The 62,092-nt window shown below is 34.6% G+C and overlaps 3 protein-coding genes and 2 long non-coding RNA genes across 10 annotated transcripts; 1 reads left to right on the top strand and 4 right to left on the bottom strand.

The window, feature by feature from the left end:
• Positions 1-9,224: 9,224 nt before the first annotated feature.
• On the bottom strand, positions 9,225-17,449 carry LOC103502556 (NADPH-dependent pterin aldehyde reductase-like). The gene is made up of 5 exons (XM_008466524.3): positions 17,129-17,449; positions 16,794-16,863; positions 16,414-16,607; positions 9,804-9,982; positions 9,225-9,471 (listed from the first exon to the last, which is right to left on the bottom strand). Exons 1-5 carry the CDS (start codon positions 17,402-17,404, stop codon positions 9,399-9,401), a joined length of 792 nt encoding a protein of 263 aa, XP_008464746.2. The 5' UTR covers positions 17,405-17,449; the 3' UTR covers positions 9,225-9,398.
• Positions 17,450-22,378: 4,929 nt separating this feature from the next.
• LOC127151139 (uncharacterized) lies at positions 22,379-23,137 on the bottom strand. 2 transcript variants are annotated; one of them, XR_007823888.1, is made up of 3 exons: positions 22,913-23,137; positions 22,657-22,836; positions 22,379-22,552 (listed from the first exon to the last, which is right to left on the bottom strand). It is a non-coding gene; the product is annotated as an uncharacterized LOC127151139 (long non-coding RNA). The 2 variants fall into 2 exon arrangements; XR_007823887.1 differs by lacking the exon at positions 22,913-23,137 and having other exon boundaries at positions 22,657-22,855.
• An 8,203-nt stretch (positions 23,138-31,340) lies between these two features.
• On the bottom strand, positions 31,341-32,065 carry LOC127151138 (uncharacterized). 2 transcript variants are annotated; one of them, XR_007823886.1, is made up of 3 exons: positions 31,931-32,065; positions 31,738-31,776; positions 31,341-31,511 (listed from the first exon to the last, which is right to left on the bottom strand). It is a non-coding gene; the product is annotated as an uncharacterized LOC127151138 (long non-coding RNA). The 2 variants fall into 2 exon arrangements; XR_007823885.1 differs by having other exon boundaries at positions 31,894-32,041.
• Positions 32,066-32,290: 225 nt separating this feature from the next.
• LOC127151137 (BAG family molecular chaperone regulator 4-like) lies at positions 32,291-34,410 on the bottom strand. Its single transcript, XM_051090533.1, has 5 exons — positions 34,233-34,410; positions 33,523-34,130; positions 33,063-33,416; positions 32,618-32,764; positions 32,291-32,460 (listed from the first exon to the last, which is right to left on the bottom strand). Exons 2-3 carry the CDS (start codon positions 33,907-33,909, stop codon positions 33,258-33,260), a joined length of 546 nt encoding a protein of 181 aa, XP_050946490.1. The 5' UTR covers positions 33,910-34,130; positions 34,233-34,410; the 3' UTR covers positions 32,291-32,460; positions 32,618-32,764; positions 33,063-33,257.
• A 14,860-nt stretch (positions 34,411-49,270) lies between these two features.
• LOC127151136 (kinesin-like protein KIN-7C, mitochondrial) lies at positions 49,271-53,897 on the top strand. Of its 4 annotated transcripts, XR_007823883.1 has the most exons (5): positions 49,271-49,521; positions 49,680-49,771; positions 52,055-52,147; positions 53,107-53,166; positions 53,756-53,897. XR_007823883.1 is itself a non-coding variant. In XM_051090532.1 (3 exons), exons 1-3 carry the CDS (start codon positions 49,370-49,372, stop codon positions 52,102-52,104), a joined length of 294 nt encoding a protein of 97 aa, XP_050946489.1. In that variant the 5' UTR covers positions 49,271-49,369; the 3' UTR covers positions 52,105-52,316. The 4 variants fall into 4 exon arrangements, 2 of the variants coding, with proteins under 2 accessions (XP_050946489.1, XP_050946488.1); XM_051090532.1 differs by lacking the exons at positions 53,107-53,166; positions 53,756-53,897 and having other exon boundaries at positions 52,055-52,316; XM_051090531.1 differs by lacking the exons at positions 53,107-53,166; positions 53,756-53,897 and having other exon boundaries at positions 49,671-49,771; positions 52,055-52,316.
• The last annotated feature ends 8,195 nt before the right edge of the window (positions 53,898-62,092 follow it).

Genomic DNA, 62,092 nt, shown 5'->3' with positions numbered 1-62,092 from the left:
CAGAAAGTCTTATTTGATGTGTTTCTAAACTGTGTTTGCGTGTTAAAAAGTGATTTATGTTGAAAAAGTTGTGTTTTTATTTACACATGTTTTGATATTTATGTGGTGCACTATGCTTAATAGCTTAAACTTTCAAATTTGCTTTGCGCCCCCCGCAGCGAAGAGTTCTGGCGTCCTAAGGACGTTGCTATCTACCTCTACCGTGTGAAGTCATAGTCACTCTGTAAAAAGTGTAGTGGTTCACTTTGTGTTCAGTTATAGTTTGAGATAGTTCATCTCATTGTACTAGACATTTGAAGTTAACAAAAGTTTGGAGTTCCTCGTTTGATCACTGTTTTCTTTGTGTTGACCAGATATAAGAAATTAACTTAAACTAAGTACTAAAGAGAAGAGGCAGAAACATCCAAGTGTGTGTTTAAATATTGATTGGAGAAGTTGTGTTAAACTTTGAAGTTGTATCTTAGGTGCCGAGTGTCATCCCACCAAGAGATATTGACACTTTATCCATTTGTTGCATTCTCTCTCGATCTAAGTAAATGAATTAGAAAGGAATGCGAGATCGTACTATTAAAATGATATGAAATTTAGAAAATAGTTATTCAGATGTTCGCTCTGCATGCCTACCGAGAGAAATAAAGGGATTACAAAAATCGAGTTCTATGTGCAAGTCATGTGCTTGCTGTTATATATGTTGAATAAATTAATATTTTGGCATTTTTCATTTGGTCGCAACTATTTTAACAATTTCGTTAAATTCTGTTATATATCACACTCAATTTTCTTTAGGTAAATGGTTGTTGATATATTATATATTGTTGGTACGACTCGTAGATAATGTGAATACTCATTGAATTGGGATGGAAAAGGTCACTCCAAATGCTATCTTTGAGTTGGATTTAAAAGACGTTTAGATTACAACCACCCATTAATACATCATATTGAATGAGGTGGACACATCATATTCTCTGATTTTGTTTTGGTTTACGTAATTTTTTGAATCCGAGTTATGATGTTTGCTACATATTATAAATACAAAATTATAGAGGACAAACAAGCAAGGCAAGTAAGATTAAAACGGTAAATGAATTCTTTATTTCACTTACTAGACATTACATTCGTTTAAATTTCGTTTAAATTACGATTTTCAAATACTACCTTGCTGCATAAAATGCATGTGAAAATAGCTAAAGAAAATTCATTGTTTCTTAAGAAAGTTATATGCATAATCAATGAGTTTTTGGAGTTCATCCTCACTGATTAGACCATATTTATTAGTATCAGCATATAGCATGCCATGGTAGGCTTTGTAGAATGGAAGAATTGTGCGTAGAAAAGCAAAAGCTTTTGTTACCTCCCTTTAAGTTGAGAAAATTTCATATTAGACGCCTTTATATCAAGAACCCCTTTAAGTCGAAAACCTTAGCTTCATCGTTATTTCCATGCTTCTTCACCAACTTATTTGCTTCATACTTGGCCATGGAAACTTGATCGAGATTTCAGATATACATGGTTAATAATGCTATATTTTAATTAATTTGTATCCTTTTGATTATAATAATAGTTGCACAATATGTTCCAAACATCGATACAATGCATTTTAAATTGATTAATGAAATAATAATATATATATATATATATATATATATATATATATATATATATATTTCCACACCTATTATTTATCTCAAACACATACAACAATTCAAAAGAACAACTAAATTTTAAATGCTCAACAATATAAACCCATGACTTGTTTTATTAGATTGGTGGCCTGCATGCAAAACAAAACTTTATAAACTCGTTGTCGACACACTACAAATTTTATGCTATTTATACTTATGAACACTAATTAAGCTCTCCTGTTTGGCAAATTTAAGTGAGTTGAACAAACATTGTGTAATATATTAATGTAATGTACTGTAAAGGCAATCACATTAAAAAATGAATCTTAATGAAAAAATGGCCCCGACTATAAAATCATAAACATTAAAGTAATAGTTAGGTTTTGTATTAAGATTTTTAATTGAACAACTCACAAAAATTACTATATATCCCACGTATAATTGGTTAGATGAGTATGATGTGCAATACATGAAATTGGTACTATATATATTATGTGTATTTGTGACAGAAAGAGATCGACAATGTAAAAGTATATTATGTTAACAATAAGATTTATGGCTTAGTCAAAAGATGAAGATTTTCTTCTCTAAACTTTATTCTCTTAATTTTATTTTTAAAATTAAAAATAATTTTTATATATCTATTAAGAATAAGTAAAATATGTAGTTGAAAATGTTGGTCATTATTATTAAAACATTTAATGGAGGCTAAATTTGTATATTTAAATTATATTGGTCAATTTCTTAAAATACTGAAAGACAACATCTAGAAGCTTCAGTATGAAAGGTAATTAAGCTAAAGTCATCTTTAACAATAGTAAAGTTTGTCCATTAAAATTTTAAAAAGTGCCCTTTCTTTCTATTAAAACTTTTTATTCACTTTTCTCATTGTTTACTTTACAAGAATTAGATTACACTTTATGTAAATATAAATTAAATGTCATCAACTCGATCTAAATGAGAATGTTATTCTTTTTATGTACGTTGGTATTATTGATGTCAAATTTTGGATGGACAGTGTACCTTATCAATCCTCATGTAGTAATAGATAAATTTATAATTTGGAGAAGAGAAAGTCTAAAAAAAAAAAAAAAAGATAGTTTTTGAGGCTAAAGTTAGAGATAAACAACTAAATTAAAAATAGAAAAGAAGTCGGAAGATCTTTAATTCTATCGTATGAAATTTAAAAGATATATTTAGAGAGGGAGAATGATATCAAGTTTACCTTTTAATTTCCTTTTTAAGATAAGGATGAGATGAATCTTTCCTAATCCTTATAATTTAGGAATAGATATGATGAAATAACTCTTTGATTATACTTTGAATATATTTGAATCAAGTTCACTTTATATAGTATTTATACTCTCTTACATTTTTCTTATTTTTCGCTTATTTCATCATGCCTAAGTTAGAATTCTGGTTCAACCTGGGAGTATTACTCTCTAGAGCATAATTTTTTTTACAAAGAATACAACATATTATATTGAATCCAAGTTGAGTTTATTTCCAACTCGAAATTTTCTAATGCTACACATTTAAGAATTGATATCAAGTTTATTTTACCATCATGTTACTAAATATATAATTAAATACAAGAGCAATAGTGTGGCAAAGTATCAAACATTAATAGATTGTAGTCTCAACAATGAAAGTTGAATGCATAGTTGCTTGTGACCAAGCTAAGAACATTGGCCAGCTAATAAAGTACTTGACAAATTTAGAAGTTCCAAATATGAATTTGCTCGTCACACTATTTGTCATACTCCATCTCAAAGTCCTACTTCACTAGGCTCGAGACAACAGTGGACAACTGACCGACATTGTTCTCCTTCTAACGACACTCGTTGACCCTATTAACTTAACTCAAAACTATTTTATTTCTAAATAGAAACACACATAATATGGAAAATTAAAGATCGAAAACTTAAAAAATATAAAACTTCGGGTGTGTTTGGATTGCATTCTCAAGTGATTAAATTAAGAAATAAATTGTTTTAGAAAACATATCATGTATTTGGCAACCATCTAAAATAAACTTTGAAAGAATGAATTTATAGAATAATGTGATTTAAGATAAACACCTAATACCAACTTCTAGAAAAGTAAATTTTGTGTGTTTAATGGTTAATGTCCCTAAGTTGGTCATTTTTTGTGACCATTGTTAGCTTATTTTTGTCAATTGTTTTATGGTAATTGTTATTGGTCAACTTTTGTCAATCGTTTTTCTTTGTCTGTTATCGACCAACTGCCAATGACTATTTTTTTTTTTTTGTAATTGTCATTGTTTGACTTCCAATGACCATTGTCACCAACTTCTGATTATCATTTTACGGTGAATGTTCTCGACCACCTCAAACCACCATTGTTGATGATCGTTGTCGAACTTTTATCAAAATCTCCACGGACAAATATATATATATATATATATATATATATATATATATATATATATATATATATATATATATATATAATCTCTTACTCTATTACAAATCAAACAATTTTTTGCCTAAGAACACATTTGGAAAAAAAAATTGCCAAACACACATGTGTTTTTCTTTCAAAGAGTTTTTAGAAAAAATGTTTAATGAAAATGCAGTTTTTAGAAAACATTTTTTTATTAATTCATTCCAAACACGCCTTTGGTAAATCATCTTCAAATTCATCTAACCTATGGACAACCTATTTAATCAAGCCTTATATGAGATCCATGAACACTGTTAAAATTTGTTTATGATGGTAATCATAGATAAAATTTTGGTCAATTATGTGGATAAGAAAGCCCATGAGGAGCATTTAAAGGACTGTGTTACATATACTACGTGATGAGCAACTTTATGGTAAATTCAATAAGTGTGAGTTTTGGCAAGATCAAGTGGTGTTCCTAGGACACGTAATCATAGAAGAAGAGGTAAGTGTGGATCTGTAGAAGAAAGAGGTTGTGGTTAGTTAGGAAAGACCGACTAATTCGATCAAAGTATGTAGTTTCCATGGCTTAATAGGTAATAGCTTATACTTCGAGACAATTAAAAAAACATGAGTGTAATTACCTTATTCATGACCATAAGAGTTGGCTTTGAAAATATGGAGACATTTTGCTTATTTGAAGTAAAGTGCTATATTTTCAGGAATCATAAGAGTTTGAGGTACATCTTTGATTAGAAGGAACTAAACTTGAGATAGAGAAGATGGCTAGAGCTAATCAAGGTAAGGCTAATGTTGATGTGATTGCACCATACAATACCAACCAGGTAAGGCTAATGTTGAATATGTGATTGCACCATAGAATACCAACCAAATAAGGCTAATGTTGTGACAGATGCCTTGAGTAGGAAGTAAAGATGTGATTTTTGACTAAGTGGCAGATGTGAGGTCCTGATCTAAAAGGGAGTCCTATTGAAGAAGAATCCCGCTGAGAAAGGTGCTTTTTTACTAAGTGTAAGACAGAGGCGTCCTACGAGGAAGGATGCGTAAAGAAGCATGAAAGTTCAACTGCCATCGTGTTGAAGTGGGTGACGCGATGAGGATTAGTTGGTGAGGAAGAAGCACGCGTTAGTGATAAGAATTAGGCGTTGGTGTAGTAACGTGTGGAGAAATGCTTATATCTAAGTATGGTCGAGACAAGGTAGACGTTTTGTTGAGAAGATGGACGCTCAAATAGGTTATTGGACAACTCATTGAGGCAAAGTTAATGTTTTGTGGCTTTCCAAGAAAAGAGTCTGATGATGAGAAATTTAGCTTTCCAAGGAGATGAGGTTGACGTCTCAAGAAAAGTATCTATTCGTATGTGACACCGAACTTACTAGCGAGTTCAGGTTAGCTACATAGTGCGACTGAAGGGAAGGGTAACACATGTAAAGGGTCTGCTACTGTACAGATATGGAATTCATTTGTCAAAGGAACAATGTCCTAAGACACCTCAAGAGGTTGAGGATATGAGAAAAATTCCCTATGCTTCCGTTGTTGGAAGTTTGATGTACGCAATGTTATGTACTAGACCTGACATTTGTTTTTTAGTAGGGATGGTCAGTAGGTATCAGTCTAATCCTAGACGTGATCACTGGACAACCGTTAAGAATATTCTAAAATATCTTAGAAGAACAAAAGACTACATGCTTGTATATGATACTAAGGATCTGATCCTTACTGGGTACACTGATTTTGATTTCCAAACGGATAAAGATGCTATAAAATCTACATCAGGATTAGTATTCACTCTAAACGGAGGAGCAGTAGTATGGAGAAGCATATAACATAATTGTATAGCTGACTCCACAATGGAAGCTGAATATGTAGCAACTTGCGTAGCAGCAAAGGAAGTAGTATGGCTAAGGAAATTTTTAACAGATCTGGAAATTGTTCCAAATATGCATTTGCCAATCTCTTTATACTGTGACAACAGTGGTGCAATTGCAAATTCACAAGAACCTAGAAGCCATAAACGGGGAAAGCATATTGAACGCAAGTACCATCTTATCAGGGAAATTGTACATCGTGGTGACGTTGTAGTAACCCAAATTTCTTTCGAGCAAAATATTGCTGATCCTTTTACAAAGGCCCTCACGGCTAAAGTGTTTGAAAGCCACCTACAGAGTTTAGGTCTACGATGTTTGTAAATTAGGACAAGTGGAAAACTTAATAGGCATATGCTCTAGTTTGTAATCGTACGTATTATTCTTACTTATGTTTAAATTCGAACATTTTCATCCCACTAGAAGTTTTAGTCCAAGTGGGAGTTTGTTGGAATTATTGTCCTAAAACTCGTAGTTTGTAATCATATTTTTCAATAAAGTCGTTATTGAGAAATTAAATACTATATTCTTAAAAACCAATAAACATAGATCCCAAGGCTATTTTTGAGTAATCTTGAACTTTATGTAGAGACATAAACATGGATTAAGTTCGAAGTAAATAGTCTAAATAGTCTATAGTATATGAGTAAAGGTTGGGCACTTTATTTAGAGATACTATGGATGCGACCCACTTTGTAGATAATACAAACGATGTAATCCTGAATCGTTCATGTAGAGACATGAAAGAGGGGGCATCCTATGTAAAAGCTTTACATAAGACAGAACCATGAAATAGTTAATTTTACGTAATAACGTCGTTTACTGTTTAAAAATTGACTATCTCGATTATTGATGACCTAGGTAACATAATCTTAATTCTGAACTAACTATGAACTTCTGTTCACATGAGATTATCCAAGTCTCCCATCACCTATTAGATTTGCATAGGTGAAGGCAACTCATTAGCGTTGGCCCAATAAGCCTCCCATTTCAGGGATAAGATCGGGTGAATAGTTGGAAACATAGGGTGCAAGACGAAATTCACTCCTACCTGCTTTAGGGATAGTAGATAGGTTGTTCCCTTAAGAACTGAATCCAAGTCTTGTACATAGGGGCCCCAACCTCTCAATGACCTGAAAGGGATTCAATTTATAGGTTGGACCTTAAACCAAATGTTCAATAGTGGATCAGTGGGACTTAAGGAACAAGATGTAGCCTCAGGGGTAAAAACGATATTTTGACCCAGCCGAGTTTACGAACAACCTGTGAAGGATTAACTTACTGATCATATCAAATGGACAGAAATATGTCTATGGTAAGGGGAGTGCAGCTACGAGACTTTAGTGGAATGACTCGTTAGTTAACGAATGTTGATTAGCTTGGTCTAAAAGGGTTTAGCCAGTTAATCTCGGAACGTTGAAGCCCATGATCTATAGATCCATTAGGTTCTCCTGCTAGCTCATATGGAATTAACTTAGAATAACATGTTGGAATAATTCGAATTGTTCGAATTATGTAAAGAAAGAGAAACCGACAACTACATGGAATGTAATAGTCGGTTATAGCTTTGAGCAAGAGCTTTATGTTTAAATATGATTTAAATATTAAAAATATGAATAGAGATTCATATACGAAAGCTCAAAATAATGGAGATGGTCAAAGTTGTAAAAAGTCAATTTTTTTAAAAAAATCAAATAAAAATTTGACCGACTTTAATATTCAAATATGATTTGAATTTAGGAAAAATGAAAGCAGATTCATGCTCAGAAGATTGGGATTAGTCAAGATGGACAAAATGGTAAAAAGTCAAAATGGTTGACTTTTGACTAGAAAAGTCAAAGTTTGACTTTGACTTAAAATGGTCATATGACCATTTTGCCCCTTGACCAAAATTATTGGGAATATCCAAAGAGAAAATGGAATAGTGAGTAATTCCACTAAATGTTAGTGGAATATAAAGTGTTGAGATCTTGGCTAACTAATTACATGCAATTGTGCATGTAATTAGGTCATAAATAGTTCTCTTTTTCAAGCTACAAGGAGATTTTTTTTTTGGCTAATTTTATTATCAAAACTTAATTCCATATCTCTCTCTAAATTCCTTCATTTGACGGGTACCACAACCCGATTCTTAATCTGGAGTATAGCGGGTCTTCTCTAGTGGTGGTTCCGGGTTTGTGTTCGTGAGAAGATTTGGAGCATCAGGGAGCTTCAAAGGTAAATGTTTCTTTTGGCACTAAATTAGAGTTGTGCTTAATGCATGTTAATCACTAAATTTAAGTTTAATTGCAAGTGTGAGTTGAATACACACAACAAGTCTTTCAAAAAGGTTTTTGTTTTCTATCAAATATTCTATTTGGTGATTATTTATTTGGGATGTTCATCAAACGCTTCCAACATTCTTTTGGCACTAAATTAGAGTTGTGCTTAATGCATGTTAATCACTAAATTTAAGTTTAATTGCAATTAGAGTAAAATTATCAATCCTGTTTTTCGCTATGTATGTATGCTATCCATCAGTTATGACATAGGGTATATGCTTAATATGAAGTTAACAGTTCACCTGGCGGGCTCAATAAGAGGTTCCTTACTAGGTACTTTAGATACTCAGCCCTTTCATTTTTAATTTTTTCTGACAAAGGTAGAAGTAAAGGAAAATTGACGAGTGACATTAAGGACTTGTGACCATGCCATATGGGACTATTATGAAGACGCTTCCGATACTATTTTTGATTTGAAGTTTTAGAACGATATGTATATTGATGGATAGTTTTTATTTTAAACTCATGATTTCCTTGGTGCATGTTTTAACAAGGTGCAAAATAAATTATTTCCTTGTTTCATTTTAAATTTGTTTCGCCAAACATTTAGTTTTCTACATAGATTGTCCTTATCTTTTCTTTCTTTATTTAATAAGATAAAATAAATTTTGCATCGTTTTGATTTTGAAAATTTTGTTTTTAATTAAGCAATGACGGGAAGTTAAGTTAAAAAGTTGGTCGTTATAAAGGTGCTTTGAACCTCTTCAAAAGAATGAAATAAACATATGAAATCCAATAACAATTATGAATTAAAAGAGGAAAATAACACATTCAACTTCCTTTACCCAGGGGTATTAACTTTCACACGACACTACAGAGAACTAATGCTAACTACTTCCTCTAGAGTGTCTTCACTAATCACCGCAAAGTAGCTCTTTCTACCCCTAATTATTCATTTCATTACAAGTTTAAAATCTTCTACCCCTACTTGAACTTGCATGAGAAGTAAGAATTGTTTTTTTTTAATATATATATATATATAAAAGGGCTGCTAAAACTTATAAATTATTAATTTCAAACAAGAAAGATCCGATAAAGGTATATTATAGACCAGTCATCATAATGAACCAACTCTGTTTTGAGACTACGTTCAAATCGAAATGACTACAAACTGAACATATTCTTATGCGTTAAATTTGTACATGTTTGAAATAGTTGGCACATTAGTTAATTGTAAGAGATGCCCCATTGTCTGATGTGGTAATACCAAGAACCGTTGTTGCTGCTTTCGAAGCCCTACAGGATGAATATAGTTATAAAAAGAAATTCAAATCCTGATGCTTTAAATAAAATTTAGATCAACAACGTTGGGAGAAATTGAGATTTATACCAATGAAAAGGAGTTACATTTGGTAACAATCAACGCAATACTCGAAACAAAACCCGTTTGAATTTGTTATTTGTAACGAATGTGGTAATAAAATGTCAAAAAAGTTTTAATATATAGTGAGGTTTCAATTATATTCGGAATATGAAATCTAATTGAGAAGAAACATTGGGATCGAAGAAAACAGGATTAAACTGAAAAGAAATAAAGAAGTTAGAATAATGCGTGAGGTTGATATTACCATTGTCGAGGAGATGGAAATTGTGAAGCCATATGATGATCACCAAGGCATAAAGCGAGCATGTCTGTGTATACAGCTCCAGGATCCAAACTCACAATTGCTAATTCTTCTGGCAATTCTTTCGCTACACATTTGCTTAATCCCTCCACTGCCCATTTTGATGAACAGTATAGTGCATACTAAAACAATACAAAAACTATTGTTCTCAATCTTTTTTACATTAAAAATAACAATCCCAACTCTATAAAATCTTAACCACCATACCATATCTTGTCCAATATATCTTACATTATTGAAAAAAAAACAAGATTCCAAAATATTTTGTCAATACAAATATTTTGAAATTGTGTATTACTTTATCCTTTAAGAAGAAAAAGGATTATTTAACTTCACGATCTTCCAAATTCTAGAAGGATCCAAAATATCGAGAGCACACTAAAGTAAAGTAAAGTGTAGTGCGTGCTTGGAAAAGAAGATCATGTCAATTACTATCGAACTAAGCTCACGTTAATAAACTTGTGCATATTTATATATTAAATATAGATTTTTAAAAAATTGGGTACTTGGTAATAAGTATAGCGATTATTTTCTATGGAGCATGAGTGAAAATATAACAAAATTAAATCTATATTTAATTTAATTTTTGAGATTTTTTTTTAAAAATTTATATATTTGTATTCTTTTAATAGTTATATTTAGGTTAATTTACATAAATGTAACAAAACCAAAAAATATCTACGGTCCGTGTAATAAAAAAATAAGTCCATCAAACTGATAAAATATTTTCACAATTTTGAGATTTGCCTGATTCATCGGTTCTCTTTCTTCTTCTTCCTTATTTGTGATTTCTGCTATTCCAGATTCTTTATCTTCTCTTCGAGATTTTCTTTATTCTAATTTTAAACAATTTATTCTTCTATTTAAATCTCTTATTTCTTTTTCATCATTTATGACAAGATTCTTTGAAGCTATTTCATGATTGTTTCAGTGTTCTTCTTCATCCTTCCTCATATTCGAGAATATCAAGATCATTTAAATATCATTGTAAATGATCAACACGATCGTTTGTCATTACTAACACGATTTTTTCATTGTAAACACGATCATTTACCATTGTCAATACGATCATTCAAATTTAAAGTCTTTTTTCTCATCATTTAAAACGAAGTACACGATCGTGTTGACATGATTTAAACGATTGTTTACCATAGTCAACACAATCGTTTAACATGGTTAACATGATTGTTAGATTTGAAGTTTTGAATTATCATTTACATTGGACTATACGATAGTTTATAATATTAGGCACGATCGTTTTCCATGACCAACAATGGTCGATTTAATCATTTAGCATGGTCAACACGATCGTTTAAATTTGAAGCCTCATCGTTAAAAAGAACTATACGATCATATATCATGACATAAACTATCGTAGATCATTCACTGAGATTGTAGTACATGATCGTTTAGAAGAATATTACTTGTATGCATGTGTGAACTCGGTATTGTTGGTATTTTCTAATATGGATTTGTGGGTTTTCTTCATTTTCGAAATTATTTTATACAGTGTAAATATTTTAGCTTGTTATATTTTTTAAAAGACCCTTTATATTTATAAGCTTAAGGGTAAATTATGTAAATGAGTGATAATTAAAGATTCCCTTACTTAATTAGCTTTTTCCTTATTTACTCTTGTAATTCTTGTATTTATCTCCCATTTTCCTATTTGTAACATAAATATCAAAAACATAATTATTGCTATGAACACAATTGATGTTGTTGCTATCTGCTACTTATCCATCCACTCATTCCTTAGAATCGTCGCCACCTCCGCCCAAATCTGTCTCCATCGTCCACACCCAAACCACTGATACCTCTACCCGAGATCAACACAGCTCAAATCCTACCGATCTGAGCTCCAATCACATAGATATGACGAAATTTGCATATATTACACAACCTCTGCACAATGTGGCGACCTCAACTCTACTTAACGACCCCAGATGTAACTACTGTTCACTTTTCACTGCTGCTCGATTTGTTTTCTACCACCGATCTATATGGTCTGCCTACCTTGGGTTCTGCCTCAAAAAGTATTTTTTTGTATTGATTTTTTTCGGCCATAGAGACTATCACTATATAGGGTTTGGAAAACTCTCAGTTGTCTCCAAAGCTGTCACTCTTTTTCAACTCTTTGCTGCCTTGGCTGAACCTACCTCTTATAAGCCAACATGAACTTAGCTTAATTGATATCTGTATATACCTAAGGACAAGAGGTCTCAAGTTCAAATTCTCCCGCCCTTAATTGTATTACAATATATCTTTTCAAAAAAAAAAAAAAAAAAAAAAAAGAGAAAAAAGAAAGAAAAAGAAAAAGAAAAGAAGAACCTAACTCTTAAAAAAGCCAAATACTAACCTTCTATGGCAACAGGCAAATGATTGAAAACTATAGGCTTTAGAATAGACACACGTGTGAGATTATGTTGGCTTACCCCCTAGAAAACACTCATTGTTTTGCAAGTGAATCTATAAGTTAAAGATAATGTTCAAATGACCCTTCTGAATGATATAAAGCATCACTTGTCGTAGAAGGCTATTCTTAGGAATATGACATCAATTATATAGAGTTAGGAAAACTCTCATTCATTTGCAAGATTATTACTCTTTTTCAACTATTGGTACTGTAGTTGAGCCTACCTCTTATAAAGAAGCAAGTACTAACTCCTCTATATCAGCAAGCAATGATTGAGGAACTATATGCATTAGAACAAACACATCCCACGCGTGGGATTGTGTTGATTTACCAAGAAAAATATTCATTGGTTGCAAGTAGATATATAAGATAAAAGACATGATCGATGGCTCCAATGAACGATATAAAGCATGACTTGCCACAAAATGTTGTTCTCGAGAATATGGCATCAATTATAAATAGACTTTTGTTCCTAAAGCTCGAATGACATCTATTCAAAATCTCTTAGTTGTGATTGCCGCTTAGCAATAGTCTTTTTTCTTAAGATGGATGCTAAGAAGGGATTCCTAAATTGGACCTTATATGTGGAAGTTTATAGGAAGCCACCACCCGGTACTTCTCTCTAACCACAAAAGGTGTATTTTCTTCGTTGTGTATTATATGGTCTAAAATGGACTCCACAAACTTGGTTTGTAATCTTTAGTTTCGTCATCCTTCAACTTCAGTTTTAGTTGAGTCCATGTGATACAACACTTTTTATGCAGAAGAACTCATTGAATTGTTCTTCTCTTATATGTTGATGATATGATTATTACTAGTGATGAACCACGTGCTACATTTAAATTAAAACATTATCTTGGGGAGTAGTTTAAGATGAAAGATTTGAGATTTTTGAATTACTTTCTTGGCCTTGAGGTATCAATGTGCCTTCATGGTTACTTGTTGTCCAAGCCAAATTATATAACATCACTGACTTTGTAATGACCCAAATCTTTTACCTACTCGACCACCTCTTTGAGCACCTCTACGTGGTGACATTTTTCTTAAATTTCACCACCAAAGTTCTTGATCTTCTTCACTAAGATAATCCTTTGCTACCGCCGCCTCACCAATTTTAGTTATGATTGGTCCCTTTGGTAAAACTTGAAGAGTTAAAGTGATGAATTTTTCCATCAAGAATAAGAGAATTTTCAACTTCCATTTGAGTAACCTTGGTAAGCTAAGATAATTAAATTAATATTTTGTTAATTTAATTTTTGATCTATTTGGGATTTTTAAAGGTTCAATTGGCTAATTTTTGAAGTTTTAAATCTTGGATTTTTCCCAATCAAGGTTGAATTCGTTTCAACCCTAAGTTTTTGGAAGATATATGGAGAATTTTTTGATGATAGCCAATTGCTAATTTCATTAATTAAGATATTGAATTTTCCTTTTATGATTAAGATCAAATTAATTGAAGAATTTTTACTGTCAGCTAGGGAGTACTTTGTTTGGCTAAAATCTCTTAGTAAGAGATTCTCCTACTAGACCTTCGAACTGAAGTTAAGAGTTTGCATGTAATTTTCTATTATGCATTGATGTAGCTAAGACGCATAATCTGTTGATGCTGATGTTGATGATTGATTTACATTGATGATGACACATGATATATTAATCACATAATTAAAGACGTTATGATTAATCTTCATGCCATGTTTATGATATGCTACATGCTATGGATAGACGTTTTATTAACTTTGTCTATTAGAATCGTACCCATATGGGTGTCCCTCGAAATCACCACCTTTTTATGACTGTGTGGTTCAACGGGATCACCAGTCTCATGAGATGTTATGTATATGAGTGGTCCGACGGGGTCACTTACAGCCGAATTTTCCTAAGTGTTCCTTCGGGTTCACTAAAGACTAGTTTGTCGTAGGTGTTTTTTCGAGTTCACCGAAGACCAGTTTTGGCCTAGGTGTTCTTTTGGATTTACCGAAGACCAGATGTGTTCCTACGGAATCACTAGATTGTGTGTGTTCAGGAACGCGCCAGTTCAGGGGTACTTCCTTACATAACTCTAATGGAAAGTTAATAGTCACCTAGCGGGACTAGTAGTAGGTCCTTTACTGAGTATATGTTTATTATACTCACTCTTTCTATGTTTAATATTTCAGGCAAAGGTAAAGGTAAAGGAAAGCTGGCGAACGATAAAGAAGTATCCGTGACATGGCATATGGGGACTAAGTTTTGCTTCCGCGTCTATGTATCAGTGTTTCAGTATTCTATTTTTAATAAAAATTTAGTCTTCCTTTATTCAAGAAAGTGTCTCTTGTTATTGTTTCTTTTTAGTAATGACCTCAACTTAGTATAAAAAGTTGGGTCATTACAAAACTTACCACAACAACAAAATGACATCATGTTCATTTGACTTCTTTTAATGGTGCTTGTCTGGAAGATGCCAATTTGTATCGTCAACTTGTTTATAGCATTATTTATTTTATCGTGACTCGTTTAGACATTACCTATGTTATTTAGATTGTTAGTTGATTTGTGGCTGCTCGGATCATACATTCTATTGTTGTTGTTCGCATCTTTCATTATGTCAAGAGAACTATAGGATATGGACTTGAGTTCTCTTCTCAATCATCTCTTATAATATTCAACTTGGTGGTCTTATTGACTGATGCTCTATCACATGTTATTGCTTCTACGTAGGCGACAGTCTCATTTCTTAATAGAGTACAAGAAAAAGGGTTGTCTCTTGTTCAAGCACTGCTTTTACGAATGCCACTTTTGAATTATTATAGAGTTTCACTGGCTTCTTTGTAGATATGGAAGTACCTCAACAGTCTGCCACTATACTTCACTATGCCAATCATTGTGCTATTCAAATAGCTTATACTGGTATCTTTCATGAACATACCAAACATATTGAAAATGATTATCACTTTGTTCGACATCATCTCTTCTGAGCAACACTCTTCGTATTAAGATCTATTTCCTAGTAGCTGGTATCTTTACCAAAGCAAATTGTCAATTGATCATTTCCAACTGATACTTAGCAAACTCAACTTTGTTGCCACTCTACCACCGTGGTGGGTTTGAGGGAGGGTGTACGCATAAATTATGTAAATTTAGTGATTATTAAGGATTACCTTACTTAATTAGCTGTTTTTCCTTATTCACTCTAGTAATTCATGTATTTCTCTCCACTCCAACAATCTCTGGGCCTTTTACGCCGGTTGAAAGATGTGGCAACAGATTCAAGTGTGTATTGATTGGTTCGTCTCATTAGAAATTATTTAGAAATGTAGTTGTTTACTTTTATATAGTTAGATTAGCTAGTAAAAGATTGAAGTATATGTATGCTTTTGGAGGTTAGATAGGTAGAAGTATGTATGCTTTGGAGGTTGGGGTGTGTGTATTGATTTTTTCTTGTTAGAAAATGCATTCTTCACGTGTGCCAATTATTGTGCTTATAACTGGGCGGGATGTACCATTTGGTAGCTAATTAAGTGTTAGGTAATTTGAAATGTCTTAGATTGTAGTTGGATATGTGGATTCTTCTACCTTCAACCTTCCATTTTAATTTTGTAGGTATCTGGAGGTTTATGTTCAAGTAGGAAATTTGAATTATATTTTGTAAACATCTTTGTAAGTGTCTTTATAGTTGATTAGAATAATTTAAGGATCGATGATATTTTAACTTGAGTTTTTTGTTTTTCATTTTTGCTTAAAACTTGTGAAGTTTTTATTACTTTTTATTTATAACATGATCTTGGATGTTGGTTGTATGACCAACATTAAACATATAAAATATCAAATTTAAACGGACACAAAAGACCTGTATTGTACTAGTGCTCCATTTTTCCTATTTGTAACATATACAGACAAATAATATATCAATACGATAATTATTGCTATGAACAGTAACTTTGCCTAAAAACTTCAAACGACCTTTACATTGCAAGAGACCTTGAAAGAAAAAAATAAAATAAAATGATACTATACGAAGGAAAAGAAAGTTGATAGGGGGAATAAAGTTAAACAAGATCACTTTATTAATATAAATATAACATTACTTTTTTATATATATATATATTATTGGGAATTAAGTAAATGAATAAATAGAAATAATGGAACAAGAGAGCTTACTTCTCGATGTGCAGCTCTTCCAGCATCCGAAGACATATTAATGATGATCCCTTGTTTGTTATGAATCATTAGAGGAATAAAATGACGCATTATATTTATTGTTCCTTTCACGTTAGTATTAATCACATTATCAACTTCTTCAACTTCAGTCTCCCATATCTTACATTTTCTACATGCCAAAGCTGCATTATTCACTGTCCACAAAGATAAACCCCATATCTACTCAGTTACCATTTTAATATTAATGTAATTTCCTTTTTCCTTTTCTTTTTCTTTCTTTAACAAAAAAAGTTACAGCTTTTCCTTTTACAACAATCCCCCCTATAATAAAAAGAAAGGAAAAGAAAAGAAAAAAGTAGAAGGAGAGAAAAGTGAAATACCAATAATATCTGGAACAAGATTGTTTTCAACAACGGCCTGTGCAAACATTTCAACGCTGCTATTCGATGTCTACAAAAATGATTAAAAAGAACATGAAATTGTTAGTTTTATATAATATTATTATTAAATAATTTGACTTCAATAGACGAAAAAATAGACAATTAAAGACTCAACAAAAGAAAAAAAAAAAAACACACACACACACACAAAATAAAGAAAAATAATAGAAAAGGTAAATAATAAATAGAAAAAATTCATATAAACCATAAGAAAAGAAAATGGAAGACATTCAAAATAATAACAATAATCAGAAAAGAAGGATTTAGAAAATTACCACATCAACGTTGAAGAGGAAATGAGGATTGGAAGAGAAGTTGAAAAGGAGAGGTTTGAGAGAGTCCAGTTTGGATTGGTCACGGGAGCAACCAATGATTGTGTGGTTGCGATTGGCCAATTCCAAAGCCAAAGCTCTTCCCAGCCCTTTGCTCACTCCAGTTATTAAAATCTTCTTTGAAACCGCCATTCTCCAACAACCACTTTCTTCAAACCTATAATTGTAATGAGAGTTTCCCAAAGCTAATTTATAATAATTAATGGTATTTCTGTTCATTTCATTTCAGTACGTGTGGCTGTGACAACAAACTTCTATCCCACCAACTTTTACTTCAATTTGTGGCTATCAACATTTATTTTATTTTATTTTATTTTATTTTATTCTTTTGGATTTTTTTCTCTACCCGTCTACAATTATTGCACACATTTCACAATTAATTGTCTACAATAACTAAAAATTAAATATACAATGTTGAGTATAAAAATATACTCAGTAAAGCACCTACTACTGATCATGCTAGATATCTGTGTTTAACTTTTTATTGGAGTCCTGTAAAGTGTTATACCCCTAAACTGGCACGTTCCCGAACAGGCGCACACTACTACATATTTGGCCTTCTTCGATGTGCAAAGCACGTCAAAAAATATCTACCTTGATGGTCTTTGCCCATCATGTAGGCAGACATCAAGAAAGCCCGGCCATCAAGAAAACTAGTTTTCTTAATGGTTAAAACATGTCATCAAAAGTTCTTTCTTGGTGGTATTGGCCATCAAGAAAGGAAACTTCGATGTTTTTTGCCTATCAAGGAAATTGAAAAGCCTATTAAGAAAATCATTTCTTGATGGCGAAAACATGCCATAAAAAACTATTTCTTGATGGTATTGACCATAAAGAAAGAAGACTTTGATGTTTTTTGCCCATCAAGGAAACTAAAAAGTCCATCAAGAAATTCATTTTCTTGATGGGCAAAACATGCCATAAAAAACCCTTTGATGGTATTGACCATCAAGAAAGAAGACTTTGATGTGTTTTGTCCATCAAGGAAACTAAAAAGTCCATCAAGAAAACCAGTTTACTTGATGGTCAAAACATGTCATCAAAAACCTATTCTTGATGCGATTGACCATTAAAAAAGGTGACTTTGACGTCTTTTGCCCATCAAGAAAGTGGATCAGTCCATCAAGATATCTCTTCTATTGACGGGTTTTACTCGTCAACAAAACTTTATTATTGACGTTTTTAGCCCGTCAACTATAACAACTTTAGAAAAAAAAAAGGGTCATCACCCCCCGCCCATATATGTGACTTGATCGACCTCAAACAATATAAAAAACTGAAAACACCAAAAACTGAAAATATGCAAAATTCATTACATACAACTACAAACTAAATCAAACAACTCCTGCAAATTCGTGTAACTACATAACTCTCCACCACAACTCCAAAACTACATAACCCATACAACTCCAGAACTCCAACAACTTGAAACTTCTAACTTCACAACTTATGTAAAATCCATTACATACAACTACAAACCTAATTCAAACAACTCCTTCAAATCTGCGTGTCAACTACATAACCTGCAGAACTCAAACTCACACAAATCCAGAACTCCAAAGATTCGAAACTTCTAACTTCCCAACTTCAAACAACTAATGAAAAATATCAACAATCACAAATATGAAATTCATACCATCATACCATATAATTGAAACAAACAAGTTGAAGGGATGAAAACCCTTTACAGCGGAAAATATACAGAAACTCAATTTTAATTAGAACCTTAAAAATACCAATACATTGGCAAAAAAATATTGGTTAAACATGCTTTAAAAAATTACAGAGAATAAAACTTACGCTCGTTGACGACTCTGAATCTGCCAATCACCAAATTTTGGGGCACCACCACTTGAAAACCTTCATATTCTCTGATTGAGATGGTTTGTGGGAACCAAAATTGGAATAAGGGAATGGAGAGATTGGTTTTTTAGAGAGAATGGATAGACTTCTTCGCAGAACTCTCTCCCGTTCGAAAAAAAAAATTTGTTACGCAAAAAATTCCCTCTTCTTCAGTCGGAAGAAGAGGGAAGTTAGAGAGAATAATTGGGAACGTGGGAAAACCACCCACGTTCCTTATTAATTTAATAAATTAATATTAAATTAATATTAATTAATTAATTAATTATATTAATTAAATAAATAATTAAATAATTAAATAATTAAATCATATTTAATTAATATTTCATTTAAATCATATTTAAATGAATATCTCTCACATAACCTATAGTTTTAATTTAATTAATTTAATTAAATCAAATTAAACAAAACTATTAATTAATTCTCCAATTAATTAATTTCTAAATTAAATATCTTATATTTAATTTAATCCATAATTTGAATCATATTCAAATATAAATTTCTCTCATAACTTATAGTTTTAATATGTATCATATACACATTAATTTTTAACTTATAGTTTTAATATGAATCTAATTCACATTAAACTGATATTTGAACTTATTCAAATATTTTATTCTCTCATAATTTAATTTTGAATCATATCCAAAATTAAATTTATATAATAAAGTCTAATTAAAATATAAACTTTATATTATAATGTATCAATATACATTATATTAATTCCCAAAGTAAATTTGAACATTTCAAATTACAACCAATATAAATAAATCTCATTACTCTTTATGAGTTAGGAAGGGGACCTAATGGACCTACAGATCAGAAGCTACAACGATATGAGATTAATTGGCTAAACTCATTAACCACATTAATCAATATTCGTTAACTGTGTGTACACTCCACTAAAGACTCACAGCTGAACTCTTCTCACTGTAGATATATTTCTGTGTCCACGGATATAGACCAATACCAGTAAGTTAGTCCTTCACAAGTGTTCGTAACTCCAGCTGGGTCAAATTACCGTTTTACCCCTAGGTTACCTCTAGTCCTTAAATACCAGTGCTCCTCTAATGAACAACCTGTTTATGGTCCAACCACTAAACAGAAACCCCTCTCGTGCCATTGAGAGGGTAGGGCCCTTTGTTCAAGTCTCGGAGACACCATTTAAGGGAACACTTATCTACTTACCCTAAAGGTGGGAAGGAGTGAATTCTATCTTGTGTGATTATGTTCCCAGCTCTCCACTCGGTATTGTCCCCAAAATGATAAGAATATTGAGTCGGCAATCTGGCCACTCTCACTCGTATAAATCAAAGGACAATCCCTCGCAAACAGGAGTTCATAATACACTCAGGATTAAGACTAAGTTACCTAGGTCATCCTAATGAAATAGCAATCCAACTAGTTAACGGAGTTACATCTAGTGATTACTATTTCGTGGTCCAGTCTTATGCAAACTCATTGCATAGGATACCCTCACTCGCATGTCACATACATGAACGCATTTGATCAATGTGTCTGTATCAAATACAAAGTGAGCCGTATCCATAGTGTTAACAGGATAAGGTACCCAACCTTAACCCTATACTATAGACTCTTTAAGCTGATCTTGAACATTAATCCCTGTATTTCTCTACATACTGTTCAAGACTCATCAAACAGCTTAGGATGTTAGTTTATTGGATTTGGGTTATTAAGACAAAACTAATAAAATAATCAATAACACTTATTGAAATTAAATAATAAAATACTTTATTAATGACGGTCAATTGATTATATTTACTATCTACGAGTTTTAGGACATAAAACCCAACACAAGTAACATATATTTCATAAAATTACTAGACATTCATCAAATGAACTAATTAATTTTCATTAATCAACTGTAAACCAATGTTGTTCTACAAAAAAAAATATCTAAAAAATATGATCAAGACATAATCCTACAAAAATTGACATCGTATCAAGATATACTTAAACTATAAATATAAAAACTACCCGTTCATTGCAATAAAAACATGTATCATATGTAGCGTCCTAGAAAGTCACAGTATTCTACTCTCACCATATCCAATTCAGATTGAGTATAAGGTGCTTGTCTCGTCAACTGTAAATGAAATAAATGTAATTTAATTACTAGATTGTACTAAGCGTAAGAATAATAGCTATAAGAGATATGGTGCAATAAAATGTATACCACATCTGTAATTGTAATGTTCTTTTGCCATACTATGTCTTGCATGAACTTCATCACGTAATACCCACATTCTGTACTGCCCGGCTGTTGAGCACACTATACGCACACACATATCCAAAACACATGTTAAAATAAAAATAAATATTTAAACTGAACGCACATTATCAATTATTTATAATATAAGTACTCATACCTTAACAGAAACCCAAGTAAGAGGTCGAGCTCTTGTGTTTATTTCAGTATAGAACATTCTTAAGCCACTGAATTAAAAAGAATAAAAAAAATAACAAACTGCAATTTACATAATAAATATACACTTAATGTGAACTTACGATTAAATACTTACGTGTTAACCATAGATTTCAATTCGTTTCGAACACTACATGTCTTAACGAATCGAGTGCATACACCGTATTTGCCCGTAATGAGATGTCTAATCTTTGTTTACTAGGGCAATTTATGCTTGGAGCAAAAAAGTATTTTTGGAATTGTATAGTTCCAAATTTGTGCTTTGCTATTTGACTGGAAGAGAACAAAGCTAACTTTTTCAAGAAAAAGGTGATGTATGTTGCAGACGTTCAGAATAGGCTCAAAATTCTAACTTGTAATTGGTCTGAAAAGATTAATCCATTATATTCACGTAACTGTTGTCTTGCTACTATTATTTTTATAACAACTTCATTGATGTATTAAATTACAGGGCCAAATGAGTTACAAAAGACATCGCCAATTGGACAAAAGAGAATCAAAACCATATGACAATTTATACCAATAAATATTGATGAAGATAACATGCTCTAAGGATAGGTTGAAAACAAAAGAAGAAAATTGATGGCAAACCAGTTGATAGATCATCAAAAGAAGAGCCTTCTCGAGCATAAGGTTGAACTAGTTGTTCATCAATATCCAAACTTAATCTTTTTAATAGTGAGGAAACGCCTCCCTGTTGTCATAAATCAATCAAATGAAAACCAAAGAAACACTGAATCAAATAATACCGAAACTAACCTGCCAAAACGAATAGCATCCATCAACCAACTTATTTGTTCTTCTCTGAAATCCACACTCTAAACCAGCTTGACAAAACACCACTCAGTCCTAATGTATTGAAATGGATTCCAATATTATCCATAACATGTCAAAATAACATGTAGCATTGAAGCCAAACAGCATGGTCTTAATACAAATGAAGAGCAGGATTAGCAATGGTGATTAATTTTCCTCAGCAAAGTCTTACAAGTAAACTCCGCAAGTCCAATCGGTGAACCTCATTGATCAGAATCAAAGTAGCCAAACCACAAAAGGTATACCTGATGAGGTAGATATATTAATTAGGTACAAAAAGAAAAAAGTTCCACTAGGAACGTGAAAAGATATTCATAGTGTTGAGCATTCAAAAATTGGTATCCATTACTTCCATGATATTGTGAACCTTCAATTTATATAGAGATTGAACAATCATATCTTTTATCATCCCACCAATGAAAGCTGGAGAACACAACATCCAACAAGATAAAATGAATAAAGGCAGAGAAACATAACCACCATGAGCCTCGGATCCAGATTCTCCCGCAATACCACCTTCAAATGAACACTGGAAAAGAAACATAAGTAAAACATTCTGCAAGGAGCCATTAACCATGAATTCAGTCACGTAGCCAATATCCCACCCGGTCCATCCTGCACCACACAATAAAAGGCCACCACATTTGGATGGTGAAGCTTTGAAAGAATCTCAACTTCACGCCAAAACTCTATCGTCTGAAATTTTCAAATTCAATATGTGAAATTAGAGAAACATGATCATTCTGAAAATAATTATGACATAAATAGTAAAAAGAAAAATGATAATCTTATATGTTCTAAGTTTAAAGAAAAAAGAAAAAAAGGAAGGAAGGAAGAAAGAAGAAAAGAAATTATCAGTAAGATTCCTGCCACTACTCCAACACACATAAGTTCCCCAGAATGCCAGTGAGGGGAATTGTTCATTGGTTCAACAGTTGGTAATGAAACTTTGAAACTGTAACTCGGTTTTCCCGTCCCCCTTATGAGGAAATATTAAACCATCAAAACATTGTCCAATTTACTACTAAAGATTAGAGAGATCAAATAACCTGTGAGAGATCATTCAAATTAACTCACAAATCTTTCTTGCTCCAAGGATCTACAAGTGAAACAACTTTTCTTTATCTGTTACGGCTTCAACGACGACAGCGGGTTACGGTGGTCGGCATCCAGCGGCAGCGGTGAGATTGGATGGAGGCTTGAGATATTGAGATGGAGGTTTGAGATATTGAGATGGAGGCTTGAGATGGATTTGGAAGAGAAAGGGGGAAAATGAAAATTAGGGTTAGGAGGGAAATTTTATAAATGAATTTATTTTAATAAATTTTTTTATTAAAATAATTTTTAACAAACTAATTTTAATAAATTAATTATTACACCAATGCCTTCACTTTTTATTTTTGTTTTAATTGATTAAATAATTCATAAATAAAACAATAAATTAAATAATTTTAAATTTAATTAATGACTACACCATTTGGTCTTTTGTATTTAATGGGTTTCCTTAAATAAATTTTAAATGTAAATGGATTTATTAATTTAATATTAGAAAAAAATTTGTTCAAGTTATGTACCTAACCATTTGACTTTACTTTAAAAAAAATTAGAAATTAATAAGAAAAATGATAAAATTATAGTGTTAATTTAATTTGGGAATAGAGTGAATGAGATAAAAATGATGAATATCGTGTTTTAGTCCGTTAATGAGAGCCCGAATTTTGTGGTTAGTGGAAAATATTTTTTCTTGATGGACATTGTCAATCAAGCTATCGTTTTATTGATGGGCCTTGCCCATGATCTTATCGCAAACCCAAAATTATAATTCTTTTTCTTGATGGGCATTGCCCATCAAGATATCATGTTTCTTGATGAACCTTGCCCATCGTTTTCTTTTATGTCCATCAAGAAACCTGACCCATCAAGAAAATTCTAAACCCATGAAGAAATCCAAAACAAATATATTAATTTTTTTTCGATGATGGCCATTGCAAATCAAGAAAATTCATCCCTTGATGGATCTTGTCCATCAAGAAAACCTAGCTATCTGGATGGGCATTGCCCGTCAACTAATATATTATCCATGATGTTTATTGTCCATCGAGAAATAGTTTTCTTGACGTTTGCGGACCATCAACGAAACTAAGGGAACTTTTCCCATCAAGGAAATTAATAATCCACATTTTTTACGAATTTTCGTATTTCTTTAACAAAATATGGAAACTTTTCTTGACGTACATGACCGTCAAGATAAACATTGTATCAAGAAAAATATTTTTCTTCATGGTCCTTTGCCATGACCATCAAGAAATCAAATTTTGCGTGCATCAAGAAAGATCAAATTTGTAGTAGTGGCAATCTGTAATCCTATAGGAACATCTCTGGTCTTCGGAGAACCCAAGTGAAAACCTAGGACAAAACTGGTTTTCGTTGAACACAAGGAACACCTAGGGCAAACTAGTCTTTAGTGAACCTCGAAAGGAATACTAAGACAATCGGGCTGTGAGAGACCCCGTGGAGTCACTCGTCAAATATCATCTCATATTAGACTGGTGATCCCGTCAGACTACACAATCATAAAAGGTGGTGATCCCGAGAGACACTCATGTGGGTACAACTCTAACAGATAAAGCTAATAGCACACCCTATCCATAGCATGTAACATATCATAACATCATAATCATGACATGAACAATAATCATAGCATTCTAAAGCATGAGATTAATGTTTCATGCATTATTTCAACATCATTAATCATCATTAACATAACTCAGTTAGATCCATCAGTAATCATAAGCATAGACTAGTCATGACTATCAATCATCATAAACATAACCACGTTATGCATATTAGGCTACCTTAATGCATAATGGAAAAACTTGACATACAAGTTCTTACATCGATTTGAAGGTTTAGTAGGAGAATCTCTTACCTAGAAATTAGCTTAAATAAAATTTAATCCTGACAGCAAGGTCAAACTTTCCAAGAAAAAATCCAAAACAATAAGGGTAAATAACTAAGTTTAATAACTTAATTAACAGTTGCTTAAGGATAAAAATCAAATTAATTCAACTTACCCAAATTTGAGGTCAAATACGATTTACCCTTAGTTAGGAAAATTCCACAACTCAAACTCCCAGTTAAAATCTAACTAAATAAATCAAAAAACTAGTTAATTAGAGTCGAAAATTAATATTTGCTGGGTATCCCAAAAAACTCAATCAAACTTACCAAGACTTATGAAAATAGGGAGAAAAAATGACAAAAAATAAGCTTGCGGCTCAAGATGGCTTGAATAGAAAGGAATCAACTCAACTAAGGAAGGGAAATGATTGCAGGCGGCTTGCACGCGCAAGGGCTGCTCGAGTAAGGATGCACGCATCTTGAAGAGAGTTGCAACTGGTGGCGGCTCGGTGCGAAGATGTGGCTTACGACTGGAGTTGCATGCAGCTCGGGTTGGGCTCACGAAGGGACAGCTCGGGCAGTAACTCGACTGGGGGCGACTCGCTGGCTAACGTTTAACGACGACGGCAGCTGACGGTTCTATCGATGGTTGCTGTTCGACGGGATGATGCGGGGAAAGGGGACTGACTGCGATGGAGGAGACACGACGGTCGACAGCGTTATGAGGTAGCTATCGAGACGGAGGACGTGCGCGACGGAGGCTTGGTCGGAAAAGATGGAGGCGGCGGCGGAATGGTTTTAGGGTTTTCTTTTCTTATTAAGGTTTCGTGAGGAAGATGGTGAATACTCAAATTTCACGTCCTAGCTTACTTAAATTAAAGCACAATAATAATAATGATATAATTACTATTATTTTTCTTTTTTTTTTTCAAATAAATAATCTCATACTCTCTTTCTTCATTTAAACCCATCAAATCTTCTTTTTAAACTCAAATCTCCCTCCCTCTCCAATCACATCACCTTTATCTTCCCAAAAGTAAATAAATATCCTTACATAATTATATTATCTACATAATATAATTATTTCAACTTCAAATTCAAATAATTACATAACCACAACTATAATTAATCAAAATTCCCTTACATACAATTCCACCAACAAAAATAACTTAAAAACAAACAAATTCAATCATCAATTCCAAATCAAATTAATTAGATATTTTTCCAAAGTATCTAATTAATTCTCATCTCTATAAATCAAAGATTTCCAACCATTAAATCAAATAACACCCAAGATATTTCCATCATTAGTCAAAATTAAATATAACATAATTAAGAATAAATTACCTTAATTTTAGGTGTTACAGTTTAAAGGTATTGTTTGGTAAAACTTGGTCTTATTGGTTTTTGTTGCTAAAAATTTAAACATATAAATAGTCAATAAAGTTTAGAAAACTAAAAGTAAATAGTTTTTTAAAGGTTTTTTTTTTTTTTTTTTTGGTTTAGAATTCAAATCTTTTACTAAAAAAATATACGTCATTCATAGTAAGAAAGTGAAGAAAAAATATGTTTAATTTTTAAAATGAAAGGGTAATTATTATATAAGACCTATGGAATTTCATATCAACAACACGCTACAAGCTAAGGTTACTATTTCTGTATTACAATAATGTATTGAGGTTCTTGCCAAGAGTGTATAATCAATGATGTATGTTTATTACTAAATGTATATTTTCATCAACAATAACTACCTCTTCTTATAGAATGGTTTTTTGTTTATTGTGTATATGTGCTTGTTTGTGTATGCCATTCAATGAGTTTTGAGTTACTGTGGATGTAGAATTTTGGTTCTAGTTATGCGACTAAGCTAGGGTCCTACGATAGAAGGGAGCTAACACCTATATATGCGTTGCTCATGTCTAATGATATGTTATTTGCATACAAGTTTTGCAATCCCTTGTCCAAGGGTAAGTGAAAAGATATCTAGTTTCCTAGATAAGTCAGAGTCGAACATGAGGAATCATTGTTACTTAAGGTTATAATATACGATTTAACTTCATATGGTGTCTGTACAACATAAATATATTCATAATATTTTCTCGAAGTATGATTATACTACGTGTATGGAGAAACAAGATGGAAGTGAGTGAAGTGGGTTATGCGTGATATGAACTCAGTTTTGTTTAGACGATGTAAATGAATGAATGTCTTTGTAAAATGGACGTGTTAGAAGGTTAATTAGTGATTGAAGCGATAAAATCATTTGTTAACTTCAAATATAGGATATGAGCTTCTCTATATGCTTTCACCGTACTTTCTCGCGTTTCGAAATTCAAATACTTGAAGTTACTAGATGATTATATCTAATCTATTTGATCGCATGATCTACAACTCATCCTATATCACTACAAGAAAATGGGGATCTCCAGATGCACAAGAGCGGGAAGATTTATGAAAAAGCATCGGAAAGGAATTTTGAGTTAGGAAAGGATTTCCCAATGCATTAATACAGTTGGGATTGAAGTCGAGAAAAATACGTTGGAAGAGGATCTCCCGACGCAGAAAATGTAGCGTCTGGAGATCCGGATCTTTTGATGCTACATTTTATGCATCGAGAGATCCTTTATTTTTTTTTAAAAAAAATACTACAACCCAGAAGAAACCCAGAATGGAAAACAAATGGAAAAATTGAACTGCAACCCAGAAGAAACCCAGACTAACACACATATATAATATTTTTTTCTCAACCTCAAACCAAAATAAAAAAAAATTAAAAGAAAGACTTGTTGAGGCACCGATGGTGGAAGGGCAATGGTGGACGACGACGACAAGGAGAAAAACACACAAGAGAAAACCCTGACAATCAAAAAAATGTACCTATTTAGTATTATTTTCTCAAACTCAAACCAAAACAAAGAAAAAAAATATAAAAAACAAACACTTAACGACAAGGGATGAACAGCAACTTACAAGCGTCGACAAAGATAACAAGCAATGGATGGTGGACGACGAGCGGCGGTGGACCTTCTTCTTCCTTTTTCGGCCTTCAAACCCTGCATTCATCTCCCTCATTTTCGGTCCCCCTTTCCCTCATTTTCGACTAGCACATATATGTTTTATAGATCTGAAAATGGTATTTGAAAGGGAACAACTCCTTCTTCAAAAATATTCTGAATATTCCCAACAGAATTCTCAACAAACCTATAACCAATAAAGTCTGCTGCCTCAAGAACACGTGCAACATAAATTAAATATATTAATCAATAAATATTCCAGGCCCATACTTCTTAACAAACTCCCCCTTAGGACTGGAGTTATTTATTCCAACATGCATAGGATCATGACAAAATTAATGAAAGACATCCACATCATTCCAACCATACAACCATATCACATGTGCAAATAACAGTAAACAACTAGCTGACCATCCACATTTATATTAATTCATCACTGAATTTTTATATTCAGTAACCAGCAATACATAAAAAAGAATCTGATAATAGGCAAGTTTAGGTGAAGACAGAAAAACATAACAAAAATAGCAAATCAAACTGTCGACAAACCATCACTAGAAAAAACAACCACCAAACCCTACTCCCCCTTGGATGGGAACAAATACAACTTACGAATTAGAAGGAGCCTGAGAGGAGGTTAGGAAAGCACGAAGAGCATGTAAAAGAGAATCTACTGCTATGCGTGTACCAGTTAAAGTGGAGATGGCACCCTGTAGATCCATAACAAACACAATGAGAGACTGTGACTCATTGAAGAGCAGCTGCATTATCTAAAGAACTAAATCTCGAGAGGGATGCAAGCCATCATCTAGAACTAGCAACTTAGCCCCCGAGGATCCTACACTTCTATGAGGAGGACAAAACGTTGCTGGAAGATCCAAGACATGAGCTCCTTGAAAAGGTCCTGTAACTAAGGAAAATAGTACGAGAGCCGGTCTAGCAACATCATCATCAGTAAGTAGATCCGAATGGTGGGATAACAGAAAACTGGTGATCAATCGCGGGAAGCAGATTGGAATGTTAATCCCATGAGTTTCCACATCACGAAGGATTTGATGAAAAATAAACTCCCCCACATCCACAATATGACCCGTGCTGCTCTGATAAACTAGCTCCGTAAGTGCTATGGAGATAGTGGCCATATAAGTAGACGGGTACCAATTGGCAATGTCAATCTTGTGAAGAATGACATACTTGACACTCAGTTTGGAGACTATAAACTGACCATTAGTAGGCCAATTTTGAACCAACCTGCCAGATAGTTCCAGAGCAAGTTGCTCAATAGTCGGTTGACTATTCATCGAGCTTATAGGAGGAGAGACATTTAAAAATTAATTAAGCAAAAAAGGAGAAACAAAGATACACTTGCCGCATACGTGAACTTTTATGAAATCAGGAGTGCTTGGTTCATTGAAACCGATAGGATGATTAACAATAAATTCATGAACCAATTTCGAGTAGAAAATCCCAGGGTTGGTCACAGTGCACATCAGTCCAGCTTTAGCAATGAGGTCAATAACAGTTGCACATGAGTGTAGTTGATCGGAAACAATCGACTCATCAGCTATCCGAAGCTTCATCACATATTTCCATCGAAACACACAATCCTCTGAGTGAAACAAAATCCCATAGATAGGTACAATCAACACATTTGAAAGTAGCTTCTAACATCATGCCTTAGTGGAGATGACTTGTTGCCCCTGTGATAGAGGACGAAAACCATGTTGAACTGGAGCAGATGGACAAGCACCACTTGTACCCACATTCTAATGAGTATCCACTAGAGGTGGCACATCGGAAGACTTAGCATTTTGAACAGAGGAAGGAGGAGAAGGTCGTGAGTGATTAGGAGAGACAGGTTGATAGTGAGGGGGACTGGCTATATGTACAGGTTAAGTGCTAAACTCCATCAACAAGTCATCAATAACTTCATCAACACGACTCTGCCGTGGTGTATGATTGTCCATACCCGAGCACCAAGATTCTGAGGCACCGTCAGAGTCTTGCATGTCTTTCTCAGAGTCAAATAGTTGACAATACACTTCAACTGCAGTAGACACAGAAGATGGCTGATGTTTCTTGGAAGATTCTCCCACACAGGTTTGAGGAGCATTGCCTTTTTGATTTTCCAGTGCATCACATCCATGAGTGCCGCATCATCATCAGAATCAGACTCCACTACCACATGCTCAACTGTTCCATCAGGAGTCTTTGACAGACGCTTTCAAGAGTGAATGCTTCTTTTACCATAGTTGGGGAGACTGAATGAGGCAAATCATGTGAAGCGTTCTATCCAGAAACTAGACGACTATGGTGCAGAATAGAGGAGGTCGTGGATGATGAGTCACTGAGCTCCTCCATTCATCAGAGTCGTCGTAATGGATTACGTGCAGGAATCATCTTGATTCTTGGACCCTTCATTCGCAACAAAGGACAGAGCTTGAAAGTGGGTTCATCGTGGTTGATGAAGGGCCATATGTTTTGTTTCTTGTAGACACCATGGAGGAAATCTTGAAGATTATATCATCACACGAAGAGGGATGGTTCGGAAGAAGAAGACGCATCGAGAGCGGGAGAGGAAAAGTCAAGAAGACGCTTTGAGTGCGGGAGAGGAAGAGTTAAACTTGAATATGGTTGCTTCACCTTCACCCAACTATTATAACACTACAAGAAATCTGGCCTTTAATGTCGGTTTAAAACCGACATTAAAGGCCTTTAATGTCACTTGGCGACCGACATCTTTGCGAGCGTTATTAAAGGCCTTTAATGTCGGTTGGGCTTTAATGTCGGTTTAAAAGCGACATTAAAGGCATCTTTAATGTCGCTTTTAAACCGACATTAAAGGCCTTTAATGTCGGTTTTCAACCGACATCTTTCATAGTGTTATTGAAGCCTTTTAATGTCAGTTGGGCTTTGATGTCGGTTTAAAACCGACATTAAAGAGGCCAACAATGTCGGTTATAGATCCCCAATAATGTCAGTTTAAAAACGACATTAAAGCCTTGTTTTTGGATCCATTTTTACAAATTTATTTTTATTTAATTGCTGCATTATTTTCCATTTTTTATAAATTGACAGTCGATCCGTGTAAATAAATATTTTTTCTCAGGCCAACAAATCAATAAAATTAATATTATTTAGAAACTTTAATATTTGTCTTTTACATTTGCATACACAAAATGAAATCTTATTTAACAAAATACACATTCTACGTAATCTTATTTAACAAAAGCCTTGTTTTTGGACAACTTCTTGATTCACTTCACGCATTCTACGTAATCTGACCACCCTGCAAGCAAAATACACATTATCGGTAACTAAAATATCATCCAACAGACAAAAGGCTTTGAGCTTGCCAAAGAGTATTCAAGGGTAAAAAACTGAAAAACCAGAGTTCAGAAGCTAGAGAGTATTTAATGAAATGTGTTTATGATTAAAATTTTCAAGGGTTAAAAACAAAACAAAAATGTAAAAAATAGAAACCAACTTATTTAACAAAAATATAATAAACTTACCTTCTTTCCACCCTTCATAAAATCTCTCCAGCTTGAAACCTGATAATGACAATACAGTACCAGATTCTTTTGGGATTAGAAATATGGTGGGTTTGTTGTAACTTACCAATATTAAACTTTATGGAAAAATAAAAGGCAGCTGAAAGAGAAACGTACTAGGAAGAAAATATTAGAGAAAGGCAGAGAGAGAGACCGTTACGAATAGCTTTGTCTCGGAAAAACAGAAAGCCCTCTCCCTTGATTCTTCTCCTCCAGTCAGCAAGAAGATCTTTTCCAAAATTCCTTTTATCATACAAGCATTGTAACTGTGTTGTATAAATTTAATATTAGGAGACTCCAGGTTGCCAATTCAATTTTAATAGGTAGAAATTCTCCCTAAAGGTAGATACAGAAAAGCAACACTAGAATATCGTGTAAAAGATCTCAGTATCCAATCGATAACATAGCCTCAAAAATCTCAAGGCCATAGTTGAAAAACCAATGGAACATATCACAAAAGCAGACATCCTTAAAAAAGATATCAGACAACTATTCAATAGCATCAATGTTTTTGTCAACCCGCCTTTTGACATGGGGCTTAAGGAACAGTTGTTTGGGTGTCTGGCCAAAGTGATTAATTTGTGCTAGAATGGAGGCTTTCATTGCGGGATCAGTCACTGAATCTATATCCACGCTCCCCTCGTATGTGTAATGATAGAACACGTTGGTAGCTTCCTCTGCTGCCTGTCAAATACAAAATATCCAACAGTTAGAAGTTTTCCTACAACAGTATACCTACACCATTTGGCACTTGCGACAGGTGAAAATAAATTGAAAATCTTTTACAAGGAAACTAAACGACGTAGATTGAAGAGCAGAGGCTGTCAACTTCAAAACCCACCTTCCCTCTCTGCTTATATCCAAAGATGAGGTCTATCCAATGATGCAAATTTTCCGAAACAAAGTCGGATTCCAATGCTTCTCTATGTTTCCTGATGAACTCCCTAGCACTGCCATTGGCCCATGGAGGTAAGACAACATCACCAACCTGCCAAGAAAACCACGTCCAATGATAAACAATCTGGTCAAGGGTTAATTTGTAAGATTGTTAAATGGTTTTTTAGTACAGCAGTTGTTTTTCGGTTCATTATTGCTCCCCTTTTATATCTACAAGTATTTTGAATTAAAATTTTTGGTCCAACTCCTTTCCCACTATCCCACATGGCGCACAGCCTAACCCCAATACGCTGATAGACCATAATATGCAAGTAAATTTAAAGGGTGTGCTACTGAATTAATCATAAAAGATATTAGAATAAAGAATAATAAATAAAACTTGTAGAAACCTTTTCTCCAGATTGTTTCTCTCCCAAGTCAAGGTTGAACGTATTTTCGAGGAATTCTGGCATGTAAAAGAATTCTGGAATGAGTTCCTTCACGTCTGACGTGTTTCCCTTTCCAGCTGCACTTATCCAAGTATCTCTAATGCTATTGAATAGACGATCAGCATGGTCAAACTGCCCAACAAGGACCATCAATGTTTAAATACTAACCTCGGCTTTTCTCTGCAACTTTGCTTCCCCTTCAGCATCAATGCTATCTAATTTCAACAGTTGTCTCATCAGCAGCTCCGTTGATACTACGAATTCTTTATCTTCAACATTTGTGCCACCATTAACAGCTACTTGCAAGGCAGCAACCTGTAGAGATAACAATATAATGAACATGCTCCCAAAATATAAACCAGCATTGAATCCCATTACAGAGCAAAATCAAGTATTTTGAAAAACTCCAAGGGAAACTTACCCTATCTGCAAGCTTATCAACCTCAGACCGAACATCAGCAATGGCTGCTGATGCCTTCGAAAGCTCACCACTTCTCTCGACCTCTTCTACCACCTTAACATCTTCCACGACCTTCCTCTGCTTGTTTGTCTTGTTCTCCAAGAGTAAAATCTTTGACAAATTCTTCACCCCTGCGGTATGCAAATGCTCATCATCATCCTTCTCCTTACCTCGAAATAGTAGTCTCTGCTCTTCAAGCTGCAAACCGGTTATTGCCACCAGATGCTTTTTCATATCGCCTGCAAAAGAAGTAACACACACAAAATCACCAACATGGGAACTAGTCCAAACTCCATTATAAGTACGCACGTCAGCATGTGCCAGATACCATGAATGGGGAAAGTTCATTTACCATCAATCCACATAAACAGAACGAAACAACAATGTCAAACAAAACAAGTTAGTTTCCAACTCCCCAATCCCAGTTCCAGACAAATGAAAGAAGACATTGAGAAAGTCAATATTCATACAAACAAACATATACAAACAAACATACAAACAAACCAAGAAGTAAGCGAGAATATTGTTCCTCAGAAATCTTTCTTCAATCTGCCTTCTTCCTCAGAAATCTATATGCAAGAAAAGCAATAAAGATTATGAACAATCCTTCCCAAATATTAGAATTCGAAAGAATCCAGAGGAAAATAAAATTATCTGAGCATCCTGCATACCCTCATCTGCATCTTTCTCCTCCTCCATTCTTGTTCTGTTAATATTTCTCGAACCTTCAATTTTAGCTCTTGCTTGAATTCTTCTGTACTCTCATACTGTTGCTCATATTTTCCCTGTGCCAAATCAACATGGCATTAACATCATGGGAACCAAAATCCAAAATTATAGCATATTGTGAAAGGCAAAGGAAGGAAATCAAAAAGCACCATTAATTTAGAAAATATTGTGTTTTACCCCTTGTAAAATAAGGGCGCCAAGCTAAATTAATCGAATGCAAACATGAGATTTAACACTAAGACCAAACGTCACCGTTACCAAAAGACAGATATCGCTTGATCACCGTTTTTCCACAGAAACGAAAAACTCAGATTGCTCCGCCGCCGCCGCCGCCGCCGTAGTGGTGTTTCATGGCATCAATTTCATCTCCATCTTCCAACCCCAGCTAAGAATCACACCCAAATCAACCAACATGACCACACAAAAACTGAAATCAAAATAAATTTAAATTAAAAAAAAAAAAAAAAAAAAGAACCCCTTTTAGAAAAAGCTTGGAAAAACCTCTTCCGCGGTTTGGGTTCCAGCAATGGGATGGCCGTCCACGAGAAAAGCAATGGTACTGAACTCTAACTCTTGTCTTTTACAGTAAGAATACATGAGTTTGCTGAGTTCGGATTTCTTAGAAATCCTGAAATACACTTCGCTCCCATCCTAACAATGAAGTCAAGCACAACACAAACCCAATCAAACATTACATTTCCAGTTTGGTTTCAAGGAATAAAAAATAAAAAAAATAAAAAAAAAAAAACTGCAAAATGGAAGATGGAATCAGAACCTGGCCATTCACTTTGAGGTTGACGTACTCTGACTCGGGTTTGTGAGCACTTGGATGAGATTGAGAAAGGGGTTAGGGATGCGGACGACATTGTAAAATATTGTGAGCACTTGGTTTTACCCCTTGGTTTGTGAGCACTTCAGTTTTCCCATTAAAAAGAGGTTAGGGATGCGGACGACAAATAGATCCAAAGCAAAAGAAACACAAACAAACACATTACATATTCAAAAAGGGATGGAAGAAACTGACGACGACGACAGGGATGGAAGAATCTGATGTATGCTGGTGGTGGTGGCGGCAGCTGTCGAAGAAGAGAGGGAAGAAAGTGATGAGATTGAGAAAGGTGAAAGAAATTTGAGAAAGATGATTGAGAAGGGTGAAAGAAATTTGAGAAAGATGAAAAATAGTGTGTAGGAGGGTTTGAGAAAAGAGTAAAGTAAGAGAGAGAAAGTTGAATTTTTACAAATTTAAAAAATAAAAATAAAATAAAAATGGGCTTTAATGTCAGTTCAAAAAAAGCAGGGTGTTTAATGTCGGTTTTAAACCGACATTAAAGCTCTATCTTTAATGTCGGTTTAAAACCGACATTAAACATCCGCCTTTTGAAAAACGACATTAAAGCCCATTTTTCACTTTTTTCACCCGACATTAAAGACTAGATTTCTTCTAGTGTAAATTTTAAAAGTAGTCCTGTAGGCCGACATGCTAAATGAGATAGGCTTAATTGTAGTTAGTTACTAGGCTGACACTTTACACACTTCTAACCCTACATGCAAATTTTCGAACAAAGAAGTTTCCAAGGGTTTGGTTAGTATATCAGTTAATTGAATCAAACTTTGTACATGTTCCAACGAGATAAATTTTATATCAACCAATTCTCAAATAAAGTGATGAAGGATGTCAATGTGTGTTAGTTCAACTGTGCTGAACGAGATTCTTCGAGATGTGAATCACACTCATGTTGTTATAATATAAAAGCATAGTATCTTGACTAATATCATATTTAGTGAGCATTTGCTTCATCCACAGCAACTGAGTGCAGCTGTTTCCCGCCGCTATATACTCTACTTCGGCCGTTGAGAGTGAAATGCAGTTCTGCTTTTTAATAAACCATGCAATTAAATTATTTTCGAGAAAGGAACACCCACCCGATTTTTGTCATCAGGACACCCAGCCCAATCAACATTATAGTAGCCAAGCAATACAACAGTAGTATCAAAACGATTGCCAGATCCTGAAATCAACAGTTCTCAGTACATATTCAAAATCCTTTTAGCACAGCGAATGTGAGATTCATGGGGATCAACTTGATAACGAGCACACACACCAATAGCATAGATAATATCTAGCTGACTTGTGAGATTTAATAGACTTCCTATAATACTTTGATATAGACTTTCATCGACCTTCTTCCCACCATCACCTTTCAACACTTTGATTTGTGTAGCAACAAAAGTACGTTTCACCTTGGCCTGTTCAAGACCAAATTTCTTGATCAAATTTCTAGCATACTTCTCATGAGATATAAATATCCTTGTTTCACCTTGCTAAATTTGAAGTCCTAGGAAGTAAGTAAGTTTTCTAACCATACTCATTTCAAACCCCTTCTTTATTTGATCAACAAAGGTCAAGATTAAGGAATCTGGGTATCCACTAAATACAATGTCGTCCATATATACTTGCACCACTAGAAACTCATTCCTCTGTTTCTTAATAAACATAGTTTTATCCAAACCACCTCTAGCAAACCCTTGCTCTACGAGACATATGGATAGGTGCTCAGATCAGGCTTGAGGAGCTTGTTTGAGCCCATATAGAGCCTTCTTTAGTTTATACATATAATCTGGATATGCAGGGTCTTCAAAACCTTTAGGTTGTGCAACATAGACTTCCTCTATAATATATTTGTTGAGAAACACACTCTTTACATCCATCTGATACAGATTAATTCGATGAAAGCACACAAGACCTAGTAGTAGCCAAATAGATTCTAGTCGCGCTACAGGGACGAAGGTTTCACCAAAGTCCACTCCTTCAATTTGAGAATAATCTTGAGCTACCAACGAAGACTTTTTTTTTTAGTAACATTTCCTTTCTATCAATCTTGTTCTTGAAAGTCCACTTTGCCCAATGATATTAACATTTTCAAGTCATGGTGTGAGTTCCTAGACTTGATTTTTTCAAACTGATGAAGTTCCTCTTGCATAGCCTCAATCCATTGAATGTCTTGCAAAGCTTCTTGAATGTTACTTGGTTCAATTTTTGCAATAAAACACACATTTGCTATCATTTTCGCTTAGTCTGGTCTGGTTTTCTTCCTCGTGGCAATTCCTATGTCAATTTCATCAGTAATATTGCTTACTGGGTGATTTTTCTTCACATGTGCAGAGGGTGCCAACAGTTTAGTCTTCGAATCATGAATTGTTAAGGTTACATGAGTATCTATAAATAAACTCCTTTATGAAGTAGGAGGATTTGTATCAAGAGTCTGATATGATATATCAGATATATCAACAAAATTCACGTTTAGAGACTCATGCACTCTGTCAGAAGAATCAGTTGGCAATTTCTCTACCATGCTACTGGGATCCTTCGTACAAAACACCTTTTCATAATTGAAAACCCTTTGCGAGGCAAGATTTTCAATATCAGGAATGCATACATTTATGGACTCTATTACAGTCCATGTTCTCTTGCTGTAGACTCTACATGCCTTACTGTGCACAGAGTAGCCAAGAAATATATCCTTATCTGATTTAGATCCCATTTTTAATAATATTCTCTGTCATTCAGGATGTAACACTTTTGACCCAAATATATGAATGTTCGATTTCCTTCCCTTCCACAGCTGATAGTTCGTGACTATTGTCCCAGGACGATGTAACGCCCCAACAAAATCGTTTTTGTTCATTTTGCTATTAATATTTATGTATGATCTTGGAAAATTCAAATTATTGGGAGAACCTTATCATTTTGAATTTTCCGGTTTATTAAAGTTTGGGATTTTCCATTTCGTTTAAATATTAAGTATTTTTCTATTATTTTATCTATTTTAGTATTTAGATTTACTTGGTGATTTAATGTTAAATGAAAGGAGGGTTGGTTGAATTTGGTGAGATTTGGAGAGAGAGAAGATGGTTGGTTTGGGTTATTTAAGGGAAAAGAAAAGAGATATTGTTTTATAAAAGCCTTGGGTCTCGTGCGTAAAGAAGAAGAAAAAAATCAAAGAAAGAAAGAGGGGAAAAGAAAAGGAAAAAAAAAAAGAAAAACAAACCCTAGCCGCCGCACGCCGCCGCCGCGCACCCGAGCCGACGCAGCCCCTCCGTCGCCTGAAGCCCGTTCTGCCGCGTCGCCGAGTAGCTCAGCCGCGTCGTTCGCAGCCGCCAGCCGTCGCGTGAAGTCGCGCCCTGCCGCGTCGCCGAGCAGCCCAGCCGGATCGTGCGCAGCAGCCAGCCGTCGCGTGAGCCGCGTCCTGCCGAGTCGCCGCGCAGCCCAACCGGACCGTGCGCAGCCGTCGCGTGGGCCGCGTCCTGTCGAGTCACCGAGCAGCAGCAGTCGACGGTAGTCAGCCGCGCGCCTCCAGCCGTCGAACTCAAACCCGGAACCGCTCCACGCCCGCTCGTCCGAACCCGAACCCGGAACCGCTCCACGCCCGCTCGCCCGAACCCGAACCCGCGTCCGTGCCCACACGTGCCCAGCCCTCTCCGCGTGCAAGCCGCGCCGCGCCGCCTGCACTGCAAGCTGAGCCGCGCCTCCTTGCTGTCGCAAGCCGAGCCGCACGCGCAAGATCCCTGCGCCAAGTCGAGCCGAGCCGGTCCCTGTTCTCTTTCCAGCCGAGCCGCCAAGCCTAATTTGGCTCCTTCCATCCAATTGTTGGTAATTAAATTAATTATTTTGGCATTACCCAGTAAGACTCAATGTTTTTGGACACTAAATAATTTAATTTGGAATTAAATTAAATTATTTTCCTTAAGGGACGCTTGGACCAAGTAACTGCTGCAGCGTGGGTTTTCTTCAGTAGAGGCTCAGCATTGCAACCTCTTTCTAGGGTAAGTCATTTCACTGAGTTTTGAACCGTTAGTTGTTGGCGACTCAATTACGAATTTTCGCGTATTAAACAGTTAAGACCTCGTTGCTTGGAAAGCACACTTGCCTCGCGGTTAGAACTCGCCAAGTAAATCTCCAGGTAAGAGATTTCTACTACTAGCTCCATGTTTAGAATTATGAGGTCACGTATACTTTCAATTGTGCATGTTGAGGACTAGACTGTACGATGCATGAAATTAATGATAGTATGATGCGATTGATGATATGGTTATATTATAGCATGATGTTGTGATGACGAGAACTGTTATGGCTGTACGACGGATGTTGAGATGGAGAGTGAAATGATGATTAATCTGTTATGATTATATGATGATGCCATGTGTATGTATGCTGTGATTAGGGTACCTGTTAGCTTAACCTATTAGAGTCGTACCTGCATGGGTGTCCTTCGGGATTACCACCTATTTAGGACTGTGCGGTCCACGGGACACCAGTCTAGCATGGATATAGATATGACTCGAGTGACTCGACGGGGTCCTCGCATCCCGATTGTCCTAGGTGTCCCCTGGGACACCGAAGACCAGAGTTACGTTCCTACGGGAGTGCATGTTGCACGTGTTCGGGAACGTGCTAGAGATTGGGTACCAGTTACAGGACTCTGATAGGAAGTTAACAGGCACTTAGTGGGACTAGTAGTGGGTCCTTTACTGAGTATTGTATACTCACTCTCTTCATGTCATGTTTTCAGGTAGAGGACGAGGTAAGGGCAAAGGCAAGCTGGCGAGCGACCAGAAGTGACCGTGGCGAGCCATAGGGATTTCTGCTTCCGCTTATTCTTGTTTTGACTTTAGTACCTGAGTTTGAGTATTTTTCACTATTTACCATTTTTTAAAGTAGATAGGGCCCGAGTAGGACTTTAGAACGAAATATCATTTTTGCATGTTACTTCGTTTGGATGTTCATAAATAAATTTCTCGAACCTTATGCGTTTTTACTAAATTTTATGACTTAAACCACTTGTTCTACATTTAGTAATGACTTCGACTCAGTATAAGGAGTTGGGTTGTTACAGACGAAGTGCTATACGATTGTGTATATGACATGCTATATTTATGGATTCTGCCTAAAAACGAATCGGTAGAGACTTCGCATGAATCATAACTCTTGACATCTTTTGCAGTGTTCAATTCTTCCTTTTAACAACACCATTTTTCTATCAGTCATAGGAGTCGAGAACTCATGAAGTATTCCTTCTGATTGACAAAATTCAATGAAATATTGGTTTTCGAACTCTTTCCCTTGATTAGATATGATTCTACACATATTCTGATGCTTTTCTAGTTAAAGCTATAAGCATAGTATTCGAAAGACCTTGAAAGTTTCTACTTTGTCTCTGATGAAACGTACCCAAGTGTATCGAGCTTAATCGTCTACAATTACAAGCGCATATATTTTTCCTCTAAGACTATCTACATGTGAAGACCCCTGATCTAGAATACACTTTGAAGACCCCTGATCATTTACTTTGTGAGATGTTTTTATATTATGTTTCCCTACAAGAAACTCTGAACATAATAACACATCACATTGTTTTAACATAGGTAATCCTAGTACATCCTCTGCCTTTTGTATGTTCCACAGCTTTGTTATACTGACATGACCAAGTTGTTTGTGCCACAGCATAGTTTCAGCATACCGTGACAAGTTGCATTTTAGTTCTTAGCTTGGTTTGTCCCAATGATAATAGTTGTCGACAATCTGGTTCCTAACATAATAGGTTACTGATCAGCCTTCAAAACTTCACATTTTTCTTTAGAGAACTTCACTAGATATCTCTGGTCACATAGTTGACTAATGCTAATAAGATTTACCGACAGCCCTTCTATTCGTCTGACATTCTTTAGTTTTGGGGCCTCAGGTAGATCGATGTTGCCCTTTCGAATAACATTGCCTTTGACTCCATCTTTGAATGTTACTCGACCGATCCTGCACTAAATTAAATCAGTGAACATAAGAGAGTTTCCTATTATGTGTCGCGAATATCCATTATCAAAATACCAGTCATCTGAGTTGGTAGGGAGGACTATAGTGAAGGCTACACAACATTTAACACTTTCTTTTACTCTCCACACCAATTTCTTCAATGTTTTCTCAATAACAGTTCTCTTTGTATAATGTCAAGGTGATGTAGTTCTTTGATGTAGTTTATAGCACTAAGGTCTGATATGTCCAGCTTTTCCGTAGTAGTGACATATTCTCTTCTATGATGTCCAACTGTTTATCTTTCGAGTTTGACACTTTGATGATTCACCCACTTCCTTCGATACTATTGATCAGTGGCCCTAACAAATACCGAAGCTTTTTCTTTTGATAATGATTAATCATCATCGTAGTCAAGGCCTTCCTGGTTGTTTTTAAGCTTATCCCTACAGGACTTCGTCAAGACCTTGGGTTCCTGAAGACAATAGTCGGACAGATTTCATGAGACTTTCATATTCTCCTTTAACTTTTCTCAGTTCACTCTTAAGATCAATTATCATCATCATCAATCGATAATTATCATTAAATAGGGTTAGAAGTCTTTTTCAATGTTGTTCTAGTAATTTTTTATCTTCATTCCACAAGTACAATAGTTCTTCGAATTCAGTAGGGGGTATAGAGAGAGGTACAAGTGATTGATCTTCAGCTATGTCTTCTTTTTTCAATTATGCATTTGGTTTTGGTTATATGACTGCTTGAAGTAGCAATTCATCATTACTCAGTAGTTCTAAACTTCCTTCACCTTCACAACTGATTAACGCTCTACCGTAGTCTTCACACTCACTGTCTGACGTCGTGTCTTCATCTGACAAAGTGATGTTGAGAATCTTCTTCTTTCTCTTCAAATAGATGGTGCATTCCGCTTGAATGTGTGCGTGTCCCTCACATTCATGACACCTCACAAACTTATCAAATTTGTCAAATCTGTCTTTGTATGGTGTTCCACGATCCTGATCACGCTTCCAAGGAGAAAAATCCACATTTTCCATGCTCGAAATGGACGCATTAGAACTAACACCATCTCGGTTAGTTTGTGAGTCGTAACTTCTTGCCTTCTTATAAAACTTGTTCTTGAACTTGGTGAAGCGCTTGGACAACAATACAACTGCTTCAGCGAGATTTTCATTCTTAGGGGCTTTCTAATTTTATTTCGAGGTGTCTTCACATACACTTTGAAAGGTGATTCCATTTTTATTTTTATAACCTTGATCTTTAAAAGTGAGTTTAAACGTGTATAACGACCCAAACAGCTTATCTAACTTCATAGTGGTTATGTCATTCGATTCCTCAATAGCTGTCACTTTCATGCTAAACTTGGGAGGGAGAGACCTTAAAACTTTTTATACAATTTTGGATTTAGTGATTTTTTCACCCAAAACGAATGATTCATTTTTTGAAATCCAGAACCCAAACATTAAATTCTGCTATAGTTTCATCCTCGTTCATCCTGAGTACTTTAAATCGTGAAGTTAGAAGTTGAAGTCTTTATATTTTGACCTTAGAGGTTCTTTCATAAGCAAACTTCCAAAATATTCTAGCCTTCTTTTGCTGAGGTACATGCGTTAATAAGCTTGAAGACATTATGGTCCACACCATTGAACAATGCATTTAGAGCCTTCGAATTTCCAAACAATTCTTCATCTTCCTCCTTTGTCCGGGTAATCTCACGCTTTAGAGTAGTTTTGCTAGCAACATCTTTAACAGAAGGCGATTCCCATCCTGTCAAAACGGATTTCCAACATATGTTATCCACTGAATTAAGAAAGGCAATCATCCTTGCTTTCCAGTAGCCATAATTTGTTCCATCCAGCATTAGAGGTCTAGTTGTTGATGTTCCTTCACGAAGAGAATCCATTGCAAAAACACACTTTGATACCAATTGAAAAACAATAAAACAATCAACAACTAAGATGATAGATGGATGACATGTTCGTTCTACTATAGTAGGTTCAACAATAAGCACATATAGTAGCCACAGTAGAAACACAGAGGTTTGTTAACCCAATTCGATGACACTGCATCTACGTCTGGTGTGTACTTGACCCGTGATAGGAGATTTTACTACTAACAATCATACATCATGAGCAATATCTTATGATTAACAGTACAAATTTTACATATATTTCTCACTCTATACAGTACTACTATTGTTAGATAAATTCACAGACCAAATATGCTTAAGACTATGAATATTCTAAATTAAATTGAAACAACTCCCCTTTAATCTTTACTTCTTAATTAAGTAAACTAAAGATGAAGATCTCCCCCTTGATCCTTTGTCTTATCAATCATCCAATTAGGGTTCTGCACATTCGACTTGGTTATACACGATCTTTTTAATGATTGAGCGTTGCATAATTGTTTTAATCAATTTTAGCACGTTATATTGATTATAATCATTCCAGGTTATACTTACGTGCAACACCCAGTTTTCAACCTTTGTGTATTACCTGATGGTTTTTGCAACAACCAGTCCAACACATTCAACCTTGTGTATTTATATTTTTGTCAGGCAGCATGCACTTACGGTAGATCTCGACAATCCCTTCTTCCGAAATATTCTAAATATTCCCAACAAAATTTCAACAAAGCTGTAACCAATAAAGTCTATTGCCTCAAGCACACGTGCAACATAAATTAAATATATTAATCAATAAATATTTTAGGCTCACACTTCTTAACATAAATAAATAAATTTATTTATATAAGGACTTGGGAAAAGAAATTACGGTTTTCACGATTCTAGCTGCGAGTCTTCTCAGCCAATGATTATTATGTTGTGCCACCCTTTAATGCATCTTTGTGGCCATTCCTCTTCATTCATGAACCTTAGCCAATGCTCGAGTAGCACCCCGCCAACCGTTTGTTGTTCGTCTGCACTTAAGTCATTGTCGCTCTCCTTCCCGATCGAACTCCGCCAGCTGTTGGGATTCACCTTGTGGTGCCGCCACTCACCGAATTTACTAAGTTGGGTGAGTTTTTGGTAAGTTTTGTTTCAATTCTTGGACATAACTCATTACTAATAAAGTTTGAAGTTGGGTTTTCTCTGTTTTTTTAAGGATAACTTGGTGTTTCTTCGAAGCTTTGAAGTTGTTGTTAACTGTCTTGTGGGTGTTTTTCTTTGACATTAAGGTAAGTAATTAAGAGTTGAGGGTGAAATTTGGAAGCTTTATAGTGAAATAATCAAATTAGTCACTTTTATACAATCAACGGTGTTACAACGTAAAAGTGACTATTTCATGGTTCTAGTCTTATGTGTTTTCTTTACATAGGACGCCCTCACTTTCATGCCTCCATATGAACGATTCATAACCACATCGTTTGTACTAACTACAAAGCGGGATGCATCCATAGTGTCTTCAGAATGAGACACCCAACCTTATTAATATACAAGAGACCATTTAGACTATATACTCGAACTTGATACATGTTTATATCTCTTACATAAAGTTTGTTACGTGTTTGACAAAAAAAATATTTAATTGCTTTTTAATTATTTAATATAAAAAGGAAAATATCTTCCAAGTTTTTAGGGATATTTGTTGTTCCCTTAGTTGGTGTCAGTTTCTCTTACATGAAGATTTCTAGAGAAGATATTTTAATTACATCATCAACAAATTTGCATTTTCTTTTACATGAAGATTTTTTAGAGAATATATTTTTCTGACTTCATCAACAAGACTTCTCAAGATCCTTGATCAAAGAATCTTTAATGATTATTTAAACAAAAAACGTTTAGAGTTTACTTTTCCTATTCTGGTTTCAAGTTATCCATTCTCTATCTATAAAAAGGAAAATACATTCTTCCTTGATGTATCGAATGAAAATGCATTCAAGCTAAAACCCATAGAAGAATCTTTATGAAGGTAAGTCTTTACCTTCATGAACATGTATTTTTATGAAGAATACTTGACTTCTTCAAGACCGATTCAAGTTATATCGAAGATAAGAGATTAAAGAAGTCAGAAGACTTCAATAATTGGAAGCTTCAAATCAAGGGGGAGCTTGATATCTAATATTCAATTATTCAAATCAAGGGTTGTCTAAAGTTATATAAGGATGGGAGATTTAAAAAAGACGTTGGTAATTGAAAATGAGTTTAGGCGAGGAGCCAGACAATCTTCATTAGATTTCAAATTACAATTTAGGGGGAGCTTAATTATTTTTAGTTAATTGGAAAAAAATAAAAGGAGTACTAAATTTAGGGGGAGTGTCTTCTAGATTAATGAAATGTGTTCATTATTATTATTTATTTGAATTTTAATAAAGTCTCTTTATCTGAGATGTTAAAGCTATCCAGAAGTAGGTAGGTTCTCACCGAACTGGGTTTTCAAAATTACAGTGTTCTTTTGTCTTTGTTTTCCTTTTGTTATCTGTCTAGCCATTAACGAAAGTTACCATAATTGAAGAAGCCCATGAAATTGATTCATTAAAATTAGATGAATTGTTTGGTTCCTTAAACACCTTTGAGATATCTATTTCAGACAAAGAAGACATGAAAGGGAAAGGAGTTTTCCAAACTTGTTAAATTTTTTAACAAAGGAACGAACAACTATGGAAATAATTGCAAAAATGAAAACCATTTTTTAATAGAAGAAGAGACAATGGTAATACTACAGGTAAAACAAACATATCATTTAGATGCAAAGAATATGAAGGGTTCGGACATTATCAAGCAGAGTGCCCAAACTTTTTGAAGAAACAAAAAAGAAGTCTTACTGCAACTCTATTTGATGTTAAAACAGATTCTAGTAGTAGTGAAGAAGATAACAATCGAGCTTTTATTAGTATTATATAATTGATAATGAACCAAAACCAAATCCTAAAGACTCATATGTTATCACTATAGATAATATCATGACTTACATTTCACTTCATCAACAATGACAAGAAGACTTATTAGTTCTTAAACTATGTGACCCGAAAATAAGTTGAAGGTCATTGTTCGTAACAAGAGTTTTGGAGAAATTTTTGAAGAAGTATTTTGCTAAACGATCGTGTAGAAAGATAAACAAGTATATGTTTTTTTTGTTTTTGTTTGTTTGTAGCATTTGATAAAAACAAGCATTGAATACGATATTTAATTAATATTTGTAAACTGTTAGATAACATTTTTAATGATATGGTATATGGTGGTGGGAAATTTGTTTTCCATGTTCAACTTTAATTCAATTTGTGGCTATCAACGATTTGTTATCTTTCTTTTTCAATATTTGTTTTCCTACCTCTGAAATAATTCCTTACTGATCCAAACTACACCTTTCTTAATCATCTTTTGTGTACAAGAAACATCCCACTTAGCAATCGTGCAAATAACGTCTCTAAAACTAATTTTCAAATGATGTTGAAAAGTATAGTAACCACATAATGTTTATGTTTATCCATCATAAGCGTCCATGACTCATTTCCATTTTGTTTTGTACCAATTTTGTTTTTGGTTTTTAGCTTTCAAAAACTAAACACATAAATAATCATTATGTCTCTCTAATGCTAAAATATCCACGTCCAACTACTATTTTAGGCATTTCTTACAAAATTTCTTAAATTAAAAACTATCATTGATAGCATCTATAAATGATAACATATATCACTGGTAATTGCTATCAATGATGAATGTTATCACACTGATAGCTTTCAACTTGAAAAATGATTATTTCGCACATTTCTTTTTTATTTTTGCACATTGAAAACTATCACTAATAACTACAATTAGTAAATATCCCTATTAGCTACTATCAGTGATAGCTTGTCATCATTATGAGTATTTTTTTTCTGCTTTTCTTAAATTTAATATTATCATTGATAGCAATTGATAGCTGTTATATGTTGCTATCATTGATAGATACAAACAATGATAGCTTTTAATTTAAGAAATATGTTATCAGTTGATAATGACTATTAACGATAACTTTTATCAATGATAACCATCGAAGGGAAGAGTAACTTTCAATTTGAGAAATATGGTAATTAGTTTCTATAGTTAGCTATTACTGTTGATAACATCTGCTATTAGTGATAGCTTTCAATTGGAGAAATGTTGTATCAATTCCTATGACTGATATCGTTTTTCATAGATGTTATCAATTGATATTATTCCTAATAGCTACGATAGATAATTTTTCTATATTTCTATCAACATATAATGATATCACTAACGTTATTTATCGATGATTGCATTAGAAGAATATCACTAATAGCAACTGTAAATGATATCATTATAAGGATATTTTTTTTTATAAGTGATATCTCCATGGTAAACATATCAATTTCGAATTGTTGAGATTTAATTAGGCTATCAATTGATAATTTTTATGTCTACTATAAATAATATCACTGATAGCACCTATTAGTAATATCCTGAATAAACTATTATATATCAATGATATTAAGATAATGGTACTATAAAGTGACTGCGATCGTTTGTTTTTAGCATAAATGGACAAAGAAAAGAGACCATATTACACTACTAGAAAAAAGGGCTATTTTGATGTTTGTGATTTTAATTATATGATAGTTTTTGAAAAACCAAATGTCAAGAAATGAGTTATTTCAAATAAAAAACAACAATAATTTTTATGAAAAGGTGGAGGTGGGTCAATTTTCGGCTCTCTTGTCGTTTAAAAAACGTCAAGTGATATATACTTTTCTTTGACTTTTCAAAACATCAAGCAATATCTATTGTTTTCTCGACATTTTCAAAATGTTAAGAATTTTTATGAAAAGGCGGAGGTGTGCAAATATTTGTAAATTTTTTCACTATGGAACCTTTCTTGACATTTAGAAAACGTTAAGTGTTATGTACTTTTACTTGATGTTTTTAAAATGTCAAGTAATATTTATTAAATTTTGACATTTTTAAAACGTCTAGAATTTTTGTAAACATGGGAGAGATTGGTAGTTGACTACAATGAAAATGGAGTATCAATTGGCTAGAATGAGCATAAGCTACAATGATTCATTGGATCTTGCGTGCATCATCATATCCCAATTACACATGCATCTTGGAAGCTCATGCCAACTGAGATGAAAAAAAAAGATATACAATATGGTTAAGGTATGTATATATCATTTCTCATTTTGAAATCATGCATATATTACACACTTATTGTATACTTTGAGTTGTACTATGTTGTGGCTATCCTATAGCTATGGTAGCTAATCATGCATATATTGATACTTAGTGTATATAGCTTGGTTTGACACTTGGGTTGTTGCACTTAGCACCTAGTTGCAATTTGGGGTCTAGTAGCTTATGAGTAGGGGAAGCTACTTAAGCATTGTTTGGTTGCCTTTGCAGCTTGGGCACCTCTTGAACACTACTTAGGTTGGGTTGGCACTATAGTTGTTGCACTTGGGCACTTTGTTTCCATTTTGGGTCATTTAGTCCTTCTCACTTTTTGATAGGTTATGAGTTGGAAAAACTCACACTTAAGCATATATTGTTTGGTTGTCTTTACAGCTTAGGAACCTTTTGGACTCTACTTACGTTAGTTTGGCATTCGAGAATTGGAAGAGCAAGTTCATAACATGCCAACATCTGAGCATGGTAGCTATTCCAAGAATAAAGTCCAGGAGAAGCACTACTAGAAAACTGACAATACTTGACACTTGCAGTTTTGAAATACTTGACAGTTTTAATAAAAACTGTCAAGTAATATGAAAAAACGTCAAGAATAAAAAAAGTAAAAAAAAATTAAATTTTTTATTTTTTATTTTTAAATATCTTGACAGATTAAAAGCGTCAAGATTAGATTTAATTACTTGACATTTTTTAAATATCAAATAATATATATTTTCTCCATATTCTAAAAAAAAACTTTTCCCTATTTTTTTCTCCAAAGTTCGCTTTTGTTCCCCAATTTCAATTCTAATAAAAAACTTTTCCCTTTTTTTCTCCAAATTTTCTTTTGTTCCCAATTTGTAAAAGAAAAACCCTATCTTTTCTCCCTCAAACCTTTCCTCTTCCCCCATTTTCTCCAATTCCCACGCTCCCCTTCTTGGCCATGATTGCGCAAACGATCCCTCCAAACGGCCGGTCACAGAACGATCTCACACCACAAACGATCTTCCTTGCTTGTTTGTACTCCCTAAATGGCGTCCTCCACGAGCCTTTCTAGGTCCCAAAGACCTTCTAACATCTCGCCATTCCGCTCACGGAAGTCTCCGGGGTTGTTGCCGGCCTCCAGCCCGAGCGAGCGATCTACAACTCCTTCTTCAATGGCGTCTTCGAGACCTCTGTCGAAGGTTTTGATTTCTCCGATGACAATTGCTAGTTGTAACCCGAGCCCTTCCACTCCTCCACTTGACTGGTTCGATGTCTTGAAGGCTAAAGAAAATGTGACGGTCACGGTTAGGTTTCGACCTCTGAGGTATTGTTTGCTTTTTTTTTTTTTACTCGATTCTTTGAAAAAATGGTGGACCGATTTTGGCGGAGGCTGATAAGTTTGTCGTCTTCGAGCTGGTGATGGTACTTGGAAGCTTATTCTATTTCTTTTCTCTTCTTGTTTTTGACTTGGAGCAATGGTAGAGAGCTTAATAAAGGAGACGAGATAGCTTGGTATGCGGACGGAGAATACACAGTGAGGAATAAATTCAACTCATCCATCGCTTATGGATTTGGTTCGTTTGAACTCCTTTTCAATTTTTGGTCACACTTTGCTTGAATTGGTTACCATCAAGTTGTTCTGGATCTTGAATTCATTTTTATCCTGCGTAGTCAACTGTTGACTCCATAACCTTTTTTTTAGCCAAAAAGTTGCAAGTACCTTTTCTTTTTGAATTATATTGTGATTTAAGCTTTCGAAAAATTGTTCTAGAACTTTTTGAGTATTCTATGTAACGCCCCGAATTTTTTGAGGTAACTTTTATCATTTTGCGTGAATTTTTGGAAATTTAAAATTTTGGTATAAATTCTCGGTTTCCTTCGAAGAGGGAAGAAAAAGAAATTTAGGGTTACGAATTTCTTTAATTTTAATATTTTGTAAATTGATATAATAATAATATAATATTAATTATATTATTATTATTATTATTCATTTTATTATTATAATTTAATATTAATATTAATATTATTATTATTAGATTATTATTAATTAAATATTATTATATATATATATATATATTTATTTTTAAATTAACCCTAGCCGCGCACGTCCGCCCCCCCCCTCCCGACATTTCTTCTCCTTCTTCTTCGTCTTCTTCTTCCTCCGTTCTTCACCCGACGAAATCGCCGCCGCCAGTCGCCACCTTCCTCTTCCTTCTCCGCCTCTGTCTCCACCTCTGTCTCCGTCTCCGTTTCCGTCGTCGGCAATTTTTCAGCTTCAACGTTCGTCGGCCGCGGCCCCATCCATTTCCAATCTCCCTCTCGGCCTCACGCAACCGAACGCCGCCGTGCGTCCTTCGTCCAACCGTGTCTGCCGATGCCCCGCCGCCCTCCGTCACGTCGAAGCAGAGCCGGTCGTCGAACATTTCCAAGCCGAGAGTCGAGGGTGTGCCAAGCCACGAGCCGAGTCAAGCCGAGTTGAGCTGAGCCGAGTCAAGCCGAGTTGAGTTGAACCGTGAGCCGCGAGCCGCGAGCCGAGAGTCAAGCTAAGCTGAACCGCGAGCCGAGGGTGAGCCGAGCCAAGCCGAGCCGAGCCACTTAAGCCATTTTCTCCCTCCACTTCAGGGTCACGGTGAGTCATCGGTAAGGATTATTTTGGTAATTTACCCAATGTTGCTATAACCGATTCGAGTCTGAATATTGAAGTAAGACATGGTCCTACTTTTCGTTCCTTGAAGGTATTAGGGAGTTGACGTTCAAATTCTCGGGTTTCGTGGCAGGTTTATTTGGAAATAGCTTTCACTTTTCTCGGGTACATCAACGGATGTTGCTTAGGACCATTTAAAAATGACTTTTACTAGTATCGTCGTTTAAAACCCTTGTGTTTTCGTTAGGTGGATTCGTTGAGCGTGGACTCGATCGAGGGGCATAACCAAGTATCAGGTAAGGGACTTCCTACTATTGAACCTCGGGTCGAGGCTTGAAACGTAGTAATCCACAGGGGATTATACGTTAGAAACTATACTTAATGAATTGATGCATGTTTGACTAATACATATCACTTGTATGCTCTTGTCTGATTAAAGGTAGCGTGACCGCTAGTTGTAGCTTATGTGCCATCGTGTGAAATGAGTTGTTTACGGATAGACACCGATGCCCGAATGTTCTGTGTATTGTAGTTATGTTAATGGGCTATGTTGTGAACTGGAATTGTATGTCGATGGACTTAAAAGTCTTAAGGTTAGGTATGTGGTAGTCTATTGTCTGGATTTTGTTTATGGAATTATGTCGTGGAAGGACTGGGAGTCCGATTCTGATTTGACTGGTTGACTGGATCTAAAGAATATCACAATGATGTGTGAATTGGATACGTATTTAGCAACTAAGGATATGGTTGTTTAAACCTATACTATCTGATTGACGAAGTCTATGACGAAATTGCAATATGAACATTGTCGGAGTGTGACTGTTGTAAACGGTTTAGTATGGACTGAGGGGTAACAGTTAGCTTCATCTATGGGGTAGTGTACCTTACGGATAGGTGTATCCTTCGGGATCACTAGACTGATACGTGCATCCTTCGGGATCACTAGACTGATATGTGCATCCTTCGGGATCACTAGACTGATATGTGCATCCTTCGGGATCACTAGACTGATAGGTGTATCCTTCGGGGTCTCTAGACTGATACATGCATCCTTCGGGATCACGAGATTGATGTGTGCGTTCTACGGAACCACTAGACTGTTTACGTAGGGTACCCCTGAATAGGAAGTTAACTGTTGTTCCCAATGGGCCCAGTAGTGGGTCCCTTACTGGGTATATTTTATACTCACCCTTTTTCCTCTTTAACTTTTCAGGTAAGGGTACAGCGAGGGGCAGACCGACGAGGGGCAAGAAGGATGCGTGAAGGCCATATGGACGCATCTGGTTTTCTTTATGCTTCCGCTGATGTATTTTTGTTACTCTCTATTTTCACTGTCAGATCGAGTCACGGTTAGAATATTTGGTTTTGTGATTTTGTGTTTGATGATTTGAGTACTGTATTTTGAAACTCTCGTGACTGTGATTTAAAATAGGGCCCGAAACTGCTTTTGTAATATTATAAAACGTTTTTAATGAATTGTAACCGGTCCTTTATGAGTTTGTGTGTCTTGTGGTCGAGTCTTAGTACTGAGTAGTGACCTCAGCTTAGTTCGGAAAGTTGGGTCGTTACATTCTATAATTTTTTTGACATAGTTGTGTTATTTAGTGGCTGTTCAGTTGTTCCTCGGACCCGTGTATCAGTAAATTTGTTATTCTTCTTTCAAATGGGTATTTCTTGCATGTTTCAGATAGAGTTTTTGGTCCAGCAACAACAACTCGTCATGTATACGATGTTGCTGCTCATCAAGTTATTGTCGGTGCAATGAATGGAATCGATGGTAACCTTTTGATAAAAAAAGAAAAATTTATACAAAAGAAGTAATAAGCTACATGCTCGTAGCATACCGATGTAGGCTTTTAACACGGTATTGGAACAGTTGATATTTACTATTTACTGGAAACAGACAAATTTAGTTCCTCTGGTTATTTTCGTCTCTCAGTTGCATCCTGGACTATATCATCGAGACTCTTTACTCGGTAGGTGTAGGATATTTTGTTTGTTATTACACGAAGTAAAAGATTGGCTTTCATTATCATTGCTTTCCCATTTATTGATGCTTATCAAAACTGGCATTCGTATGGCTTAATGGGCTATACATATGACTAAAAAATGAACATTGGCTTTTCCCTATATGGTCAAGATTATTTTTTCTTGTAAAGTTGTGTTTATATTTGCTGCCCTAATCTAATTTACAGTGTAAAGTTTTATTCTGGTATGCTATTGCTTTCTAATCTTTTTCGTTTATGTGTATTTCTTCTTTTGAAGACTACATTTGAGGATGTGTTTCATGCTGAAGCAACAAGTATTGAAGAATACTTGCAACAGGTATTGGCTAAATATTTGCAGTCTTGCAGATTAATTTTACTCAAGAATCTACTAGGTTTTATGAAATATTGGCTGAAATATCTTTTTCATACCTTTTTCCTAATTAATGTTGTTACTAATTTGTTTATTCATTTATGTCTTATGATGTTACTCTTATCCAAAAAAATATAGCTTGTTTGATGTAGCGGCTTTCTGGGTTTTTAAGTGTTTTAGCGTTTGTTGTATTTACTTGCTTTTACAGCCCTGTCTGTTAGTTTTGTTTGTTTTTAGTTAGTTGTTTTTGGTTGTTTGGTTTGTTAGCTTTAGTTGGTGTTTGGCTTTCCTAGATAATGGGTACCTTAGTTGTTTTTTTAGTATCATCGATGATACTTTCTAGGTAGTAACGATGACATCCCATGTGTTCTCTCTTATTCTTTTGATAGCTATGTGAGCAACCATCCACTAATTCTTAAAGTATGTTGTAAGCGTCCAATACTTCATAGAGATCCTACATTTTGTGTCTATTTCAAGGACATAATTTTAGTGTCAAAGGTCTTAGACTTAAAAGTTAGAGTTCTTAGTTTTAATGTTGTTCTCATTTTGTTTGTAGATTTCAAGGAGTTGATGATAACAATCGTGAGACTTTGAATTTGGAGTTATCTAAGAGTGTGGGGCTCGGAGGAGGGTGATGTCTTTGTTTCTTATTATTACATATACTTTGTGTTTTATGATTAAGAATGATGATCATAACTTGTTTTGAAATATGAATAAGAACGATGTTCCTAAGTTGTAAGTATGTAATGACTAACTATATGTATATTCAAGGATATATATGCAATTTGTTAGTTCTTTCATTGAAAGTTTGGGTTGATTCAATTTTTCAACTGATGTGTCTTTTAGTATTGTTGGACTTCAAAACAGGTGAATATAAGATATATGGATATTTTAAAATATATAATTTTTTTATTTGAACAAACATTATATACTTGATACCTATAAACTGTCAAGTATAGTTTCACTTGAGGTGTAAAACCTGTCAAAAATAAAACCCCCTTATTCTTGACACTGGATTAGTTGACGCATAAAAATTGTCAAGTATAATTATATACTTGACGTTTTTTCAATGTCAAGTATAATTATACTTGACACTTAGAAACTGTCCAGTAAACCTCCCTTATTCTTGACAGTGGATTAGTTGACACATTGAAAAGCATCAAGTAAACCAATACTTGACAGTTAAAAAGTGTCAAGTAAACTCAGTTTTGTAGTAGTGAAGGTAATTACTACAAGAAATCTGGCCTTCAATGTCGGTTAAACCGACATTAAAGGCTTTTGATGTCACTTGGCGACCGACATCTTTGCGAGCGTTATTAAAGGCCTTTAATGTCGGTTGGGCTTTAATGTCAGTTTATAACTGACATTAAAGACATCTTTAATGTTGGTTATAAACCGACATTAAAGGCCTTCAATGTCGGTTATAAACCAACATCTTTGAAGGTGTTATTGAAGGTCTTTAATGTTGGTTCATCTTTAATGTCGGTGGACAACCGACATTAAAGATGACTTTATTTTTTTTTAACTGACATTAAAGCTGTCTTTAATGTCGTTTTTAAACCGACATTGAAGATGTCTTTAATGTCGCTTATGATACATCTTTAATGTCGTTTTTCCACCGACATTAAAGAGGTCTTTAATTTTTTTAACCGACATTAAAGACACATTTAATGTCGTTTTCAAATCGACGTTAAAGACACATTTAATGTCGTTTTTATGACGGCAAAATCGACATTATTTGACTCGAATTACGTCCGAAAATGTTCGTCATCGTATATTGTAAGAAATAAAAAAAAATGGCTTGCATGCTGGCTATAATGTGTACTACTCAATGCCTTATAATTAGTTCACCTACAATGCACACAATAATACCTAAAATTCCAACATACTTTTCCATATAGAACTACAACAAATACACATCATCCAACACCTACATATAGTCACATATCAATAAACACAACTATATTCAACACTATAAGTCCAACTACTCCAAATCTTCCAATATATCCACTTATATATATAATCACACATATCAAACAACACATTCTGCCCTCCATGGCAAACCAATAATAAACACCTACAATGCATAAGATCAAACACTAAAATACGAGCACACTTTTCCACACTTCCATATAGTACTACAGCAAATACGATCATCCAACACCTAAAATATCAGCACACCTTTCCACCCTTCTATATAGTACTACAACAAATAAAATCATCCAACTCCTAAATATAATCACATATTTAAATAAACAACCAACAACTGTAAGTGAAAACTAAAAAATATAAAGATAATATATAAGATCGTGATTAATAAACAATGTATATACAATAGAAAGTTCATTCACTAACTAAGGTATACGTACAAACTATCTAACAAACAACAATTAGTATGGGACCACCTGCTCTTCAAAAAACTATAGGACTGCCCGTCCCTACAAAAACTTAAGTCGACCAACTACTAACCTAACTACAAAAATCAACTACTAACCTAACTACAAAAATCAACTACTAACTTTACTCGACCAAAAAACACATTTAAAAGCTTACACAAATCTGCTAACATAAGCTGCCCATTCAGTTCGAATCTCGTCAATCTCCTCTTGCCTATATGCATTTTTGGTATTGAACTACAAACAAAGAGAAAGATATGGAAAGTATGAGTTTAGATCATAAATTGTAATATGTAAAAAGTTAAAGTAGAAACTTACAAGGCTAGTAATAGAAGTACTAGAATTATGCACTATCTCATGTATATAAATTAAATACAAATTAATCTTATGTTTCATAAAAAATAATTATGTGTAATGCAAATTACCTTTACAGGTCTCCATTTTGGAGTCGATCGATAGCGTTGTAGATCGTGTATCGCTTGCCATGTCTTCAACCCTTTAAATATTTTGAAACATTAGAAGACAATAAAGTTAAATAAGAAGTAATAAAGTGAATACACTTATACATTTATGATTCCATGAATGTCTTCATTGACTTTACTTCGAAGAGAGTCCAAAACATAAACGCAATTTTCACGAAGATTGATAACATGCAACATCCAATGAAAACTACAATAAACAACATCTTCAATGTGAGTACACATTTTAGCTCAGTAGAAATTTATTAATGTGTTTCTCTTCTTTATTTACCTGGTATTATATGGAATTAGCACTTTCTGTTCCAAGTTAACTGCTTCTAGCTGGTTGGCTAAATTTCTGGATCGAAGATCACAATTTTTGATATTTGACGATATTTTTGATTGGTCAATGACAAAAAAATTCCTTCCACAGTCACATTTATCCCAAAGACATCTAAGTAAAAGCAACCGTAGTTAAAATATCAGCAAACTAACTACAATAGTGGTATTAAAGATAAAGATGAGTATAAATTGTCTTATACTTACGTAATATATGCTAGTATTGTAACGACCTAACTCCTTATACTAAGTCGAAGCCATTACTAAATGTAAATAACACAAATAAAGTTATAAAGTTTGGCTAAAACGAACAAAACCTCAAAATTTTATTTATTTAAAAACCAAATCAAAAGTAATGTGCGAAATGTAAACAAATATTAAAATCCTAACTCGGGCCCTATCTAATTTTGAAGAAACAAAATAACAAATAAAGAATAATTAAAATTCAAACACTCAAGGTTTAAACTCGGATGTAAAGCGAAAGTAGAGATCCCTATGGCTCGCCACGGTCACTTCTGGTCGCTCGCCAGCTTGCCCTTGCCCTTACCTCTGCCCTTACCTCTGCCCCTACCTGAAAAATATGAAATGGAAAGAGTGAGTATAAAATACTCAATAAGGGACCCACTACTAGTCCCACTAGGTGCTTATTAACTTCCTATTAGAGTCCTGAAAATGGTATCCAAGAACTGGCACGTTCCCAAACACGTGCAACATGTGATCCCGTAGGAACAAAATCTGGTCTTCGGTGACCCAAAGGAACACCCAGGACAAATTGGTCTGTAGCGTACCCAGAGGAAGGGCTAAGACAATCAAACTGCGAGGATCCCGTTGAATCGCTCGAATCATACCTGTATCAATGCTAGACTGGCGGTCCCGTCGGACTACACAATCCTAAATAGGTGGTGATCCCGAAGGACACCCATACTGGTACGACTCTAATAGGGTAAGCTAACATGCACCTTAACCACAACATACATATAACATAGCATCATCACGTAATCATATCACGCCTAATCATCATATCAAATCTCATCAAAATGTCAAAACATAATGTCATAACAAGCCACGTCATCACGTTATACCATGTCATCATATCAAATCACATCATTAGTCCCATCATACCCTCATTAATAAACATATCCTTATACAGTCTAGTTCTCAATGTGCATAACTAAGAATGTATGCGATCTCGTGATTCTAGTCGTAGAGGTAGTAATAGAAATCTCTTACCTGGAGATTTGCTCAACAAGTTCTAACAGCAAGAAAACACGCCTTCCAAGCCGTGGGGTCCTAAATGGTTAGAAAACACCAATCTTTATAACTTGAGCATTAAATGACCAAGGACGCAAGAATTCAGTTAGAATACTCACCCGAGGTCGGGGTTACAACGAGATGGTTCTTAACTGGAGAAATCTTACACTCTACAATTCAATTTGTCCAAGCTGTCCTTTTAAGAGAAATAAATTAGTTTAATCCAAATAATTTATTTAGGTTCAAAAATCTTAAGTCCTTGCTGGGTGTGCCTAAAACCCAATCAACTTACCAAAATAGGTGCAAAGGACCGGAGCAGGCTAACGGCTTAAGACAGACGAATTGACTCAGCTACAAGGCAGGAATCGACTCGGTAGGGAGCTGAGATCGGCTCGCGCGTGTGCAGGGCGGCTCGACTATGGCGCGGACAGATGCAGGCGCGACTCAGTTTGTAGAAGAGGTGACCCTGTCGGGTCGGATTCACGCGGAGGGGCGCACGGGTCACGTTTCCGGCTCGAGCGATGCGGGTCCGATCGGCATTTCGCTTGAGAGCAGTCGGCGACGTGGATCGGGTTTTCGGTCCGTGAAGAGTGGCGGCTGGAGAGGCGCGGGTCGACGGACACTTCATTCGGGTCGCAGATGGCTGTTCGACGGAGGCGCGGTGAGTGGCGGCTGCTTGTGGCAGCTCGGATTGGTCACGGCGGCGGCTAGGGTTTCCAATTAGGGTTTTCTCTTTCTTTCTTTTTTTCTCAAAGAAGAAGATGATAGTTTGCACAGGTTCCAAGGGCTTTTTAAACACCAACTTGGTCAAAAATTATTTATCTATTTATTTAATAGAAATTTTCTTTCTAAATAAAACATATCAATATCTTAACCAATTAATCCAATTTTTTCTCTCCTTAACCCAATATTCTTAATCTTCAACAAATAACTTTTTAGTATCCCAATAAAATACTTAAATTGCCCTCAAAACTTAATGAATTACATAATCACATATAATTACTCAAGTTCCTCCAACACATCCAAAAATTTCAAAACCACAATTAAGATAAATAAAGTTTCAAAAAAACTTTTGGGGCGTTACAAGTATATATATAGCCGATTTTAACCATGGCGCAGTAATGCAACAAATCTTCACGAGCTAAATAAACAAATTTGTCACTTCCAAATATTAGCTCATTCATTGGGATGCGAATCATGTCTACATCCTTCATGTTGTTCACGGCATGTCTATTTAAAAGCTTAATAATCCCGTTAACGTCAGTATAATTTGAAGAGTATACGACATCCTTCCTAGTTGAATGCTCCTATCACAACCAAGGTTCTAAATTCAAAATACATATACAAATAAAATCAAAACTTAAATAGTAAAAAAAGATACACACTTGTTTGTCATTGATCATAGAAACAAGCCGACGAGGTCATTCTATAATGTTACCCAATACACACTTTTTGTCACTTTTGCATCTCGAGTCATCCTCTTCTTTATGACATATTTTGACTTGTGGAGTTATCATTTTCTCCTTCCCTTTTACTGTGTTGAAATATTGTGATTGAGAGACAAAACCGCTCCTTGGAACCCAATGCGTCAGTCAAGATGTCCTCATTTTTATTTGTTGCAACTAATTCATCCTATAAAACAATACAAGTATTTTCATCATCAGTTAGGTTAACAAAAGATTATGTATTGTAATCATAAGTATACTTACAATCCGAGAGGCACAATCTCGAGTAGCATCATCAAAATAATCATTATTTCTTCCTTTCCGTGCTTCTTTCCAAAGAGTTGAACGAGAGGAAACATCATGCATTATTTTCTATAACAAAAGATAGATATTTAATTAACAACAACATATTAAGATAAATTCTTCAATTTAATTAGAAATACTCACTAGTTTATCGGCAAGATTAGCATATCCCTTACGTGACATGTGGTGATTGTATACGCATTTCGACCTTCTTTCCCATTGAATACGACTATAATTCTGTACAACGTATTAGTTTGTAGGTAGATATCAAAAAAAAACTTAAAGTGAAAATGTAAACTTATTTACCTCCCATTCTTCACTTAGTCTAGCATCCACAAACGATTCTCAATCTTCTTGATTTATATGAGAATAGATTTTGGGAGGAAACTGCAAGAGTGATAGTTGATCCTTAGACGGAAGTATATACTTCTGAGTTAACGTGGTCTTGAACTTTTGAAACTTTCTTGATGCAGACATAAGTATGGAATGTTTAGCATTGGGTTGTAAATCAAACGACATCTACCAAAAAAAAAAAAAAAGCTTAGTTAAACTTAGAGTGTAAAGCAAACTACATTACATGAAAAACATAATAATAGAACTCATACCGATATACAATCATAGATTTTATCTTTTAGCTCATTCTGAACTTCTTTCCAAGAGTTGTATGTGATAGGAATCTGTTGCCAAACGTCCACACCAATGTAACTTTACATTTTCTTAGACGTGGTCCAACAGGTTGTCCGTGATCATTAAATTGAATGGGCAACTTTTGCCCAGAATTTCTCACTAAGGTCAACTCAGACATAGTAGTTGTCTCACATGGAACAAATGATTTCTTTCTTACTTCTGGAAGCATTTCTCTTCCATCCTCACTGCTATCCTCCATCTATGAATCTGCAAAAAACGGAAATACATTAGTAAGCAAAGTCAACATACATAAGCATAACAATTATCTTACGAACTTAAACATAAACACATTATAAAGCAAAGTAATGACATACCATAAATATAGTAGTTATATTACGAACTTTAAACATAAATACATTATAAAGCAAAGTAATAAGATACCATAAGCATATCAATTATATTACGAACTCTAAACATAAATACATTATAAAGCAAAGTAATGACATACCCTTCTCTACCCATCTACCCTCACAATCATGTCTAATATAAGTTGAATTTGTATCATCAGTCTCATTAGTTGAATCAACATTGGGCATCCTTTTAATGGTTTCATAACCACACTCTTGAAGCATATCTCCTATTTCATCTTCAAAGAAATCTTCTTTAGTAGTTCTTTGTGGAGATGTTAAAACCACCGACCATTCAGGATTTGCAGAATCTTGGACATAGAATAGTTGTTTTGCTTGAGTGGCTAAAATAAATGAGTCTGATTTATGTCCAATACGTTTGAGATCCACGATGGTAAACCCAAGCTTGTCCACTTTTACTCCACTTCTATTGTGAACCCAATCACACTTAAATAAAATAAAAGATAATTGATGGTAATCAATCTCCCATATCTCTCGTATTACACCATAAAACGTCATATCTGACATGACAGGGTTTTTGTCCTTAGAACTAGAGACTTGCATCGTAGTAGTGGTTATACTAACTCAACTATTTTGAACTCTCCTAATATCATCACGCCTTTTTGTGTGATAGTAATAACCATTAATTATGTAACTAGAATAAGTGGCCACATCTGGAGAAGGTTCGTGAGCTATCCATCTTAAAGAAGGCGTGATGGAATTTTTAGGTACTTCGAGAGCAAGTGCAACCTACATAATATATTGGATTTAGTTAGATCCAAAACAAACATAAAAGAGTATGATTATAGTGATTACCCGTGTGGACAGCCATTGACTGAATGAGCGATTATGCTCTTCTTGAATCCACTTTTTACTTCGAGCTTTACCAGAGTTAAGCTTACGCAAACTCTACATATGTTGTCTTTCATAAATGACAAGTTATTAAGTAATTACATAACCAACTTATATAGAATGAGAATAGATAGGATTTAGCACGTACTCGACGTATGGTAGAACATCATTTACATTTTGAATGACATAAAGATGAGCTTGATCTAACTGCTTCTTACTCGGTCTGATAAAAGAAGAAGCTGATAATGCTCTATCCACATTTGAATTCTTCTTTATTACAGATGAGTTAATTCCAATAGAACTAACTTCAGCAATAAATTCAGAACAGAACTCTATAATCTCTTCAACAATATAATTTTCTACCATACATCCTTCTAGTCGATTTCTATTTCGCACATAAGTTTTTAGGACTTTCATATATCGTTCAAAAGGATACATCCCCCTTAGATGAACAAGTCCACAAAACTCAATTTCTCTTACGAGATGCACTACAAGGTGTACCATTATAGTGAAAAATGATGGTGGAAAATACTTCTCCAATAAACATAAAGTGACAACTACATCTTCTTGCATTCCTTTCAATTGTGATGTATCAATTGTCTTCTTACATATAGCATTAAAGAAGAAGCATAACCGAATAATTGAAAGTCTTACATGTTTCTGTAGAATACCACGAATTGCCACAGGTAGCAATTGTTGCATAAGAACGTGATGGTCATGCGACTTAAGTCCATACAGTTTCAAATCTGTGAGTGACACTAAACTTTGAATGTTCGATGAATAGCCTTCTGGTACTTTCAGTTCAGATAGTGTCT

The sequence above is a fragment of the Cucumis melo genome, chromosome 10, assembly GCF_025177605.1.
Source record: "Cucumis melo cultivar AY chromosome 10, USDA_Cmelo_AY_1.0, whole genome shotgun sequence".
Taxonomy (NCBI): Eukaryota; Viridiplantae; Streptophyta; class Magnoliopsida; order Cucurbitales; family Cucurbitaceae; genus Cucumis; species Cucumis melo.
Note: the sequence above shows the minus strand (reverse complement) of the source record. Positions and strands in the feature narration are given on the sequence as shown.

Excerpts from the sequence above, each read along its gene's own strand:
- LOC103502556 (XM_008466524.3), bottom strand. The coding sequence starts at position 17,404 with ATGAACAGAAATACCATTAATTATTATAAATTAGCTTTGGGAAACTCT. Across the intron at positions 16,864-17,128 it reads TCCTCTTCAACGTTGATGTG|ACATCGAATAGCAGCGTTGA; the intron begins GTAATTTTCTAA and ends TCATTTTTGTAG. Across the intron at positions 9,983-16,413 it reads GAAGAGCTGCACATCGAGAA|TATGCACTATACTGTTCATC; the intron begins GTAAGCTCTCTT and ends GTATTGTTTTAG.
- LOC127151137 (XM_051090533.1), bottom strand. The coding sequence starts at position 33,909 with ATGAACTTTCCCCATTCATGGTATCTGGCACATGCTGACGTGCGTACT. Across the intron at positions 33,417-33,522 it reads TTGATAAGCTTGCAGATAGG|GTTGCTGCCTTGCAAGTAGC; the intron begins GTAAGTTTCCCT and ends TTATCTCTACAG.
- LOC127151136 (XM_051090531.1), top strand. The coding sequence starts at position 49,370 with ATGGCGTCTTCGAGACCTCTGTCGAAGGTTTTGATTTCTCCGATGACA. Across the intron at positions 49,522-49,670 it reads GTTAGGTTTCGACCTCTGAG|CAATGGTAGAGAGCTTAATA; the intron begins GTATTGTTTGCT and ends TTTGACTTGGAG. Across the intron at positions 49,772-52,054 it reads ATCCATCGCTTATGGATTTG|GTAAGGGTACAGCGAGGGGC; the intron begins GTTCGTTTGAAC and ends TTAACTTTTCAG.